The 61765-nt window shown below is 33.5% G+C and overlaps 4 protein-coding genes, 1 non-coding gene and 1 pseudogene across 6 annotated transcripts; 4 read left to right on the forward strand and 2 right to left on the reverse strand.

Annotated features, from left to right (window-relative positions):
• The first annotated feature begins 495 nt into the window (after positions 1-495).
• On the forward strand, positions 496-656 carry LOC112022782 (U1 spliceosomal RNA). Its single transcript, XR_002883972.1, has one exon. It is a non-coding gene; the product is annotated as a U1 spliceosomal RNA (small nuclear RNA).
• Positions 657-1344: 688 nt separating this feature from the next.
• On the forward strand, positions 1345-10773 carry LOC112022717 (uncharacterized). The gene is made up of 11 exons (XM_024055345.2): positions 1345-1969; positions 2474-2788; positions 2871-2979; positions 3065-3158; positions 6583-6670; positions 6760-6843; positions 8325-8421; positions 8523-8610; positions 8796-8901; positions 8990-9082; positions 10120-10773. The coding sequence occupies exons 1-11, from the start codon at positions 1787-1789 to the stop codon at positions 10513-10515; spliced, it is 1653 nt and encodes a 550-aa protein (XP_023911113.1). The 5' UTR covers positions 1345-1786; the 3' UTR covers positions 10516-10773.
• A 1146-nt stretch (positions 10774-11919) lies between these two features.
• Positions 11920-17592, reverse strand: LOC112022711 (uncharacterized). 2 transcript variants are annotated; one of them, XM_024055328.2, is made up of 8 exons: positions 17210-17592; positions 15707-16204; positions 14310-14475; positions 13393-13687; positions 12916-12988; positions 12757-12847; positions 12593-12665; positions 11920-12423 (listed from the first exon to the last, which is right to left on the reverse strand). In XM_024055328.2, the coding sequence occupies exons 1-8, from the start codon at positions 17291-17293 to the stop codon at positions 12174-12176; spliced, it is 1530 nt and encodes a 509-aa protein (XP_023911096.2). In that variant the 5' UTR covers positions 17294-17592; the 3' UTR covers positions 11920-12173. The 2 variants fall into 2 exon arrangements, with proteins under 2 accessions (XP_023911096.2, XP_023911097.2); XM_024055329.2 differs by having other exon boundaries at positions 12593-12672; positions 17210-17590.
• A 15783-nt stretch (positions 17593-33375) lies between these two features.
• LOC112022746 (uncharacterized) lies at positions 33376-35585 on the forward strand. Its single transcript, XM_024055373.2, has one exon. The coding sequence runs from the start codon at positions 33903-33905 to the stop codon at positions 35310-35312; it is 1410 nt and encodes a 469-aa protein (XP_023911141.1). The 5' UTR covers positions 33376-33902; the 3' UTR covers positions 35313-35585.
• An 8509-nt stretch (positions 35586-44094) lies between these two features.
• On the reverse strand, positions 44095-49083 carry LOC112022777 (probable E3 ubiquitin-protein ligase LOG2). Its single transcript, XM_024055406.2, has 3 exons — positions 48016-49083; positions 44950-45442; positions 44095-44458 (listed from the first exon to the last, which is right to left on the reverse strand). Exons 1-3 carry the CDS (start codon positions 48552-48554, stop codon positions 44342-44344), a joined length of 1149 nt encoding a protein of 382 aa, XP_023911174.2. The 5' UTR covers positions 48555-49083; the 3' UTR covers positions 44095-44341.
• Positions 49084-60182: 11099 nt separating this feature from the next.
• Positions 60183-60343, forward strand: LOC136070482 (U4 spliceosomal RNA; annotated as a pseudogene).
• The last annotated feature ends 1422 nt before the right edge of the window (positions 60344-61765 follow it).

Consider the following 61765-nt stretch of genomic DNA (forward strand, 5'->3'; position numbering starts at 1 on the left):
TGCTCAAGGGAAAATTATTTGGTACTCCTGAAATTACCTCCCAACCAGAAGACTTGTAATTTGGAAATGGATTGAAAACTCAAAAGAGCTGCATCACACCCTCAATTTAATTTCTTCATACTGAATATTTCAGCCCCATCTTATGTCCATGGCTTCTGCAATGGTTGCAAGGGAAAAAAGTTAAAAACACAGTAAATTCATTTGGTGGGTGCATAGGTATTCATGATTTGCTCCATGACAAGGCTATCAATTACGCTTTTGCTTTTTCAATGAATATTATCATTCTTCCTAGTGGCACAGCACGATGTTAACAGTGTTAATTGGAGTGGAAGTAAAGTGAGTGAGTGAGTGCGTGAGTGTCGTGTGGTCTTGTTAAGCTGTGAGACAAAGCGTGTGGGTTTTGTACTCGTAAAGCGGTAATCCCACATCGGAAATGCGTAAGAAGAAAAGGGGAGAGGAGGTACTATAAAAAGAGGACTCATGGGTACGAGCAACATACTTACCTGGACGGGGTCAATGGGTGATCAAAAAGGCCCATGGCCTAGGCTAGTGACCTCCATTGCACTTAGGAGGGGTGCTCGCCTAAGGTCTGCCCAAGTGGCAGAGCCTACGTCATAATTTGTGGTAGTGGGGGCCTGCGTTCGCGCGGCCCCTATCTAAATAATAATACAAACTTTATAGGCTCATATGGCCTCAGTAATGTTTAGGGTACTAGTGAGTAAATTTCTAATCGAAATTATAGTTGCTTGTTGTTAACAATCAGCAGCCATAATATAAGAACTCAGCTTTAGTGAAAATTCAGGGCTGGGCGAATTGTGAAAATTATTGTATTACTCTTTGGAGTCCAGATACTAAGTATTACTCTCTCAGAAAAACTATGTACTTTTTCCTTCTTAACGAAGTTTTCTTGTGCCAATCTGTAATACTTTGTGAGAGGCTTAACCTAAACCACAATCACGCCAACCAGGCATCTAAACACCAATGGGCTTCAGCATTTTAAGCCGTATGGATAGATACAAGCCACTGGGGAGCTTCAGCAGGTTCTATGGCAATCCAAAAACAATGAAAAGAACAGCAAAGACTCATTTTTTTTCTCCAAAGTTTATCCACACTAAACCCATCAAACAAACCATTTTTCCTTTTTTTTTTTGGGTCAGAGACTCAGAGCCTGTTATACAAACCAAAATTTCTTCTATATCTACTTCTCCAATATGGGCCCAAACAAGTGGGCCTGTAGGCCCAACACAGAACAGAATATACCCTCCTGGATTAACCTATGTTTAGAGCATAATTATCTCAAACTAGATAAGTCCCGGAAAGCAAAAACATTAATATGTAACAAACACAAACCTCAACTTCTCAACGGAGCCAATAAGCCAATTGTCATTGGCTGTTTCATATGAATGAATCATGCTTTAACTCACTCTCTATCAAAGTCCACTGACAGACAGACAAAGACAGTAACTAACATCCTCGTCATCACCACCGTCCATTCCATTGACCCAAAACCCCCCAAAAAGAAGTCAAATCCCAACCCATTACATGAACTAAACTAATTATCGTACCCAAAGTACCATTCTATTAACCAAACCACAGGATCCCAACCCTCTGATCCTGTAAGCCATTGAAAAAAAAAACCCAAAACCCAGAAAAGAAAAACCAAAACCAAAAGCAGAGCACAGCACGAGCTCTTCTTTTTTGAAAATTAAATTGAAAAAAAAGAAAAAAGAGGTTGTGTACTAAAACTACTAGTAGTATTGTGTGTTATATGATCACATGGTAGACGATGATCAACAGCAACACAAACGGCATGCTATCAACGGCGGCGGCTTCATCGGCCAACACGGCGGTTCAGTCACCGGGGCTCAAGACCTATTTCAAAACCCCAGAAGGACGTTATAAGCTACACTACGAGAAGACTCACCCTTCGGGTCTCCTTCATTACGCTCATGGCAAAACCGTCACTCAGGTTCGTTCTTCCAAACATTTCTGAAATTTCTATTTCTTACTTTTTTTGAACCAATTTTTCATTTTTGGGAGTTTTCTTGAATACCCATTTCGTGAAAATGGATGTTCTGCGAGTTTAAGGTTTTTTTTTTTCTTTCTTGTTGATAATGATTTCTAGGGTTCTAATTAATGATCAATACCTGTTTGTTAGAATTACTGTTTGAATATGGGTTTTGATTTATTTTGATTAATAGTTTTCCATGACAATCTTTGGTTAATGTTGATATATTTGGATATAATTTGATACCCAATTTTCAAAATTAAGGTTTTGTAGGACTATTCTGTTTCAAATTTATTAACGTGTATTTCTGGAAGGTGTTTGGTTGATTCTCACGTTTTGGGATTTTCTAAAAAGTCCATGTTTTAGAATCCATTGATGGTCACTCGTATTAGTTCATTTAGTTAGCTTTATTTTTGTCAGAATTGAACTTTTGAAAGCATTTTTGGTTGAATTTTTAATGATCAGGTAACCCTAGCACATCTAAAAGACAAGCCAGCCCCATCAACCCCGACAGCCTCATCTTCAAGCTTCAGCACTAGCAGTGGGGTCCGATCAGCTGCAGCGAGGTTATTGGGTGGAAGTAATGGAAGTCGGGCTCTTAGCTTTGTTGGAGGGAATGGTGGGAGTAAGATTAATGGTGGGAATAGTAGGATTGGGTCATTGGGGTCTTCGAGTTCTAGTAATTCAATGGGTAATTCAAACTTCGATGGTAAAGGTTCTTATTTGGTCTTCAATGTTGGAGATGCTATCTTTATAAGCGATTTGAATTCTCAAGACAAGGTAGTTTGGTATTTTGTTATTTGACTTTTAAAAGTTTTGGAAAATTTGGGTTCTCTTATGAAAATTAAATCATCAAATGTAGGATCCGATAAAGTCTATCCATTTCAGTAATTCGAACCCTGTGTGCCACGCATTTGATCAGGATGCTAAGGATGGGCACGATTTGATTATCGGGTTGATTTCTGGGGATGGTAAAATAAAATTGTTAACTCAAATTTGAATTGTAAGTTTGTTTTGAAAGTTATAAATTTATTGTTCCTGTGTGCATTATTGTAGTGTACTCTGTGTCACTGAGACAGCAATTACAGGATGTAGGAAAGAAGGTTGTTGGGGCTCAACATTATAACAAAGATGGTTCTGTTAATAACAGGCAAGGATTAACTCTGTTTTAGTACCCTTCTAATATATGTGATGTTAATTCTTTCTTTCTGCTTTTATATCATCAGGTCCATCAGATATTACACCTGGCATCCTGTTTGAGTAGATGTTTTGAAGTTCATTTTCTGTGTGTATTTAGTCAAGCCATGGAATATGGATAAAATGCCAAGGGCTTGTAGAGTCTAAGATAACTATTCTTTCTTGCCCAATAAGCATTGGAATAGGTCTTTTTCTATAAGTAATTTTGTACATTTTATTACTTATAAAAAATAAGTAATTTTGTACATTTAATATCATTATTTTATTACAGTGTAGAGATAAAAATTTTAAAAAAAAAATCAATGGGAAACAAGCAGTGCCTTTATTATCCAATGGCTTATATGTTCTCATGAACTACTAGGCTTATTCTAAAAGGTTTTTGACCTTGCCAATATGACTATATGAGGATAAAAAGAAAAGAAAAGAAAAAGAGTACCCTTGATGCTCTAACTTTAACCACCAAGTTGTGCTTTGATTTGATAGTTTTTAAGCGATTGGCTTTATTGGAGTTTCCAAGTTGATAGTTATTAATACCTTGACTTTACTTATTTATTGACAAATAACACCTAGACTATATTGTATAACAGACAATTATTGGGAGACCATTAAATGCAATAGTTTTTAGCAACCATATCTAATAAGAGTTTTTAAAGTTTTCCTAACATGTTTGGGTTGCTTGGATCAACACCTTCTTTCTAGCTAGTTAGGGTTCATCACTTGCAATTGCTAGTATCCCCCCCGCTTGTGCCCAATTTCAAATGCTCAATGTTGTTTGGAAGATCTTAGAATTATTTCCTTCTACATGGCTTTGAAGGCCCTTTTGCCACCATCAATTGATTTTCCATAAAAGATTATCAGTTGGAATTGCTATTTTCTGTTGCACCTAATGGTGGGAGTAGTTCTTTGGAAATAATATGATTAATGGATGTGGGACATGTCTAATATACTATGTGTGACTTACCAATCAAAAATAATAATATAATATGTGACTTCTTACAAACAAGTGTGTCAGGCAAAGGAAGGGAGCACATTGTTTGTTCTTTTGAATTTGTGATGATAGTTGGCATTTATTATTTGTTCATTTTATATGATGAATTCACATCCCATGTTGGGACTGTTGGAGATACTTGCATAGACACTCCACTTTACGTTGGATTTAAAAAAATAATAATAATAAATAAATAAAAATGACACTGCTACTGTCTCCCTGTGTTATATGGTTGGAGATTAAATTCCGAACGCACAAGCACATTGAACAGCATAACTAAGTCCCTGTAATTTGGGCCATTTGGTGACTTTTATAAAAGTTGATTCTTAATATCTCTACTTTTTCATTCCTCTGTGGACAGTATGATACCTGGGGAAAACTAATTGATATATTCTTCATAAAATTTCTTTTGCTGGTTAACCTGTGCTTTGTGGTTTGCTTCTTGTACACATGCATGCATGCAAGGACAAATAATACATCCTTTCATCATGTTTCTTACTGGACATAGAGAAGGAATGTGTCTTTGATGGTAGTGCGTTTCTCAATAGACAAGTCATCTGCATCAAGTTTCAAGTTGGAAGTTTTGAAGGAAGTGTTAGGGTTCATCACTTGCAATTGCTAGTATCCCCCCCGCTTGTGCCCAATTTCAAATGCTCAATGTTGTTTGGAAGATCTTAGAATTATTTCCTTCTACATGGCTTTGAAGGCCCTTTTGCCACCATCAATTGATTTTCCATAAAAGATTATCAGTTGGAATTGCTATTTTCTGTTGCACCTAATGGTGGGAGTAGTTCTTTGGAAATAATATGATTAATGGATGTGGGACATGTCTAATATACTATGTGTGACTTACCAATCAAAAATAATAATATAATATGTGACTTCTTACAAACAAGTGTGTCAGGCTAAGGAAGGGAGCACATTGTTTGTTCTTTTGAATTTGTGATGATAGTTGGCATTTATTCTTTGTTCATTTTATATGATGAATTCACATCCCATGTTGGGACTGTTGGAGATACTTGCATAGACACTCCACTTTATGTTGGATTTTAAAATAATAATAATAATAAATAAATAAAAATGACACTGCTACTGTCTCCCTGTGTTATATGGTTGGAGATTAAATTCCGAACGCACAAGCACATTGAACAGCATAACTAAGTCCCTGTAATTTGGGCCATTTGGTGACTTTTATAAAAGTTGATTCTTAATATCTCTACTTTTTCATTCCTCTGTGGACAGTATGATACCTGGGGAAAACTAATTGATATATTCTTCATAAAATTTCTTTTGCTGGTTAACCTGTGCTTTGTGGTTTGCTTCTTGTACACATGCATGCATGCAAGGACAAATAATACATCCTTTCATCATGTTTCTTACTGGACATAGAGAAGGAATGTGTCTTTGATGGTAGTGCGTTTCTCAATAGACAAGTCATCTGCATCAAGTTTCAAGTTGGAAGTTTTGAAGGAAGTGTATTTGTTATGGATATGTTTTCTGTCTCTTGGCAAAAACATTGTCTGCATCATTCAAAAATAAATAAAAAGCTGCACCATCTATATCAGTGGATTTTATTTTATACACTGATTTCTATTCTGGTTGGGGTTGAGTTCTAGTTCAAATGACACCTCCTCTCCTTGAAAGAGCAAGGTGGCGGTTGAGGTTGTGGGTTCAAAGGCCCAATGGGTGCGATACATGTAAACTTATGAATAAAAAAAATCTATTTGGGTTGTTATAGTAGGTAGTTCTTACTGGACTGTGGAATTTGCCCTAGTTTCTTCTTCTTCTTCATCATCATTGATCCCAACATAATGATGGTATACTTCCAGAGGCAGTAGTGGTCTAGTTCTTGATTAAACGTTTTTCTTGTCTCTGTATATGCACTATTTCCTGGTCTGGTTGACAAAGTTGGTAGTTGTAAATTTTCACCCTACTTTGGTATTCTCCTAAGGATACACTTCAACATACAGATGTTATACTTACAGAAACACTATTCTTACTAGAAATATATTGAACTACTCAATTTTGCATGGGTTGGAGGAATAGCCTTTGTTTTCTGCAAAATTTATTTTTGTGAAAAAAACACAAAATCTGGGACAACTCTCACCCAATGCATATTGTACGCAATATATAATAGGCAAAGCATATTTTTGATATCTTGCAACATACGCATACTACTGTCTCAGCTCTTAATTCGAGGGTTTGAAAATATAAAATGAAATTAATAACCGATCACACGCACTTCATAGTTATTGTTTATATTTATTCTGTATGAAAATTTTCAGATATGTACTTGAAGTACATGACTAACTTTACAATTGAATTATCAAAAAATTTTACTGATATAAAAAAAAGTACATGACTAGTTTGATTAACCTTTTTCCAACAGTCGTTGTACTAGTATTGCATGGGTGCCTGGAGGTGATGGTAGTTTTGTTGTTGCTCATGCCGATGGGAACTTGTATGTGTATGAAAAGGCAAGCCTTGAACTCTTATATTTCTCCATGTTGTATGTTTTGATTTGAGCATGTTTTTACCCTTTTTTTTCTATTTTCTTTTTTCCTAGGGCAAAGATGGCGCAAATGATTCTTCATTCCCTTTTGTCAAAGATCCAATGCAGTTTTCTATTGCGCATGCACGTTACAGTAAGGTGCTGGAAGATTGCTATTTTGTTATCAAGTTGTTTTGGTTGTTCCTCATATATGGATCTTTCCTTTCTATTATTTGTTTCTTTGTTTAAATTTGTTTTTTTTTTTAGACAATGAGCTCTAGCTCAAATAACACCTCCTCCCCTTGTAATAGTAGGGTGTACTATTCCACCAGATGCATATGATGCATGTGTAATTTACCAATAAAAAAAAATGGTGTTTGTAAAGCTGAATTGTGAGATTCCATAACTAATTAATTGTTAGGCAATATGTGGCATGTAGTTTTTTTCTTTTTAGAATTTAGCTTTGCAAATTTGTGTTAAATTTTGAATAAGGCATGACAACGCAACATTTTTCTTGCCCTGGTTATTAGATTTCAATTTGCTAATAGTGGACAGACACCTGCATTATAATTGAATAGTTGTAGGAGTCCTGATGTTACTTTAGTTCCATCATTCAGATTTCAATACGTCAAAGACATTGTGCTTGGATCATTTACAATGGTAGACTCCTAGTCTCACACTGGCATTGATTGGGGGACTTCACATGTTAATTCGATCTTCACTCTCTCAGGCTGTTTTAGTCATGTCTTTTGTTTATTCAAATTTTCCATCTGTATATTGATATTTAAGTTGATAGCTTCAACTAATGTTTCATCATAGGACACCATTTTGTGCCTTGACAAATGGTTTCCATTCAATGTAATATTCCCCGTTGTCTAATTGGTATAATTGGCCCATGCATGTACCCGTTTACTATGATATAAGTTCCCTCTGGTACTTGTACTTTGGGCACAAAATTGGTGATTTAATTGCTCTTGATTAGGATCTGTGAAGTTGCATTTGTTCCAAAATTAGCACAAGGAGTGGGAGCCTGTCACCTCCTCCTAATTCTGTCTAGATTGTAAAAGCTTATATCTTGGTAGTGTTTGACTTTGCAATAGGTGATTGTTTATGGTCAGTATCATAAGAATAACAACATTGTATGACTAAAACACATTTAAATGAGTGGTGTGTTTGTGTGTCTACCTTCCATTGAATGTTATGAGAATAATATTATTTGCTTGAGATATTTTCTGTATTTTGTGTTGGTGCCTTTGCATTCATGTTTTAGGTGGGCAGCAGTAGGTACTAGGTTCAACCTAGACCACAGTATTATTGCTCAATAACCAGGAAATGCCAAAGTGCTTAATATTACATCATGCATGTTGAAATATGCCTGGTTCTTGAACATACTTCCAAGGTTTGAGTCTTTCTTAAGTTGTTATAGTGTTAGTTGAGCAAGGTCAGTTTTGTGAAGGTTTTTGTGCAGGTATATTGGTAACATCCTGTAAGTGACTTAGCTGAGTACTCACTTCACTTTTTACTGGTCACTAGGCTGAATATTACTTGACATGTATAAGGGATACATCTGATGTGTTGAATCATTTTTCTTCTTTCTTCACTTAACATTTCTTTGTTGACCTCTTTCAATATTTATGCAGAGTAACCCACTTGCCAGATGGCATATATGCCAAGGTTCAATTAATAGCATTGCTTTCTCAACTGACGGGGCCTACCTTGCAACTGTGGGAAGAGATGGTATAATTTGTTCCCATCCCAACTGCACTGTATTGTGGTTCAGTTTGTTTATTTTGTACTAGCAGTGACATAAACGAGCTTTATTTAAATGCTGAATGTAGGTTATCTACGAGTTTTTGACTACTATAAGGAGCAACTTGTATGTGGTGGCAAAAGTTATTATGGGGCTCTATTATGTTGTGCTTGGAGGTCGGTAACTTTACTGGTTTCCCAGTCATCACCTATTGTTGTTAGTTTAAATGTTTCTTTTATTGTCCTTGACTTTTCCTTCTTTATCTAAATTGGTACATTATGTAGTTCTTTCTGGTTTAAATTTTATTGTTCTCTTTGAGAAAATAGATAGTATCATTGACAACAAAATGCCACTCAAACAGCATGGATGGAAAATACATTCTGACGGGAGGTGAAGATGATTTAGTACAAGTTTGGAGCATGGAAGATCGGAAGGTTGTAGCATGGGGTGAGGGGCATAATTCATGGGTAAGTTAATTAAAATAATGTTGGGCTACATATAATTCTCATATAATGATTGCCACCTTGCTCGGTGTTTTTTGAATCATGCTGGCAGGTCAGTGGAGTGTGTTTTGATTCATATTGGTCATCACCAAATTCAGAAGGCACAGGGGAAACTGTCATGTATCGGTTTGGTTCTGTTGGTCAGGTATTGAGAAATATGGCTGGTCTCATTGCAAATGATGATTTCCCTCTTACAAGTGTTGACTGTTTGTTGATTGTTTTAATGTAACTTCTATTTTTTAACTACTGAAAACCTGCCTTTTTCTTGGATATATAATACTTTCACATTATAAAGGTCTTGCCTAGAGCAAAAGGCTCTCACTTCTGTGAGGTCTTGCCATCTTGGAGAGTTGGGAACTATTTTGGAACAATTAGAAACTAGTTTGAGTCCCACTAGAGTCCTGGACTAAGGCAGGCACACCAAGTCAGAGCTGTGATATGGTTTCTGAAATTTGGGCCATGCAGAGATTTCGGTGAAGGTAAACTCTGTCAGCACTTTGGAGGAAGCTTTGGAATCAATAGGGCTTTAGGACAACTTTAATAGGAGTCAAAATTGGGTTTACTTACCTGACAATGCTCTTTTTTTTTTCTTTTTTTTCTTTTTCTTTTTTGTGGGGGGTGGGGGGAAGGGTGCAGGAGGGAGGAGTAAAGTTTTTAGATAAATAAAGTGGAACCGTGCTCTTTGTTATGTTAATATGATGAAATTGTCAAAATGAATGTTAAATTATGTGAATTGCCATATCTTATGATGCAACATGTTGTGTTCAAGCAACAAAATATATTGAAACTAATGATACTACAAGCAGGGGGTTAAGATTAATAATTGGCTACAGGAGAGAACAGAATTTTGAAATGTTTGTATTTTAGACAAGTTATGGCCGGCTTGTTCAGATTATTCTAAAAGAATTTCTTTAGGTGAGATAAGGCAATAAAAGAAAATAAATAGTTGGCTAATATTGTCATGCTAATTAAACCAATTGCTGCAGTTGCAGCCTCGTAGGGAGAGAATATGGTTTGAGTTGGAAGTAACACTGTAAGAATTGATGTGATAGCCTTTGATCTGTTTAATATTTTATTTGTTTCATTTAGATGCTCTTATGCTTTTTTGTCACTCACTGATTCTTTGCATCACTTGCATACTTTATAGTTTTCATATTTCACCGCTTGATATTTTGTGGGCAGGACACACAATTGCTTCTGTGGGATCTAGAAATGGATGAGATTGTAGTGCCCTTGCGGCGCCCTCCTGGTGGGTCCCCCACATACAGTACTGGAAGCCAGTCAGCTCACTGGGATAGTGCTTGCCCAGTTGGTAACCTGCAACCTGCTCCAAGCACACGGGATGTCCCAAAGATCTCCCCGGTTGTTGCTCATCGTGTTCACACTGAACCCCTCTCTGGCTTGATATTTACCCTGGAATCTGTTCTTACCGTGTGCCGGGAGGGGCACATAAAGATCTGGATGAGACCTGGGGTAGTAGAAAGCCAGTCAAACAACTCTGAAACTTTGTCCAGTACCAGCTTTAAGGAGAAACCTTTATTCTCAAGCAAGGTTGGCAGTTCCAGTTACAAGCTATGAGCCTATGGCCAAACCATCATGAGGAAAAACCAAGCTATTTTTCATATGCCATTGTCTTTTCATCTGGTTGGTTTCGTGTTATGTATACGAAACTTGATTGGAGTGAGAATAACCAACTGGATCTATTGTATATTCAACGTATAAAAATGCCGGTGACGGCACTCAAGAGGTCGGGAGGGAGACAACCTCCCATGTAAGTACAAACGGCTGTTAGTATAATGATTGACAGGAATAACATGAAGTTGCCCCTTTGAGATATGTTCTTCTCAGCAGTGCTTTCAAGATTTATTCTGTTGGTAGTTCATTGTCAACAATTACGTCAAAACTTTGTTGGATTACCCTATGATTGAAGTGGTAAAATCCTTCAGAGGCATTCATTTTGGACTTCGCTTGGAATAAAAATTTTGAGTTGACTCTCACTCTTGGGTTTTGAAACAAAATACTCTCGAGGGGGAGGATGAACTTATGCAGAGATGTAAATTGTAACATGCAGAAAGCCATAAATATATCTGTAGGCCTTGATTTTTAAGTTCTATAGATTGGATAGACATCAGGAATCTGGGTTATCCCAGATTCAGTTCGTTTGTTTTGGCAGCTGCTATGGGTGGAACTCAGAAGCACAAAAGACAACCCTCACTTATCATTTGTCTTTCATATCTATGGCGTTGCTGGCCTTATGTTGTTTCTTAATATTTATATACATTACTGCTAAATCCTGCAATTGCCTTTTGTTTTTACCAGCCTTAAAATTGTCATTTAATCCTTGGCGTAAAATTTTGGTTGTTAAGAAATATATGGAATAGGAGAATGCATGTAACTGATCCACATTTAACTGGACTTCATTTTTTTTTTCTTCTGCAAATATGAATTTTCTTATTCCGTCTCAGTGAGATTGTTTAGGAACTAGTATTGATCTAAATCAAATGATATGACCAACTTACTATTCTTAAGCTTCAAAAAATGAAAAATTCAATTACTATTATTTTACTGCAATTTACATACTACAATGTTCAGAACTTAACAAAATTTGACATTGACGAAGGCATTCTAATGTGGGAGCAAGTAATATTGGTCGTGTGTTTGCTGGTAATCCTTAATAGAGAATTGAAACTCCCAACTTACGACTAGTAAAGGTTTATTTCAAAAAACAAAAACACCAAGGTGGAGAAATACAACAGCCCTCCAAACTGTCTTAAAGGAGGGGGAAAATATTGGCAGTTTTAGGTACATGTATCGAACAACGCAAAATCAAAGCTAGTTTATACATCTGCTTATTCTCCTTTCTTGTGTGTGCTTGATTGCCTGAGATTGACCAACTTGTTCTATTGTATACGCAGGTCCTGAATATGCAATACAACAAAAATCCTACTTGTCCTGAAGAAAAACCTGCATTCTGAACCAGTATAGTAGAATTCTCACGCATCTTTATTAATTTACAACTATGTTACAATAACTTACCCCTCCCCTACCCCCTTTCTTCAATGCAGAGATATAGTGAGGATGTCTCCCCGTGTACTTACATTAAGGAGGAGCATGGACCCAAAAGGGGGCTACAGACTACAGAACCAAACATTCGTAATAGATTTACAATTAGTAGAGCCAAAACCCTGCCTTATTATGCCACTGTTTGTGGCATTAATTAATCTAAAAATAACTCGTCATGACATGGATAACTTCTCTATCTCCCCTTTCACTTTCACGGTGGTGAGGATCTGTCTCAAATTGAAGTGCAGTTTCAGATGATCGGCCTGGCTGTGTCTCCTCCTGAGAACCACGTTGTTGATTTGACCGAGAAAGACGCCTCTGCCTCCAGTTCTGGGCCTCAACAATAGCAGAATGTGTACACATGGTAAATCCAAACCCAGCAAGCGCAGCAATAAGAACAGATAAAACAGCCTGGATGCGAACCTGCAGATCCCAAACAGATAAAAGAAGCTCTTAATATTAAAAGGATCACATACCTTTAGCGTATATTAGGATGGGATCCACAATGTTCAAACCTACAACTTATTGTTGGGTATGAGAGAGAGGAAATAACGAGCCATGAAATAGTGTTGGAGATCAAAGAATTTCTTACCAATGAGTAAAAAATGTGTCCAAAGAGAACCACCAGACCAAATTGAATGGCTGCATAAATCCAGACATATTTTCTGCTTACTACACACAAATTTCAGAGGAGTTAGTATAACTCTGAGATGACAGGATCCAAGCACACAAGGCATTGTCTAAATACAGCATTACCCATTGTTGTGGCTGTCATGGATGCTAGTAGACCCAATATGCAGGAAAATGGAAGAGATATGGCAATTGCACCTGATCCCATTTTTGAAATCTGTCCAGATGATAATATTAGGAACTCTAATAGGCTTGGAAGATAGTTTTGAAGGTCACTAAACTTACCAGAAGCTGCTCCAGAAAAGAAAAGTAAGCAAGCATGCTAACAATGACAAGAACAGGAACATCCTGCCATATCCTGACGAAAATTTGCATTTAGTTTCAGTTATATTATCTTGGAAGATGATATTAAACAGAGTTCAGACATAGATTACATACTAAATTGGCAACAAGTTACAGATGACTACCAAAAATGCACTTTCAAGTCTTGTCTAATTGTTTACTAGTCAACTAGACTTAAACCTGATTTGGGTCAAGTGGCTTTAGAAGTAATTTTTCAATTAAGGCTTTCAATTTATAGTCTTTAGACTTCTAATCTATGCAACAGAAAAGGTAAAATTAAAATCAGGATTATATTTGGTTTAATGATAGGCAACAGGAATATTGAAATAGATATAAAATAAATTTTTCTTTTTTTTAAAAAGGAGAAAAATCAAGGATATCCTTTCCCTATCCCATGTAGAGTGGAAAACTTTTACTTACCTATATCTGGCAACCTCAGGTTGCTGACCACTTCCTTGCAAGTTATGGACTGGAGCATTTTGAATTCGTAGAAGGGTGACAGGTAGGTTCTGAACCTCTTGCTTGCACACATCGCATATTTTATTACCTTTAATGCTAAACCATTTTATTGCGCATTCTTTGTGGGCCAAAGCAAGTTCACCTTTGCAGCTACATTCCATCTTGAGGGTGTCAGCACCTTCCCCCAGTTCAACAAGGCAGATTCTACAAACAGCTTCTTCTTCAGGTATATCTTCAACATCATCATCATTTCCATCTGAACCGCAAGACTAAGATAAGGCCTAGGTTGGTTATCACACATTACAAAACAGGGTCAAAACTAAAAAATGAAATCTGAAACTGCATGCAATTAGTACTATCCTAACTCGGTCTACGGGTGATTTCCATAAGGATTATCCCCGTCATATGGACAGGGTATACCCTACCAAAAAAATAAATAAACAAAATATCTTTCAGGTCCTTAAGGCTACAAATATACTTATAGTCAGAGTTCTTATCAGGACAGCTCTATCACAATCTGCCATGAATCTAAGATGAGGCAGCAAAGAATTGATATTTGTCATGTTTTACACGTATACTCTGCCTTTGGTGAATCATATTGGCACTAAAGTTCTGCTTCCACTTCTGGGATTTGAAGCTCTTGGTGACTGAGCCAAGAAAACTTAATCACAAACCTACTGAGTTGACATGGCCAATTCAACCCACAAAGGCCAATTGATTTTGAAAGAATATATTTTTAATATAATAGCTATGAAGATGGGGAGAGGAGGAGGGTTGTTGCTTGATAATGTTTGTGGACATACAATCATGAATTATTATGAGAATAAATTTATAATGCTTTTCCTATCCAGAGCAAGAGAGAGAAAGAGGAAATTTACCAATATCATCTTCCAGGGATGTGTTTGTTGTTGTCGTGACAGTCCCCTCAGCCCTTTGTGGAGTAGTAGAAATTACACGAAAGCCACTACGTACAGATAGGCTTCCTTCTTTCCTAAGTTCAGGGACTGAGCGTGAACGATGAATAGATTGACGGAACCCTCCTTTCTGCATAATGAGGAATTATGCATGAATCAAATAGAGAACTGGATAACATATTCAAGGGATATATTGAAATACCAAATTATGATGTATATTTATTTAGTTAATTAAAAGAAAATAAGAAAAGAAACTTTTCACAAATGTAATAAGAATTGAAATTTTGACGACAAAGTGTTATGAGCTCATATGCTACTCAGGATGGAGGACTATTTGACCCAGGCACCTGATCAAGAGAGAGATTTAATAAAGTGCTGAACTATATCACAAATGTAGGAGTAAGATTCATGAAAAGAACCAAAACTGATTCAGAAAATTCCAGGTATGGAGATGCTAAGCTCTGGAAAAATATGTGACACACCATTGGACTGATGAACAACTAGAATTTGCTGCTGTTCAGACTCCACCCAAAAACACCGTAATCATAATTGTGATAGCCACCTTTCCTATGTTTTTTTTCTGTGGGAAGAAAATATTCTTTTGGTCTGAGGGGTGAAATATATAGTACACAAAAAGTCAGGGAACGGCTTCACACACTACCTTCATTACCAACCATACATGTGCTTTACAAATTTAAATATTAGAAGTTATTTGGCTTTCTGAATAACAAAGAATTTGGTATCAACCATAAATACCATGAAATTTCAGCAAGTAGAGGTGATAGGTAAAGAAAAATTAATCAGGTTTACAATAACATAAACCAAGAATGTCCTAAAATCAGAACATTTGCAAATAGTTCAAGGGAAGATGAAGAAGGAGGAAGTGAGGGATGGCTCTGCATACTATGTGCACTGCCACTCATACATGTGCTCCACAAATTTTAGTACTTAAAATTAATTGGCTTTCTGAGTAACAAAGAAGTTAGTATCAGCCTGGAATACCATGAAATGTTAACAATCAAGTAAATTTGACAAAGTACAGAAATTTAAAGCATGTTTACAGTAAGATTAAAGTTGCATCAATGTCCCTAAATCAGAAAATTTAAATAGTTTAAATTAAATGTGACTTTGCAATATTTTTCTGAACACCTAGAATTTTACATCTACAGAATAAATTTGAGTCATACACATCTAGTTAAAATGTACATGATGCATAGATTGAAAACTTCAACAGAAATTAGCTTTTCTGTCACTGATGCTCACCATCTGTGATGTTAAAAACATTGCAGAATACAACAGGGCCACTTAAAATACTTAACACACAGTAATAGTTCTCAAGCTAACAAGTGGTGGATACTCACAACAGAACTTAACGGACTGTGCATGTTTCCTCCATGCAAAGACTCTGGATTTGAGTGAGCGTGTGGTGTTACAGGTCCGGATGAAGCTTCATTCATTTTCAGGGTGAATAGCTTTGTAAGAGACAATGTCCTTGGAAGCCGACGTTTCTCCCATATCCCTGTAGGTGAACCTCCTAGTGCTATAATAGCTGCCTTCTCGATGTCTGAAGTTGTACCTTGACGTTTAAAACTTAGTTTTGGAAGAAGACTTTTTATTGTAAATTTATTTTTCGAAGACGAGGGACCAGGAGACAAATTAACTTTCCCGAAACTAGGGCTCGGTAATGGGGAAAAATTTACTCTTTTAGGAGTGCGACTTGGTGTTTGGGGCAAGTTTATTCTCACATAATCCTCCGTGGCATCCTCGATAATTATTGATGGTTTTTCAAAAACATGGGATTTTGGACTCTGCTGTGGACCAGGTGGCCTTTCTTCAATTATTTCAGTTGAATCTCCAACCTATGAAGGCAGCAAAAAAGAAGAAAAAAATGCCATGTGTCATTAGAAAAAAAAACACTCATTCAGCTTTTGTCATCAACCTAATATGATAAAAGAATGTCACACAAGCATAAAATTTCTCATACATGGAGAAATTAGAAATGACCGTTGAGAATAAGCATCAGTTAATTTAATTTGTCCCACATAAATATGTAAAATATGAGGTAATTTGAAATATGAGATTACATATTTACATAATTTCTCTTTTAAAATATGGCCCTGTAGTAAGCAACATAGTGATTCAGGGTTTGCATAGGTGGCCCCAAATAGTCAATTACAAAAGCTTTCTCAAATTGAATTTAGTTGAAACCAATGATGTAATCTTGCAAATGTGCAATTCTGTGCCTTAATTTGGACTCTACTAATGTTACTAAGTACCTCTCTGGATTGGCTGAATGTGTCACAATCACAGATAAAACCAAGGATTAACTGTACAAGTCAGTGGAATGCTGAGTTAAGACCATAAACTTTTATCAGTGTTTTTTCTAGGTGGAGTGCAGAAAGCTAACTCCTCTGATGCATGTATTAAATATGACATATCCAACACTTGATCAAGTTGAAGTACAAAAATCTGAAACAACTAGAAATTTTCTTTTCCCTTAGATAATCTTAGAAATCTGATTCTCTAAAAATTCAAAGAGTCAAAGAGCACACACACTAATATGTTGTGAAACTACTTTCAACTGGATAATTGGTAGAAACTACTCATACAAAAAAAATAAAAAAAAATAAAAAGAAGGGACAAAAAATAAAAAATACAAAACCCATTTGTAAGAAACAGAGACAGGAAATTATAATTCATGACCAACAAAAAGAGAAGGAGGGTTTCTAGGAAAACCTCTCACAAGTCACATATTTCAGAGTAAAAACAAAACCCCATTTCCAATTTGGTGAAAAAAAGCTAAGAATTTTAGCAGAAGCTAAAGGCAGACAAAACAGTAGAGGTTAAAACTAAGAGTAAAGTACCTGTTGAGAAACACTCGTGCTGGTCGAGGAAGCGCTTTGTTCATTTTTCTTAGCAAGGTGGTCATGGTCTTCTTCATTTTCCATATCAGGTGAAAGAATTTCTGAAACAGAGAGAAATTGCAGGAGGCCAAGACTTCAGGAGTTTAGAACTATAGCTAGAGCTAAAAGAAAGAAGAAGAAAAAACACTAAAACCCTGTTGGGCCCACTTGAGTACAACATAAGATTATGAGAAAAACCATAGATTCTGAGAAAATAAAAACAGCATAGGAAGAAAAAGTTGAGAGTTGAGAGATTCATGTGTCTTATATATATGAACAAGTGGCACTTGCAGAAGGGGCAAGTGAAACTGAAATTGTTTTCTTTGGTCTTTTCCCTTCGTAGGTCCCTCCAGTTTCACAGAAAAGACAATTAATAGTGACACTCGAAATGAAATTAGTTTGGTGTAGTAGGTTATTACTCGTACAAGTTAGGTTGTGTCAAACAACTCCGACTCTTATTGGACTCTAGAGATCCATTCTTATTAGGGAAAAAACTCTGTAAAATTCTATAAATCTTGTCCAACTAAAATTTTATTATCTTATTAATTGTTAAAATAGTATGATTTAGGTAAAAATCTATTACCTAAGCTTCAAGAAATTTTTCCATAAACAAAATAATAATAATAATTAATAATAATAATAATAAATTTTAAGAAATTTGAAATTCTACTGTAATTAGAATTTTATTACCAAAAATTTTAAGAAATTTAAAATGAAGTTCAATAATTATTTTAATCATCTATCATAATTTTTTAAAACATTACAATAAATAATTTAGAGTTTCAAGCTACTCACTATGAACTCAATAAAATTCTAGTTAAATTTAAAATTTTTTTTTTTATATATATTCAATTATACATACACACTTTCCAACAAAACTCTCTCTAAATTATTTTTTTTTTAATTCTTTCTTTCTTTTTTCTTTTTTTCCCCCTTTTTTCCCAATGGTGGTATGCTGATAAAAGATCCCATACAACAACAAATTGGTAAAGCATAAAAAACAAACAAAGCCCCAGTACAACCAAGAAATATGCACAATTAATACTTCTACACATAAATTGAGAGTAAATACAAAATTGAAATAAATAAATAAAATATACGGCTAGTGTCCGGTACCTTTTTGTACTAGACACGATTTAAAAAGGCACAAGTTGGATTGTGTCTAGTGTTTTTTTTGCTCTGGACATGATTCAATGCAAACATGTGTTTGAATTGTGTAGTGTCTAGCGCAAAAAGGCATTGGACACAAGCTTGAGAGAGAGATAGAGGAAATTATTTAGCAAAAGTTACAATACTCACCAACTATGTTGAGTTATGGTACTAGCTTTGCTATCAAGGGCCTAGCAAGTTTGTTGGAGACCAAATGGACAGTAGAAAAAAAAAAATCTATTTTTACTGTGATTAATTGGGAGGCAGTTATGCAAATGGGGTTGTAGAATACTGTTGGGAATGAGACATGGATTTGCCACTAGAATTGGCAAGATAGCTATTGTTGATACTATCTACCATAACTAGAGGCTTTGAAATCAATTAAGACATGATGGCTCTGTGGTCTCAGAGGAAGGGTTGGTGAAAAAAGAAAAAAGAAAAAAGAAAAAAAAAAGAAGAAGAAAAAAAGAATCCTAATGAGGTGAGATGGAGAGCGAGTAAACTTTATTCCTGGGAAAAGCTTGGCAAAAATTAAGGAGTTAGGAGAATTAACTGGTAATTCTGTTAGCCCCGTTAGGAATCGGTTGGGTTTGTTTTGAAGCTGATTGGGTAAGTTCTAATCTCGCAATCCTTTGTCTTGATAAGTAAGAGATTTTGGTTGGTGGAAACTATTTTTCATGTTTTGCTTCCCTGGCGCAGATTTGCTTTTTGTTTTGAGTTTTGAGCTGTATTGACTATTTTTTGGTAATAATATCATCTTATTCATAAAATTTAAGCTAAACAAAATATTGTTAGAGACCAAAATTTTTTGGTTTGGCTGACTTTTTTTGGGGGTTTATTAAAGGATTAGCAAGTCTGTTGGAAGCCAAAAAAATATGTTGACTAACCAAAATTTAGGGGGGGAAAATTTTGTTGTGATCATTGGTAATGAACTTAATTTCCTTTATTAGTATAATTTTCTTACTAAAATAGGTCATCTATCATTTTACTTAAAAAGCTTTTTCTTTTTCTTTTTCTTTTTTTGATAGGATTTTACTTACTTAAAAAAAGCTTATTTTTAAGATTTTAACTCAAAAATGATATTTAACACCACTTTGTATTCCTTTTTGTATTAGGTTACATTATTAGATTTAAGAGCAATCAAAGCTTGTGCTTAACAACCTTTAAGTAGGCTTCTCCATTAGACTGCTCACTCTTATATAATATAAGTTTTTATATTTATATATATAGATACATTATACACACAAATTTTTTTTAAGAGAATTTCAACCTATGATGATGTTCATAATGAATGCATTATAATTTGATATATATATATATATATATATTTTTAGACTCATGACGTAAATTTCAATTAACTCAATTAATATCTTAGTTTGATGATAAAAAATTATAAAAACAAAAAAAAAGGGACAATTGAACTAATTGGGTTCAATAATTTGGGAGTGAGGTTGCACAATTTTTTAAATATTTTATCACGAGAAGCTTGTGCAGATCACTTTTCCCTTTTTAAATTTTAATATTTGGTTCATCTTATTGTGTGGGTGCATATCCAAATTTTATCTCCTTTTTTATTCTTATTTTTTATATCACTACCAAAATTCCGGTAGCCGAACATCCCCTACAGTCAAGTTTCGACGAGCGAAGCAAACTTGTGGTCGGCACAAAACAGAAACTGTGTGCTAAAGTAATTACGTAGACGGAGTGTAGTGCATGAGACCATGAGCTGAATTCTGAAACTCTCTTCTGGCTCTATATGAACCCCTTTTTCGGCTGTATCTGTTTACAATGTCACTTTCAAGTTGAAGAATAGTATTTGAAATGAAAAATGATAAAATTATTACAAATTTTTCTATGTTAATCTTACACAGTGAAGTGTCAATGAATCTGACTTGCAGGCTTCAACCACGCAGGCTTCAACCACCTCTTAAATAAATAATTAAATTATTTTTTATGATTAATGACACATTAATTGTAAGTTCAATGTAACCACGCATACTCTTGGTGCGATGATTACTTTACAAGTATAAGTGCTTATGGAGTGCGAGGGGTAAGGGTCGGGGTTTAAGTCTCCATGAGGGAACTTCACACACATATACACTTAGATTAGGATACAGTAGAAATTCTATCTTGTATCCAAAAAAAAAAAATTATACGTTCAATGTAATAAAATTTATAGTATTTCTAGCACTACTAGTTTGAAATTATTATGCGGCCAAACTTAACATGGATAAGATGTTAGATAGGATCAAATCTCGTTTGAATGAGTAATGGCAAGTTAAATAGAAATACTTAATTAAGATCTCATTTTATCTAACCAAATTTTAGAATTACCCTCGAGAACTTATCTAGATTATTGTTAATTTAGCATGTGTGGAACAGAGAATTAACTGTGTTTATTTTATTTTATGGGTGATTAATACACTAAAAAGTTAATCAAGTCTGGGGTTGCAGATTTCTCATTAGCAAAGAGGAAGTCTTATGGGTAAAATTCTATTTTGGATCCTAAATTTTACCAAAAGTTTGTTCGTCATCTCTAAACTTTAGGAATTTTACTTTTTGCCCCTAAACCATTGAAAATATTCTATTTATGTCCTTAGTCTTTACTTAAAGTTTTTTTTTGTTCCATCTCTAAAGTACTGGGAAAAAAATAATTCTTTTTTCATTCATGTTTTTGTCTTTAAATCATTAAAAAAAAATGCTTTACAAAGTTTAGAGATTAAAAAAAAAAAAAAAATTAAAGTGATGAGATTTTAAATTAAATGATACGATTAAGGAATAGAAGTAAGGTAAAGAATGAAGATAAGAAGGATGTCACGTTAGTCTATATGAAATTAGGAACGGTTCTCATTAGAAAAAGAAAAAGGAAAAAACAAGAATGATTTGGATGGAGAAAATTAGTTTAAGTTTAAGATCATATGGGGGAGGTCTGGTAATTACATTAAATTCCGCTAATACGGATCAATCTCGTTTTATTCTTCTGTCAATGAAATATTAGGACACACTAAACCAAAACGTATGGAATTGGATGAAAGGGACACTTTGAATTTCTTATAATAAATTAATTAATGAAAAAGTTTAGGAATCTTTGATAAGCGTTTATAAATTAGAATAAAAACTTTGGATATGATCAATTAGTTTCTATTATTATATTGAATCTATTAATTTAATCTTGTTGACTTTTGAACAAAAAAGTTCTTTCCAAAAGGTTTAAAAAAAAAAAAAAGCACACCTGCTTTGAATAATATATATATATATATATAAAAGTGAGAGAATTTTAACTATAGTTAATCAGACCAAGATACCAATTAAAATTATTATTTTTAGGTGAGATTGAACTTCACATTTTTTATTCAAATACAATAGACTCATGACGTAGATTTCAATTAACTCAAATAATATCTTAGTTTAACGATAAAAAATCATAAAAAAAAAAAAGGGACAATTGAACTAATTGGGTTCAATAATTTGGGAGTGAGGTTGCACAATTTTTTAAACATTTTATCACGAGAAGCTTGTGCAGGTCACTTTTCCCTTTTTAAATTTTAATATTTGGTTCATCTTATTGTGTGGGTGCATATCCAAATTTTATCTCCTTTTTTATTCTTATTTTTGATATCACTACCAAAATTCCGGTAGCAGAACATCCCCTACAGTCAAGTTTCGCCGAGCGAAGCAAACTTGTGGTCGGCACAAAACAGAAAACTGTGTGCTAAAGTAATTACGTACACGTAGTGTAGTGCATGAGACCATGAGCTGAATTCTGAAACTCTCTTCTGGCTCTATATGAACCCCTTTTTCGGCTCTATCTGTTTACAATGTCACTTTCAAGTTGAAGAATAGTATTTGAAATGAAAAATGATAAAATTATTACAAATTTTTCTATGTTAATCTTACACAGTGATGTGTCAATGAATCTGACTTGCAGGCTCCAACCACGCGGGCTTCAACCACCTCTTAAATAAATAATTAAATTATTTTTTTTATGATTAGTGACACATTAATTGGAAGTTCAGTGTAACCACCGCACACTCTTGGTGCGATGATTATTTTACAAATATAAGTGCTTATGGAGTGTGAGGGGTAAGGGTCGGGGTTCAAGTCTCCAGGAGGAAACTTCACACACATATATACTTAGATTATAATAGAGTAGAAATTCTATTTTATATAAAAAAAAAAAAAAAAATTCTAAGTTCAATGTAATAAAATTTATGGTATTTCTAGCACTACTCGTTTGAAATTATTATGCAGCCAAACTTAACATGGATAAGATGTTAGATAGGATCAAATCTCGTTTGAATGAGTAATGACAAGTTAAATAGAAATACTTAATTAAGATCTCATTTTATCTAACCAAATTTTAGAATTACCCTCGAGAACTTATCTAGATTATTGTTAATTTAGCATGTGTGGAACAGAGAATTAACTGTGTTTATTTTATTTTATGGGTGATTAATACACTAAAAAGTTAATCAAGTCTGGGGTTGCAGATTTCTCATTAGCAAAGAGGAAGTCTTATGGGTAAAATTCTATTTTGGATCCTAAATTTTACCAAAAGTTTATTCATCATCTCTAAACTTTAGGAATTTTACTTTTTGCCCCTAAACCATTGAAAATATTCTATTTATGTCCTTAGTCTTTACTTAAAGTTTTTTTTGTTTCATCTCTAAAGTATTGGGAAAAAAATAATTATTTTTTCATTCATGTTTTTGTCTTTAAATCATTAAAAAAACGCTTTACAAAGTTTAGAGATAAAATAAAAAATAAAAAAAAATTTTAAAGTTTAGGAATAAAAACAAACTTTTAGTAAAATTTAGGGACCAAAATAATATTTTACTAAGCCTTATTTATCATTCTCACTTCACATCTACATTTCTGGGTTTTAAAATGATTTTATGATTGTTTAATGCTTTTAGAGTTTCACTTTCAGTACTCAAATGAAAAGAAACCAAACAAAACCAAAAACTAATGCTAATGGTGTCACTATTCTTCCTTTTGCTTCATGAAAAATAGATTATTATAAATTTTTGTGAACCCAAAGACAAACACATCATTTTCGTCCCTTCAAACCAAAGCAACAATCGTGGTTTGTAACCTAAAATAAAATGTTTTTTCAAAGCCTTTATGATTCAATGATATTGATTAATCTATTTTGTAAGGAAAATTAGGCTACAAATCCCTTCTCACTACAAATTTTGATGTGAAATTTGAACCACAGATATAATATCACAACAGATGTAATACTATTTAACTCGCTTAAATGCCCCTTGTAATAATTGAGAGAGAGAGAGAGAGAGAGAGAGAGATGTTTCTATTTAGTTGACCTAAATACAATGAGCATCATCTTTGCTCATTACATGACGTGGAAGGAGGGGAAAAACATATCTTTGAGAAAAGCATCTATTTATGTTATTCTAAAATTATTCAGTTGCTGACAATAGGACAAAATCATTTTACATTATTTTAGTCTGCAGCGTGAAGCACAGCAACCATGTTGTTATTATTCTATTATAAGTTTGTTTCTTTTTTAAGTTTTTTTTTTTTAATTAATTCATTTTTGTATAGGTTTTTAATTTTTTTATAACTAATATTTTTATGAATTTCACAGCAAATGAGCAAATAAAATTTGAATAAAAAATTAATTCAAACCAGGACGACTAGATATAAAAGAGCAAAGTGGATAATAAATAATTGGGGAGTCATCCCACTTTTCTTTACTACCCGAGGTCCAAGGCCTCAATACATTTCTTTTTTTGAGAAATATCTAAAGAAACCTATTGATGGTTGAGCTGAAATTTCAGCTACTATGTATAGCAATGGTATGGCCAATCATTATGATGATTGATGACACAAGAAGTGTGTAAAGTCAAGAGAGAGCTTAATAATTTCACAGAAATGGCTTGATTTGTGCTGTTCTAGTGTCCCACTTTTGGGCATATATTCTCTTTCAAAAAAACAAAAAGGGTATTCAACAGTTATACCCAAAATACTTATTAAAAAAAAAAAAACAGTGATAGCCAAAATAGATGACAGATAAGGAAAAATAATTGTGCACAAAATTTCTTGGATATGAATTTCAGTATAAGGTATTATGGTAGAGTAGACCCTTAGTTTATGCTCTCAAACTGGAATTGAAATTATTGTACTGCAAGTACTGCATCGTACACTATTTAGCCCCCATATCAAAGTATGTTGAGCCACCGCATTGGAGGTTACCAATGTGAGTTTTCAACTCATGATCATCAACAGGAAGCACCACCAAGATTCTTGTCACAATTCACAATCAACTGATATGAGTTTTTCCAAGTTTACTTTTATATATAGTGATCTGATTCTGAGGCTTGAGGGTTGAGAGTTGAGATCCATACAAAAATTTTCCAACAATGAGACAATGATTAATTGATTCCACGACTAAAGCTTTCTATCGGAAGTTGGGAGGGGCCTCCTCCATCATAATTCATAAACATACTACAGTACTATCTGTCTATCTTAGAAAAGAGATGTGTAGTAGTGGTTTCAGGTTTGCCATACCTATTCTCTAATCTTTTTGTTTTTGTTTTTTGCATTTATATCTGCATTAACTTCATGGGCTCGCATGCAAAATTCACATACATGTATATATGCATTAGCTTCAATCCGTCACGTGTGAGGAACCGGTTTAAGTAATCAATGTGCTAATTAATAATCTTTCTTTCTTTCTTTTCTTTTTTTTTTTTATTTTTTTTTTATTTTATTTTTTTGGTAAAGAAAAGAATGGCTAGACTTAGAAGGGAGCCACTAACGTGGCTTTTCTATCTGGGCAAGCCTAAGCTCTCTTGGATTAAGACCTCACACCACAGTCGCTAATGAGATAGGTGAGTAATTTACAAGTAGAGTATAAAAAAGTTGCAATACACTGCCACTGGAGAGCTTAAATTAATGCCCTGAGACATGTTGGTCCAAGCCCTTACTACTAGGCCAATCAACCTATCAATAATTAATAATCTTTCTCGAATTAGACAATAGGGAATACTTTTTGTGCCGTATGAATAAAGTAGATTAAGACCTCACACCACAGTCGCTGATGAGATAGGTGGGTAATTTGCAAGTAGGGTATAAAAAGTTGCAATACACTGTCACTAGAGAGCTTAAATTAATGCCCCGAGACATGTTGGTTCAAGCCCTTACTACTAGGCCAATCAACCTATCAATAATTAATAATCTTTCTCGAATTAGACATTAGGGAATACTTTTTGTGCTGTATGAATAAAGTGATGCAACTAAAAGTTGAAAATAGTGGGGCTTATTGCACGGGTGGTGGTATTCATTATTCAATCCTTTGTGCATCAAAGCAACGATCGATGATAAGCATCAAAGAGACCAGAAGTGATTGAATTGTCCAATATTAAGTCCTTATATTGAACAGGTTTTAAGTGGGAAATTTGGTGTTAGAAAAGTTGAATAGCTAGTGGATTCCTTTTATCAAAGTATAGGTTGTCAATGACATGATTTGCAAGGCAATGATTCATAGCCTCATAATATATTGAAAATGCTTTATACCCAAAATTTGTAGTCGCAAACTCTCTTCGTCATGGTTAAATAAGAATACCACACGCACTTGGCATAAGCTATAGCTCCGTTGGAGTATCCACTGCTTGGTCCTCTTCCAGTGTCTTAGCAATGCATTATGCATCTTGAAGATTAAAGAGCCATGGAAATTGACATGTAATAACAGAAGCAACCTTCTCAAAATAGCAACTCAAAAGTAGTGTTGAGTGTTCCCAAGTGGAAATACTTAGTTCGAGAGAAAACAATATTAATGGGAAATTTCATTACTACATATTTTCATGAGTCCCAGATGAGTAATTGAAGGGTTGGTTATGTGATTGTCGTTAAACTAGTTATCACACAGCAAGAATATTGTTAGAAGGATTTGAATTTTAAAATAATAAGTTGATAACAATAATAACTTCGTTTGGATTGTGTTTGAATTGAATTAAATTGAGGGAGAGTGGTTGGATTGGGTGTATTTATAGTATGTCTGAGAGGCATCAATTGTAAACAATCCTAAGGACAGTATTGTTCAATGAGCGGTTAAGTATTTTAAAAGAGAGACCTTTTTGTAGGGATCCAACTTTCTGCTGAAAGAAGACAACATAACCAACTTACTACAGAAGGAAAATTCCAGTCATGAAGTGTTCTCTCTTACTTATTCAGTGTATAAGTTACGCAATGAAATGTTCTAATGCAAAAATCTTCAGTGAACTACTTCTCCAAACCTAGTTTGGACAAGTAGCTCACTGAAGATTTGGAAAGTCTATCGGAGGGCACCAATGTAGAAGCGTTTTTTATGCTTAAATTCAGTAAACTCTTTAAACTTAGAAATTGTGTAACTTCTTAGAACTTAGATACTCGGGTATGAATGCAGAGTAAATGTTATTTTTCTAACACCTTTGCAAATGGGATGATACTACCTTTATATAGGCACCCTAAGTGACTTTTGTCTTCATAAATATTATCTCATTTCATAATTGGAATGTTGTTATTATACTAATGGTAACAATCCTGGCGTCGTAGAGATTCATAACCATTCGCCTTCGGAACAATCATGAATTAATAACATATTAAATGTATACAATCAGTTATGCTTTTCTTCCATAATTAGAATGTTTTTATTACATTATTTGTAATAGTCATAGGGTTGTCAGGATTCATGACCGTTCATAATGATCATGAATTAGTGACATATTAAATATATTCCATCAATTACGCTTTCCTTTTATAATTGGAACGTCAATATTATATTGGTCTCACATGTCGTCGAGATTCATTAATGGCATATTATATGTATATCATTGATTATAGTTAGAACGAGAATGGTAGCTAGGTTCTTGTACTTTTAATATATTCCCTCTTTTTTCTTTGGCAAAATTTAGGTATAATACTTAGTGTTGTTCCTTAAGTTTCTCTCTTAAAATTTAGTCATACGGCTACTTAACTAAAAATACACTTTCATTTCATAAGAAAAAAAAAACCATAGTAAAATTTTAAGAGGAGAACTTAACGACCAGTATCTAAGATATTATACCTAAGTTTTGTCTTTCTCTTAAATCTCCGTACTGATATAGGCAAGATTAATCTCAATATCTTTTTTGATAATATAAAACTTGGTCACTTTAAACCAACCAGAATCCACTTTATTCACTTTCAACTCTTCCAATTTGATGATGACCCAATCTCACTTTCAACGACAACTTTAGACAAGTTCTATGGGCAGAAATTCTTCCCTTCTTTGGCCTTAGGTTTTTCCTTCTTTTTTTGAAGGACGGGGTTAAAAATTAAAAAACTCATTAGCTAAATTCCAAGAATCCCTAAGCTTAGTAATGATTAGCTTGAATGAGATTAGCATTAGACATAATAAAATAGCTTATCTAGAAGAGAAGCATTAACTCCAGGATTATTTAGTGCAGAGATACTTTAAGACATTTCTTCCCCAATAATTTTTTTTTTTCAACTCCTCTCCAATAAGCAATAACTCAATAAGTCCAGTACAAAAAAATTTTCATAACTTTTTTTTAAAATATATATTGAGGTGATTTGTTGTATTTGGTGCATAATAAAAGTAGTGTTGAGTTTTTTTTTTTTTTTAATAGAAAAGAAAAAAAAAAGTGGTCTTAATGATGGAATACAAATAAATATTAGTGAGATCTTAATAGAGACACCTCTTCTTAGGTCTGGGTTAGTCTTTTGAGAATTTATACAGGCCTACATCTCCTAATTGAATTTGAGTTCAAGGCCATTTCCAAACCCTTTTTTTAATACACTGTTATTGCTCAATTCACATAGAGATTCCATTTGAGGGAGCCCAGAAATGTTTTGGGCCTTAAAACCTGTTAGCAGAAATAGAACTTTTTTTTTTTTTAATGAGAGTAGAAACAGACTTTGGATCTTATAATTTATAAAATAATAAATAAATAAAAAAAAGACTTTAATGATTTGATCTTAATCGAGCCGATCAATTTTGTTGGGCCTCTTGAGCTTATAAAGCAACCCTAGGCCAATGTTATATTTTTCATGTTAATTTACTAATTTGGTCACTGAAGGGCGAAATTCAATTTGGTGTCTCAATTTTTAATTATGTCATCCTGCAACTTTCAGATTCAAAGTCAATGTCAAATTCAGTCCAAGAGGTTGAGAAATTGGTGATGGTTGGAATGAAATTGACTTAATTTGAAATACTTAAATACTAAATTTACACAATTAATAATTGAAAGACTTTATAAAAAAAAAATTGAAAGACAAAAATAAAATTTATCAAATAATAATTTCTTAAGAAAATTTATCTTTAACACCTGTGTTATGTTTGTTTGGGTAATAATATTTTCTAGAAAATGAGTCATTTTTCAATAAGTATTTTCTATAAAAACTAATTCATTTTCCTATGTTTGGTAACAACATTAAATGAATTAAAAAACAATTTTCTAACTTTTCTTGTTTAGTGTGCTATGAAATAAAGTTATTTTCCAAAAACATTTAGTGGAAAAAAATCTCTAAAAATAAGTCATAGCATAGTTTTAAAAATAGTTTTCTTTTGAATCATTTTTTCTAATATTACTAAACACTAAAAAAAAATGAAAAATAATTTTTACACAAGATTTCCTATCAAAACAAATATAGTGTAGTTATGGAGACTAGAGAGCCCTAAGAGAATAGAGATCATGCCCCCAAAATATAAAAATGAGTCTTGTATAATAAGATTGTCTCAAGAGAATAAGGGCTTGTTTGTAATAAATTTCTTGTAATATTGTTTAAATATTATGAAAATACGTGTGAGTGAAAAAATGTTGTGAAAATACATATTATAATGTTTAAATAATAAAAATAATTATTCAAACAACATTATCAAACATGTCTTAAAATTTTTCATTTTATAGATCAAATAAATATATTTTTCATCTCCAGCTATTCATGCACTTCTTCTGGTCCCGTCAACCGTGGTCGCATCCTTATTTTAATGAAAACAGTGGTCGCCATCTGATCTAACCCAAAAAGAAAGAAAGTTAATAAAATAAAATAAAATAAAAATGGGTTTGGTTTTCAAGGTCAAAATTAGAAGAACCGTTCATTAATATATATATATATATATAGAAGAACCATAACCTATAAATAAAAAAATAAAAAAATCAGAAGAACAATACGACAATTCAGATATCACTATCGTGGACCCCGAACTTTTTTGTCACAAAAAATAATTCAGCCGCTTCCTTCCTAGCTCTGACGCGAGGATGGCTAAATTCTCAAGCTTGGACACTCATAATTATTGGATGCTATTATATTGTGGAATTTTTGGAGAGTAATGATTCCAACTTTTTAATACTATTATTTTATTAGATACAAATTTTAAAAATTTAATTATTTAATTATATGTTTTTATTATATTTTTTATTAAATTAATAGTTATGTCATTAATCAAATATTTAAATTTTAAATTTTATAATTTAAAATTATGCGTGAAAAATAAATTTAATAATCAAATAGAAAATAATATTCGATTTAAATGAAATTTATTATTATGTTAAGAAAATAAAATTATAAATCTAACTGTTTGATTTTAAAATTCTCATTTAACAATTAAATTTTAAAAAATTTATCCACAAGCTAATTTAAAAAAATCCTTATCATGTCTCGTTCTTTTTTTATAGTTAAATATTCGTTTAAAAAAAAAGAAAAAAAAAATGTGTGGTGTGAACAAGATCAAGATCGCCTTAATAATTGTGTAGATTTTAATATCCAAGGTCCCTAAAAAGTTCTTCGTCATTATTCAGTGGTGTGAACACAAAGATCGTGACAATTGTTTAGTTCTGTCAATCATTAAAAAAATACAGAAAAAGAGTAAAAAGACAATCCTGGCAATCTCATTGGATTCCAGCTTAAATCTTGGCATTTGAGTGGTACCAATAAAAATATATATATATATTCATGGCATATGAGAAGCAAAAGTTGATTCTTTTCTTCTTCTCAATTTTTTTTTTTTTTATTAAATAAAGCTGATTCTTTTCTTATCTTAAAGACTTAAATCAATATAATAGTGTTAGTGACTGAGTCCAAGTTATTCCTTGTACTCTCCTGCTGGTCACAACTTTTTTTTTTCTTTTTTGAATTCATCACAAAAAAAAAACAGAAAAAAAAAAATAAATTTATATTAGTTCGTGGTTTTTATATATATGTTACATCGATCAATATGTCTTCTATAAAAAATAATACATATCACAGGTACAAGTAAAAAAAAAAAAAATCAACCTCTTAAAAAAATTTAGAGATAAAACTAACTATCAATCGCTTATTTTGATACACAGTGGTAAATTTTAGAATTATCACATTGAAAGTTCCCCTTGTTTTTTGTTTTCATTTCCTTAAAACAATGGACCCCATAAGGTGGAAATGTGTTTAGCTGAGGTTTTAGTCAAGAGATTTCTCCCAAAAAAAAATCTATATTTTGGATTTAGGAATAAATTAAAGTGAAAAAATTTAGTTACAAAATTAGTTATAATATTCTTTACTAATTTTTTTTATTGAAAGTAAATTTTGACAAATTCACCGTTAGATTACATTTTATTCTTATATCTTTCATATTTGCAAAATTTTAAAAAAATTAAAAATTAATAACTATTTTATTAATAAATTGTTTAAATTAAGCGTTTTGTAATTTAAAATTATGCATAAAATATAAATTTATAGATCATATAGTTAATAATATCTTATTGACACAAAATTTGACATGTGTATTAAAAGCGCAAAAAACATACAATTAAATGGTTAGATCTTCAAAATATACAGTACTGTTTATTTTATTGAGTAAAATTTTAATTTTAAACTACAACCAATTTTATATCTAAATTTTGCCATAAATTAAAAACACATTTGAGGAATTTTTAAATAAAAAAAAAACTGAGTTAATAGCATTTTTGTAAGAAAAAAAAGACTCCAATGGCCCCATGCACGTGTTGTGAACTCAAAAGACTACCAATCCACGAGCGACTTTTTCTCTCACCAGTACAATGCAATTATTTGAGTTGAGAAAATGGGTTTTCAAGTTTGAGAATGCCTGAAAAACAAAGTTTTGAAAAAAAAAAAAAAAAAAAAAACAGGAATTAAACAGGCCAAATCTTTGAGTTCTGAATTTTTTTTTTTTTTTTTTTTTTTAAGAAGAGAGTTCTTAAATCTTATATAATTCACAATAAATATAAGTGATTTGAATTTTGCTATCTCTTAATTCTTAAATAAATTTATTATTAGTTAACGCCAGTAATTTTTTAAAATTTTGTTTAATGTTTTTAAACTATGATGAGGTAACAAAATTCACTTCGGGATTGCAATAGGAACGAATGATAGGAAATTTCAAAAATTTTGACTGTAGAAGTAGCAGTACAAAGAAAAAGAAAAATAATAATTCTAGAAAAAACCAAAGGTACGGTTTTCGAGACCAAAGCCAGAAGAATCATAAATGAGCCCTAACACTTATCATTATTAAAGTGGGTCCACGCGGTTTCATTGTCAGAAAGATAATTGGGTTTTATCTGTTAACAATCTAAAGATTCTAAACACGTTGACATCTTAGAGCATTACGTCTCTCTATCCAAATTTTTGTATACTTTCTAAAATAGGGAAATGTTAACTTTTATTGGATTAGGGATTATTTTAGATATGTTTAAAATGGTAAAATAATTAATATTATTGACAGTTTTTATATTTTTTTTATTGAAGTTGTGTAAAATTTTTATTAATATAGTTTATTAATAATTATTTTACATATGCCTGTTAACATGACTCTTTAATATAGGTTATGTACATAATTATTATCTGTTTTATATTATATTTTATTAAAATATTAAATTTTTAATGGTTTATTTTTCTTTACAAGTAATACTCATCATCTATTATTTTTTTTTATTCATGGAATACAAGAAAAATAAATGAAAAATGAAATATATTTGTGATACTTTAATGCCATTGGTTCATACCTTATAAAGTGTTAGGAGGAAGGAAACCCTTCCAATGTGGGACAAAGAGCAAAAATTGCCTAAAGCAGTACTCATGAGTTTTCTTAGAGCAAAAAATCCCCCACATTGATAATTTAATAGCATTAGTTTATTCTATTTTCATGTTAAAAACGATTTCATTTTGGTTAAATACAAAATCAAAAATTCATTCACTTCTTCATCTTACACTCTCACTCTTCTCTCTTGATACCCTAATTCACTCTCAATCTCTCTCTAGTCTCACCCACTATGAGTCTCTCTCAATTATAGCATTGAATGGATGAACCTTTTTTGTTGTTCATATTTAATTAAATAATTTATTGTTAGGTTTGTAATTTAATACTTGTATTGGGTGTGTAATTTATTCCATACTTGCTTTAGACTTGTTTCCATCATAGTTGTGATAATTGAAACTTGAAACTAGTAAGCATAACTAAAAGTGTATATGGTACATTGTTATGGACCTTATGATTATTGCCTGTTATGCATTTTTGTGTTACGAGATAAATTTATTTGACAAGTATAATTGTGTATGGTTTTCTCTCATGAATTTTTTTTTTCGTTTATGTTGTATATACTTGTGTTACTTTTTTTTTGTTAAATAAGTTATATTTATAAAAAAAAAAAAAAACCTTTTATCAAACTGTCATGGTTATTTATGGTAAACTAGTTATTAGTTATGACATCTTGAAGAAATATTCTAACCTAAAACCGACCAAACTGTCCCGCATTACACGTATGATCACAAAACTGAGATGCAGCCATACAATTAAAGTGCGATGTTAAAAATAGCTGCGAACCAAACTGCACTTTTCATGGTTAATGGTTAAGAGTGAATTTTGGGTTTTTCTATTATAAAATCAGTTCTCTTTAGATAGCTTTCTTCGATGCCACGTGAGCATGGACGTCATCTCATCTCTAATCACACCGACAAAGACAGTAACATTAAACTACTAAAAATAACTCTATAAACAAATCAGATCTGTCTCTCTTTCACTCACACACTCACTCTCATCACATTCCCCCACCACACCTTCTACTCCATTCCCACCCATTGTTTCATTCATTCATTCTAACCCTAACCCCCGATTTCGATATCTTAGTTTTAGTTTCAAATAAAAAAAACCCATATTTTTTTCACAATATGTAAATGTAATATATCATGTAGATTTGTGCAATTCATGGTCGGATTAAAGATGGGTCAGATTTGGTTCGAGCCAATGGCACCAAGGATTCCAAGAAGCGTCTGGTTAGGGTGTCAAAGATCAATCGTGCTCCTCGTGGGTGGAAACCACACCTCCTCCAGGTTTTGCACTCGCTAAATTTCACTTCAATCTACGCTTGGCTTAATTCCTCTCAAAATTTTACCTTTTTTGTTTTGGGTTTTAAACAAAAATCGCATTTGCTTAATCTTCGTTTCGAAAAAAAAAAACAAGCTTCTTTGATTTAATCAATCAAGTGTTCGAGAAAAAGCCACAGTGAAAATCATGGATTTGAAGGCTTTGAAATTCCAGATCCTTCATGGGTCTATAGCAAGGCGCATGCTTTACCGCTCATTTATGATCGCCTCGTGTATTTCAATCATTCCCTTGTTTCACATTTTATCTGGTTCGGATTTTGGAACTTTTGGGTCTTTGGCCACCACTGATTGTACCGCCAATTTGGGCCATGCCACGGCGAGTATGGCCCCGGGAACGTATTTGTTTCACACCCAGTTCATGAATCCGATTTGGGGCTCATTTGAATCGGTGAATTGCAAGGAGAATGTGAATTTGACCATTCACGTGGTGAGAGAGCTAGTGGGTATGAAGTTGTTGAAATATAATGCGAAAGCTCTCTGTATTGGAGAAGGGTCGGCCGCGGCCGTGTTGACATTGCAAGATTTGGGGTTCTCCAATGCTGGTGGTGTTTATAGGCACCGCTTTTTCTCGCTTAAGCGTAAGCAGTTTGTTCACGAGCTCGATTTCGTGGACAATTCATTCGATTTCGTGTTGTCCAGGGATGTCGATAAGGTTTCCGTCCCTGCATTGCTCGTGCTTGAGATAGAGCGCGTTCTTAGCCCGGGTGGCATTGGTGCCATGCTTGTGGAAGGCGTTAGCGGTTCACTCCCTAACAGCTTGATTAGGTCTGCCACCCCGGTTTCGTCGTTGCTGAAAAGCTCCAATGTTGTGCACGTTGGTTATGTGCGTAACTTTACTCTGGTTGTCTTCAAGAAGAGATTCCTAAACGCCAGTTACTTGGAGCAGTTTCGCCTTCCGGCTGATTGCCAGTCTATTATAAATAACAAACCTTTCATGGATCAACTTGAGCCTCTTGTGGAGGAAAAACCAATGGAGTTTGAGAAAAGGTTTTCTTATTTGCCCATGCTTGTGGATGTTGATACTAGGAAGCGGCTAGTCTATATTGATATTGGGCCAGGGTTGCATCTAAAGTCTAATTCTTTGAACTGGTTCCTGCCATCATACCCCGTGGATCGCAAAGATTTCAATGTTTATTTTGTTGATCATAACACTTCAGTTCTGTTATCCCTTGTCAAAAAGCCTGGTATGACCTTCGTTTATCATCCGGGCTTGGCTGGAGATAAGGATTTGGATGCCCCTAGTTTTGATGAAGACATTGATCCGCCAATGGAAATTGAAGGGTTTGATTTCCTTTCTTGGTTTAAAGAAACAGTGCAATATGCAGATTTTGTGGTCCTGAAGATGAATGCAGGTAAAGTGGAATTAAAGTTCCTCTTGGAGTTGTTTGAGAGCGGAGCGATATGCTATGTTGATGAGATGTTCCTGAACTGCTCAGACAATTCAGATGTTGCTGGTGCAATCAAGGGAGAATGTATGGATCTCTTCAAGGGCCTTAGAAGCAGTGGTGTCTATGTCCATCAGTGGTGGGGAGACTAAAATTGCACTGTGGTGTGTTGAAAATTTGGTTTCATGTATGTCGTTTTAAGTGTATTCAGACTAGCTCTGCTGTCTGCTATGTTGTTTGAGTCCTGTCGTTTAGGGTGTATGAACATCCAAGTTGCTTTGTGGTTGGGCATTTTAAGCTAAATAAGCAACCGCATGTTGTTGTTGTTTGAGTTTGTCGTTTAGGATGCATGAACATCCAAATCGCTTAGTGGTTGGGCGCTAATTAATATAAAAAAAAGCAACCATTAGCTTTCTAGTTAATAATTGTGTGCTTGTTGTCTCGCTTTCATTACTTTTAATGTTGTTACTTATTACTAAGTTGTGGGCTTGGCCTTAGTGGAAACTATATGAACTTTTATGCTTACCCTATACACATCATACATAGTGTTTAGGTTGAACCTTTTTGCCTTTTTCTTCAATTTTTCTGTTTTGCTTTTGGCAAGTAGGTAGAACCAGATACTCGAGTTGTACAAGGCTTCTTACGCAATCTTATCCTAATTTATAAAGGAAAATGTTTAACTATTATATTTTACTATTTTATATTAATGAATGTAATTGATGCTGTTATTGTTTTTTATATTTCAACGGGGAAACATTAGTTTATTGGTTTATAAGAATTTTGTAGTGAAATTTGTAATAATTGTAGCATATTTTATTTCCAAACCCAAGCTTAGTTTGGATGACTTTATTTAGTGACTTTAGCTTATGTTATGGGTTCTTTTAAGGTACGTCTAACACATGTTACCTACTACAAAATCCGTCATCAGGTCAAGATTTGTTGGGCCTATGTTGGGCCGTCTCTTGTAATTAAAATGAACCAAATTTTTATCACTCAAGTCTCAATTTTCATCTCCCAAAACCCAAATTTCTTGGGCCTCACATCAGATTCTCATGTTTGGCTTAGGGTTTATTTATTTATTTTTCAATATTTGACTATTCAAAAAAATGAGTTATAGTTATGAAAAATGAAAACACATTTAATATGTTTTCAAGATATGAAAACTGAGTTGAATGGAAAACTTGTAAAAAAAAATAAAGCCACTGGACCCACCGATCTTTGTCAAGTCAAAATCACTAAGAGTCTGATTGGATTAGCAAAAAACTGAGTGATATCATTCAGATTCCATAACCCATAATCCAAAACTCATAGGACCCACAAAAAAAAAAAAAAAAAAAAATCGTTTGGCTTTTTTTTTGAGTGATGTTTCCATCACTCAAAACTCAAAAATTTGAATTTGGGTGATGGAAACCAAAAATTGAAATAGAGAGTTTTCAAAAGTTCAAATCCAATTAGAGATGGGGAATGTGCAATTTTCCCATTTTTCTTTACTATTAGTAGTCTCGTGCGGTGTAAGTTTTTGGTCATGAATTTATAAATATAAATATTTAAACATAATTTTGGGATTTCATCCAATATACTCAAATAATTTTCAGCATTCCACTGCCCATGAATAAAAATATGTATTATAAAAACATGAATAGAAATATTTGCGCTAACAATATATCTTTCAAAACAACAACACATCTTTCAAACCAACATTTAATGCTTAAAAGCAACATACAACCAGTGTAGCAAACTCTATTTGAGCTTTCAAATATTGTTCTTCTATTTCTCTTTCATTCAAAAAACATATAATTTTTTTTCTTAATGAGAAAATTTAAGATGGCGTGAAGTGACAGAAATTGTAAAATTATTTTTGAAGTTGTGCTTACTTTACAATAAATTTTTTAAACGTACAAATCTTCTAAACATAAGTAGACCTCAATTTGCATAACAAATCATTAAAATAATAACAAAAAATGAAGATGATATTAAAACAAATACAGTAAACATATCTATAAGAGCTGGATTTTGAACCATGACCCACCAGGAATAATGGATGATGGCCCAAAGAACCCAAAACAATATATTTATTAGAGAGTGAGTTTAATAGGAAGGCAACTTAGCAAGTTAAATAAGGACTGTAGATGATTGAATTCATGTTAACAAGATTAGAGACACAGTTAGAGAGAAGTTACACTCCTCGGTCAAGTGCGAGGATTAGGTATTCTTATAACAATTCAAGTACATATGAATACAATTTTCTTTCCTTTCTCTCTCCTCACCTTTAGATTCTTTGCCCCTTTTTTTATTGGGGTCTTTTCCTTATATAGTCCTTCCATTCTTCATTCTAACCTTCCACTTGTTGATCTTATAAGTGATCTATTGGATGCTTGTCTCATCAAAAACCTCCTGGAAGCTTTGTGAATAGCTGTAAACTAAGATATCACTGTTCAAGTGTTATTTCTACATAAATGCGGTCAGTTGGTTAGGTTCAGAGCATTTAATGTGATGATAACAGCCTTCTTACCAGATATTTCTTCCTTTATTGTTGGCTTCCTTCCTTGAAACTTATCCTCAAAAGAATGGTTACCTTTTACAGCATTTTGAAGGTGGCCGGGTTCCAACCTTCCACAATACTTTCCCAATGAGCCGAATGCAATCAGTTGGTTAGGTGTAGATTATTTAATGTGGTGGTAGCAACCTTCTTACTAGATTTTTCTTCCTTTATTGTTGGCTTCCTTTTCTAAAGCTTATCCTCAAAAGAATGGTTACATCTTGTACAACATTCTCAAGGTGGCCAGGTTCCAGCCTTCCACCATGATTTCCCGAGGAAGGTTGGAACCCGACCACCATGACTATATAAAAATAAATAAATAAATTGTCACATTAGCTTGAATAAAATTGTCACAATAAACACATAATTTAAATAAATAAAAAATACAAAATTTTTATTATTTTATCCCAAAAAAAAAAAAAAAAGTTGATGTAAGAAGTTGAGGTCAATAACAAAACCTAAATCATATATATTTTTTTTGAGAAACAAACACACACACACACCAAGGGAGGGGGAAAGGAGTTTTAACACAAATCATATTAGTTTGAATAAATAACCACAAAACGTAGGCTAAAATGTTGATAAGAAAATTTATTATTACTTTATTCAAAAACAACTAAAAGAAATTAAGAAAGTAATAATAATAAGTTTTCTACGATTTTGTGCTCATTTATTCAAACTAATATGATTTAGGTTTTGTTATTGCCTTATTGGCCTCAACTTCTTCTTCACTTCAACTTTTTCTTCTTCTTTTTTATTTTTTTTATTTTTTTTTGGGGATAAAGTACAATAAAAAAAACTTTACATTTTTTTAATAAATTTTTTATATTGTTAATTGTGACAATTTTTAAAATATTTTTTTATAGTAAACATTGAACATTATCATCACTTCAAATATGGATAACCCTCTAATTTTTTTTATAGTTAAGAATCAAGATTATCATCACTTCAAATAGAGATAATCCTTTAAATGGAAGAAATAACTTATAAAGCTAAAACTTAGGAGATATTATCTTTGTTTGATTTTAATCAGGGTTCTTTAATTGTAAGAACTAAGAATCATGTTTAGGTAGCCTATAAATGAATGTGATACGGTTTACATGCAATCTTGCAACACCAAGTAAAGAGTGCCATATTGCCATCTTACCTTTCATTAATATTTTATCCAAAAATAAAATTACAGATAATCCTTTAGTTTTTTTTTTTTTTTTTTTTTTTTTTTTTTTTTTTTTTTTTTATTTTTAGTTAAAAACCAAGATTATCATCACCTCAAATAGAGATAATACTTTAAATAGAAGAGAACTTATAAAGCTAAAACTTAGGTGATACTCCTATTATTTTTGTTTAATTTTCATCAAGGTTCTTCAATTGTTAGAATTAGGTTTAGGTAGCCTATAAATGAATGTGATTTGGGTTCCATGCAATATTGCAACACCAAAAGCGGAGTGTCATATTGCCATCTCACCTCTCATTAGTGTTTTATCCAAAATAAAATTGTTGCAATTTGGTGTAGCTACTGTAAGGACCATATTTGAATTCCTAGTCTATTGTGTGGATGGACTTAGACCCAAAAACCCAAAACAATGAATTTATAAAGAATGGGTTGGAAAACTAAGTTTTAGTAAATCAAACAAACGCTAGAATGGGTTCAGATGATGGGAGAATGAAAGGAAGAAGAATTGTACTGAAGAAAAATAGTCCTCAGCAAATGTCCAAGGATGTCTATTCTTATATATATATTGTTCTTAAATTGGGTTACAAATTTGGTTCCTGGAAGTTACAATATTTTTCTCTTCAATTCCCGATCCCCTCTCTTGTTGCCCTATTTTCCTTTTTATGTCCACTTTACATGTGTATACTGGAGAATTAGTGTTGATACTTGTCTCATCAGCCCCTCCCCTATGTCATTGTATAGTAGCTGTAAGGCTGAAACAACACTGTTCAGGTATTACCTCCACATTAATGTGGCCAGAGAATTATTGCAGTGCATTTAATGCAGAGGCAACAACTTTCTCCTTAGATATTTTAGGGCACTTTCCTGTCTGACACTTCCGCAGTACTTATCAATAACAACGAGATTTCTTAGAACATCATCCTGTGTGATAGACAGAGCCTTCTGTCCTTAGCATTAATCAGCCGAGGATGTATTTACCCTCGGCCCATATTCTTAAGCCATTATGGTCAAAGTTAACCTCTATTTACTAATACAGTCTTTTCTAATAAAGACTCCCTTTCCTCGGACAACTCTTGTCCTCGGATTGGGCCATAGACTCGTAACACGAATAAATGATGACCTCTCGGGCCCAATATCCCTACAATAGCCCCTAAGATTCTTCTTTCCGGCTCCTTGGGAAGAAAGGAGGATCTCGACATCACCAGATTTGCTTGGTGTCCGTCTCATCCCATCTCTACTCACAAATACACCTTTTTAACTACCCAAGACACGCTTCTGTTGTTTTAGCTTACAAAATGCGCTCCTCATTAAATTTTTACGGCCTTATGTCCCCACGTTCTACAGTGCGATACAAATCCAAAGGCTGATGTTTTTGTGGGATATCGAGCGGGAATTTTCCCACTTCTAGCTTACTCCTTGATATAAATACCTTTCAAATCAACTTCTCCTCTAATTTTAGCATTCACTCTGTCCTAGCGCATATACTTTGAACCTGTACACCTTTTCAACTCATCTAAACTCTTACAAATACTAAAAGCCTGTTCAAGGACGCCTTTACTATTTCTGTAAGTCTCCTTGAACTTTGCTCTTTAATTTTCTATACATTCTCTCTTTCTTTTCTCCTCGACACCATGATCATCCCTTCTAGCAGGGCTTCATATTCGGGTTCATTGTTTGTAGTCGAGAAGCCTAACCTTAAGGATTTCTCAATTGTAATCCTCTCTGGAGATATCAAGACTAGCCTCACTCCAAATCCCCTATGGTTCGCTGCACCATCAACGTAAACTTTCCAGGATATAGGTTCATGCACTAAGATCATTCCAACCGATTTTCCGTCAATGTTTTGCTCTTCTATCTCCTTTTCTTCTGGGGATTCAACAAATTCAGCAACCAGGTCGGCAAGAACCTGACTCTTGACAGATGTGCGTGGCATGTACTTGATGTTAAAAGCCACTAAAATCGTGCCCCACTCTACAATTCTTCTTGTGTAATCCGCATTCTGTAGTAGAGATTTAAGTGAGAGCTGGGTTAGGACGACAACTGTATGTGATTGGAAATAATGGGAAAGCTTACGTGTAGCATGCACCACTACTAAAATGACTATTTCCAGTGATAAGTAATGAACCTTAGCCTCATGTAATGATTTACTCACGTAATAAACTGGCCTCTGCACCACATTATCAACACGTATTAGCACCAGGCTTACCGTGTGGGAGGCTACCACGATGTATGTGAACAAAACTTTATCTACCTTGGGTCTGGACATAATAGGTGGCCGAGACAGATATTCTTTCAACTGCTGGAAAGCCAAGACACACTCCATGGTCCATTCAAACCCTTTCCACTTGTTTAGCAATTGAAAGAAAGGTTTGCATTTGTCTGCCGACTGAGAAATGAATCGGTTTAGAGTAGCTGTCATCCCTATAAGTTTTTGGACCTCTTTGGGATTCCGAGGTGGTTGAAGATTGTTGATTGCCCTAATCTGGTCAAGATTAACTTCGATTCCACGATAAGTGACCATGTAGCCTAAGAACTTCCCCAGTTCGACACCAAAAGAACATTTGGAGGCATTAAGCCATAGCTTGGACCTCCTCAAGGTATCAAAATATTTCCGAGGTCATTCACATGATCGGACTCCACCTTGCTCTTCACTACCAAATCATCAATGTAAATTTTGATGTTTTTTCCTAATTGAGGCTCAAACATCCTGGTCATTATCTTCTGATAAGTAGCCCTTGCATTTTTCAAACTAAAGGGCATCTCCTTATAATGGTAATTTCCAGTAGGAGTGATAAAAGCTGACTTCTCTTGGTCCTCAACAGCCAAAGGTATCTGATGATACCCTTAAAAAGCGTCAAGAAAGCTTATCCAAGGATGGCCCACAGTCGCGTCCATCAGTTGGTCAATCTGAGGCATAGGAAAAGGGTCCTTTAGGCAGACATTGTTCAAGTCCGTAAAATCCACACATACATACCATTTCCCCGTCTTCTTTTTTATCACTATTGTGTTAACCAGACATTCGGGGTAAAAAACCTCTTTAATAGCCCCGACCTGCTTAAGTTTCACCACTTCGTCCTTAACAACATCTGAGTGTTCTTTGGATGAACGCTGAGGTGGTTGCTTTTTGGGGGTATCCAATGAACTTACATTCAGATGATGGCAGATAAAGCTTGGATCCACCCCCGGAGCCTTGTAGGCATTCCAAGCAAAAATATCAACATTCCTCCTAAGAAATTCCACCAACTTCCTCTTTTCCTGAGGTGGCAATTGAGTTCCAACCTGAAATAACCTATCTGGATCATCACCTACAGCAAATTTCTCTAAATTTTTACATTTGGCCTCCTCGGCTGGCCCCTTTGTGAGTGATTCCGGAGACTTTGACAGCTATAAGCCCTCGTTTACTGAGTCCGAGGACTCAACTGCTGGCTGATGCAAGATTACGGACACAAGGCACTACCTAGCCATGGATTGGTCCTCTTCCAATTCCTCAATCCGATTTCTCGATAGATACTTTACCTTTTGATGCAGAGTTGAAGAAACAACTCCTAGGGTGTGAAGCCAAGGCCTGGCTACAATGACCGTGTGGGGGAGTACGCATCCACCATTATAAAGTCCACTTCCACTACCATTGAGCCTACTTGCACAAATAACCTGATCTGGCCTTTTGGGACAATGACCTTCCCATCAAAACTCACCAGGGGTGAATCATAAGCGGTCAGATCCTCAGGTTTTAAGTTCAGCCCCTTGTATAAATCAGGATACATGATCTCTGCACAACTGCTCTAGTTTATTATCACCCTTTTCATATCATACCCTCATATTCTGAGGGTTACCACCAAGGCATCTTCATACGGTTGGATGGTCCCTACCTTGTCTTCATCCGAGAAACTTAACGCCGATCAAATTTCTAATCTGGCCCTCTTCGGCCCAAAGCTTGTGTCTTTGGCTGGGAGTCGAGCTACAGATATTACTACCTTGGAGGGCTGTGAACCAGTCCTTCCAAGTGCAGAAAAAATGACATTAATTGTGCCTATTGGGGTCTTGAAGAAGCATTCCTTTGAGTCCTAAGCCTCGACTGGTCGCCCTGCTCATTGGGGCGGTACAAGAGATGCTGTAATCTCCCCTCCTTAACTAGTTGCTCTAGATGACTCCACAATGTTCGGCAGTCCTCGATGGTATGTCCTCGCTTCTGGTGGTACTGGTAATGAAGGCTCTTGGTTGGTCTCTCAAGGGANTCTCTTGTTGCCTTCTTCTCCTTTTTATATCCTCTTCACACGTGTATACTGGAGAATTAGTGTTGATACTTGTCTCATTAGCCCTTCCCTTATGTCATTGTATAGTAGCTGTAAGGCTGAAACAACACTGTTTAGGTATCACCTCCACATTAATGCGGCCTGAGATTTAGTTGCAATGCATTTAATGCGGAGGCAGTAGCTTTCTCCTTAAATATTTTAGGGCACTTTCCTGTTTGACACTTCCATGGTACTTATCAACAACAATAAAATTTCTTAAAACGTCATCCTGAGTGATAAACAGAGCCTTCTGTCCTCGGCATTAATCAGCAGATGATGTATTTACCCTCAGCCCACCTTCTTAAGCCATTATGGTCAAAGTTAACCTCTATTTACTAATACAATCTTTTCTAATAAAGACTCTATTTCCTCAGACAACCCTTGTCCTCGGATTGGGTCATAGACTTGTAACACGAATAAATGATGATATCCCAGGCCCAATATCCCTACAGCTACTTAGCACAAATACAATTATAATTTTTAAGCCTAACTTTATTATAAAGTATATGATATGATATAACATATTTATTCTAAATATTTAAATCTTAAGATTTTATTTATATTCATGAGCGAATGATCTATATTAAAAGTGAGTATTGTACATTTTAAAAGGTGAACGAATGCTGTATATTAAAACTCAATAAAATATATGGTTATGATCATAGTGGGTATTATCCCTTTTAAAAACATTTTATATTCCAACCATCTTTCCTTCTTCTTTAGGGCTTTCCTTCTTCTTTAGGGGTGGTAAGGGCAAAGTAAGGGTTGGATTATGGTGGTTCTACTCCCTTTTTAAGCTGGAAAAACTTAGCATAGAAAGTGGGAGTAAGGCAAGTTAGAAGCGAGATGGGTTAGAGAGAGTACCATCCTTTTTATTTTCATTCCAAACACATGATTAGTATCGGATTTGTAGTAAAATTAAGCAGGTATAGCCAGAATTTTATCCTTACCAAACTACTTATCAAGGATATGTTCTATTCTGATAATTAGAAAACCAGAAAATATGTATATATATTAAAAAAAAAAAAAAACTCTACTATATTTAAAAAAAAAAAAAAAAAAAAAAGCCAAGAACAAATCAAGAAAAAAGAAAAAAGAAAAAAAAGAAGAAGAAGAAGAAGAAGGAAAGCAAGAAAGATAAGAACAGGGCTATTTCTAGCGGCAGAAGAAATCTTCCTATTCCACAGAACCATTGTTGACCTTAATCTCCAAAAGCCTATCAACTGGTTGTCTGCATATCGGACATCGGTTTGTCTGGAACCTTAAAACCTTTGCACATCCACTGCACATACACTGCAACATGGAAAGAAACACAGCCAATGATACTACATTAATACCCGGCTATTAAGTAATTATCCACATTAAGAATATTAGTAAATGAGCAACAGTTTTCCAGGACAAAAACAGGATGGATGCATCTGGTGTTATAACCCTTTAGCACATATTTTACATTTGTGACATATTGGGTCATATTGGCGCAGTGGAATGAGTAATCCAAGTAACCAGTCTATAATAAATCTTTTAAGACATTCCGGAATGGAATTAAGACATGCAATTGCCAGCCTTGGCAAATAAACTCACAGTAAACAAGGATTGCCATTGATTCATGTCAAACAATGACTTAACTAAAATGGCTCCCAAACAACAATAAATTGGCTATAAATTGGCAACCTTTGTACAAGAAACTAATTTGGAAACTTGTTTCAAAATCATAACTATGGCTTAACCACTTGTAAACGTCTAATCACAGAACTGCAAATGGAAAAACAAAAGAGTTTAATTACCATATGTCGGCAGGGAAGGACGGTTGTGTCCCGTGGTTCTGATAGGCAGATGACACATTCTTTTCCTGGGTCATTCCCATCCACGTCACCCTCAACTGAATTTCCAATCCCATATATCTCCTGCAACTCATACCTCATTCCATTGACCCACAAGATCTGCTTCACTACCCTCACCTGGTATTCACCTTTCTCCTTCTCGAACACTGCCTGAGTTATCTGAGAGTTCATGCTTGCAGGTATTGGGTTCCCATCTGTACCATTCTCGTTAACTGGCTTTGCCTCTGCCTTAATTGCTAAAGGATAGACGTATACATCACCCACTTTTAATAACTCTGTCTCCTCAAACGCTGAGAAGTCCATCCCAGTTCCAGAGGGCTGCCTGAACTTCTGGCCCAGACCTTGTTGGAACTGTACTGCCACAGGTGCAAGGTCTTGTTTCATCGGTGTCAGGTTACAATCTTCACCTTCTTTTGCAAGGAAAATTATGGTGATGCTGTTGAACAAAGTAAATGAAACTTTTGATCAAGAAAAGTATTAAGAATAACTGTCAGACAGGAATAAAGAACAGGCAAAAGATATGAAAGATGGAAACTGTATAACAAAGAATATTTGAGGATCTGAATATATGTTAAAGATCCAAAATTAACAATCTGATAAAACAACAAAACAAAACACACTATAATACCTCATTGAAAAAGTGATGCCCTCTAGCATGCAAGAGGGCAGAAACAAAAACAAAACGACTACCACAATATGCTACTTCATAATACCTCGTTGAAAAATTATGATATCAATGACACAATAATACCATATGAAAGCTAGGCACTGTATTACTTAGGGACTACTTAGGGAAACATTGTAATGATTGTGATCTCATAATAATTGTGATCCTCCAATGAAATGTATAAAGCAAAATATCAGTCTTCGCAGTTCTTGATCAGAAGCAACATAAACCCCCAAAACAAAGAAAAATGAAATGAAACCGTGCATACACCAAGTCAATATCTTGAATCTTGTTTACAGTACCAAATAAAGCCTAGGTTCTTCAAATGATCATTTTGTATTGCCTAAATAGAAATGTATAAGGTTCAACTCAACCACCCACTTTTCACTAATTAAAAAGAGTACCACAAATCTTCATATTTAAAAATAACAACTATAAAAGCAAACAACTCATTGTCATCATCCAAGCCTTAATGACATCTCTGTTGTGGACATATCTTCTGCAATTCACTTTATCGAAAAAACATTTTGTATGATTCCAAAAGACTCTCCATTACAATCATCATATTCAAACTCGCTACTGCCTTACCAGAAGTTTTCACCAATACCATGGCCATAATACCCCTCATTAGTAACACCTAAAATTTTCTATTAAGATTACTAAACCACCCCAATCATGTCTCTACCTGCTTAAGCTTTCTCATTGTTTCTCTGAAACTTCTTCACCACCTGCAATCTTATTCCTGGTGCCACTAAACAAAGTTGTAACAGCACTGACCTAATCTTCAACTTCAACTTCCTCATAAATGCAAATTTATCTTCAAGGCACAAATATTGAAGTTCAAAGATAGACTGAGACACAAAAGAAATTTAAGTCCTTGGAATGTATTGAAGCAACATCCTTATTTTCTACCAGAAAATACACTCTTGCCCAGCAATATATATATTGACAACATAGGGACCTTTCTAAAGAATAGCCCTTTGGACTCACCTCTAGCCAGTAAAACCTATGGGAAATCCATGATGCATATATATACAGAGATAAGTAAGATTGAAGCTTTAACATCATACAAAATTAGTTTTTATATCGCTGCATGTGTCTTGCAGAGGCCCCTACTGTTCTGGCCTACCTTATCTAAAAAAAATATGGCTGCTTGGTAGGCCAGAACAGTAGAGGCCTCCATGAGACACACACATGATTCCAGTGGTTCAGTTGTCCAAATTGGTCCAGGTTTGGCATCTGTAAGTAATTTTTTTTAGGGAAAAGGAATAATTTCATTCTAGATCCACGGATGTTCATAAAAAGTAACTGAAGATCGTATTGCCATTATTCTACAATAAAAAAATACAATGTTCATCTAAATGAGGTAAAACAGGGACCTTCTCCTTTGCAATTAATATGGTCCCCATTCAAGAAAGGCACACACTATGACCATTTCCTCTTCTATTTAAGAAACATGCAGCCCATCTAATCTTTCACCGATACTAGTGGCAGAATTCCTTTCCTTTCTATCCTAACATACTCCTCAACAACCAACTCCTCCTTTAGCAATCTTCCAAGAAACATAATACAAGTTTAAAGCTAAAGCAAAAATGATAAAAGCTTTCTCATGAATAGCAGACCTCTGTTAATGTATATAACTTTGGTTGGAATAGTATTATATTGACCATACAAATAATAATAATCAGTAAGTATTAGATTGAAAACGGTCAATTGAACCTTACATTCGATCTTAAAACATTACTTCAGGATTGGCCTGTGCTAATAAGTCAGTAGTATTATATATATAGCACATAGTCCTTCCTTTTTATATATTTCAGTTTGCCTAATTCATTATAATTATCTTCAAGAAGGAATTACAAAACAAAACCCCATGAATTTCTTAATGGAACAAATACAGTAAACCAATTAGAATCCTCACCCAGTTCTTCTTTTGGTAATTGATACTTACAATGATAAAGGCGAACAGGCTCTGCCATTAAACTACACTGCTCTTGGCTTCAATAAAAAGTTCCTTAACTCAACTAGTGAGGTAAATTGACTAAATTCCCAAGCTCTCAAAAACATTCACAAGTCCATAAATTGTCACCAAAAGAAATAAAAAATTTACCAAAGAGTACACTTTAAATTACTACTTCAACAGCTAGTCAGCCTAAATTTCTCTCAAGTCAAATACTCCAAATCCAAACAAAAATATATGTTCCAACAAAAATTGAAATTGACCCAGTCAAGAATTATGTCTACAAAATAAGCAGGAAACCCCAAAACAATTTAACTAAACAAAATAAAAACTAGAAGTCCAAAAAACACGTTTCAAAACATTCTTATATACGTATAAATACCTCCCAGGAACCGTGGCATCGAGAGTGAATGATACGAGGAATCTTCCTGGGTTTTCCTCGTCAGGTTCGATCCTCAAACTCTCTTTCTTGAGATTAACATCGTTTCGAATAGTGACAGCTTTCTGGTGCTCGATATATGGGGTCAGAGGAGTCACCACCGGCTCACATGGGTACCTACCCCCGACCCAATTCGCCTGGGCCTGTGCCGGGTCCACGTGAGGCCCAGGTCCACCACGGTGGTGGTGGTGGTCGTACGGAGCCGGTAAAGGCACAGGCATAGACGGTGGCTGATTGGGATAGTACCCTGGAGGGTACTGGTAGTATGGAACGTGTGGCGGAGGAAGAGGCGGCGGCGGTGGTGGCGCTGCTGCTGCGGCGGCTGCGGTGTTTGGGAATTGGGAAGGGTAAGGTGTCGCCGCCGCGAACACGCATCGGTTAGCCGATATTTCAGGCTGAGGCGTCGCGGGAAGCGGCGTAGATGGGTGGTTCCGCCTTCTACCACCGTGCCTGCGCCGCCCGCTACTCCATATGTTCCCCATCCTCAAATTCCCAAACTGAACTCTCTGTTTTTTTTTTTTTTGTTGTTATTCTTGTCTTTGGTTTTGGTTTTTACTAGAAAGTAAATCCACGTGCATGCAACGGTTAATAAATTTACCTCTTTTGGTAATAAGTGGATAATTTGCTCCTTTTTTTCTTTTTCTTTTTCTTTTTGCCTTTTTTGTTGGAAGGACAGGTTGTGAGATTTATAAGGCAAGTGGGTGTGGAGGAGGAAATGAAGGTTTTAGAGTTTAGATGAAGATGAAGATGAATTTCAAAGGTAGAGTAGAGAAAGTAGGGATTGGATTTGGATATTAGAATGTAGGTTGTGGTGGAAGAGAAAATGGTTGAGAATGGCGGTGGTGGTGGTGGGTGGAAAAAGGGAAGCAAATGATGGGTTTGGCATAATGGGATTGCGTAAAGCTCCACCCAATACACCACCATCGATGAGATTTGAGGGGTTCAGAATTTTGGATTTTGCTCCTAACTTTGCTTTTACATGTGAGTGCATTTACTGTTTCATCATCCTTTACTATTTTATTGTTTTTTTTCTTTTTGGGGTAAAAATAGAACAACTTAAAACGTTGCTTTCCATGTATGAATTTTTTTTTTTCCCGGTTTAATCCTTGTAGGCATTTTTCGTTTTAATTTTTGGGTTGTGTTAACGGGCACTTAACAATTTTTTGACTTTTTTTTTTGGCATATTCAATTATTTAGTTAAAATCTTATCTACTTGTTTGTCAAGACAACTTTAGTATGATGACACTTTTTTATATATGAATAAGATATTTGGTATCAAATGATATTGTGTTATATCTTTTTCAATTATTTCTTTTTTATTTATATCCTTTTAATTTATTTTAATATTTTTTAAATAAGTATTAACATTTGCCTTAAATTTTTTTATTAAATGAGATCCACATTTGTATAACCTTAACAAGCATGTGTTTGTTAACATTTGCCTTAACTTTTTATTTTTTTAGGAGTTATTTTAGGCGTTAACTTGGAAAGCTACCATGCGAGATGTCATGGTAATAACATTGGCATATTCAATTATTTAGTTAAATCTTATCTGCAAGACATCTTTGGTATGACGACACCTTTTTACATATAGATGAAGCATTTGGTATCAAACCTTTTTACATATAGATGAGGTATTTGGTATCAAATGATATCGTGTTAGCAATATCAAAATTCAATAAGTGTGAAACATGACTGCAAAAAATAACTACCTAACTAACAAATAAAAGACACCTATCTCCCTAACAAATGGAAGATATATGTTAGCGGGTAGTTATTTTTGCACACATATCTCTTTTATTAAATTTTAATACAAATAACGTAATATTATTTAATATAAATTACTTTTTCTTAAGTAAGGATTTGTGGCTCAAGATCTTAGGGGACAAGGATGCGATAGATTTGGGGTATATTTTTATTCTTAACCATGATATAAAAAGGGGGGAAAAGGTATCTATTTGTTATTTAATTATTAAAGTTCAAATATATCTTACATCTAATTCTTTATTATTATTTTTCTTTATTCTATTAAGTGTTTTTTTTTAAAAAAATTATTCTCTCATTTCTCTCTCTCTCTCTCTCTCTCTCTCTCTCTCCATTCCTCGACACATAGCTGAACGGCCTGAACCCCCACCCCACCTACACCTTTGATTTGATGGAGATTGGTCACGGTTTAAGGCTTTGTTTGGTTTGATGGAAGAATACGAAAATGAAAAGAAAGAAAAAAAAAAGTTTAAAGTACATCACATCTTTTTCCTTTTTCTTCCTCTTTATATCCAAACACACTTGAGAGGAAGTACTTTCTTTCTCCACTCTTTTTTATTTCCCTTCCCTTTTCCTTTCTCTTCTCTCTTCCTTCCCCTTCCACTCAACCAAACATAGCCTTAAGGTCGTGGTGGAGTGTCTTGGTACAACCTTATGATGACTTATGAAAGGAACCAAGCATTGGGAACCAATCAAAAAAAAAAAAGAAAAAAAAAAAGAAAAAGAAAAACCCGTTGGGAACCAATAAGAGATGAGCTCGTCAAACTAAATCTTTTAATAAAGAATTTACAAGGTGTGTTAGTGGATTTGAGATCAGGTGTAATGCAATAGCTCTGAAGGGTTGAGATTTAAAATTGAAAAAGTGAAAAAATAAAATAAAAATAACGTAACTTTAAATCTTAACTATTAAAAAAAAAAGTGAAAAAGGTAAAAGTCAAATTATAAGAATGGTGAAAACATTTGTGAGGGATAAGTATTGCACCCGGTTCAAATCCGTGCTAGTAGGATGTGGAAGCACTCGTAACATTTTAGGGTTTTAGGAGTTCTTAATGGTGTGTGTGCAAGCCATAGTGGCATGGGGAACTAAAACAACAATGTAAAAGTTGTTAGTGATGATCTTGCAATGGTGAAGGTGGACCTTATCATTGTAATTGATTGATGATCTCACAATCACAAGTATCAATCAAAATACAATGACAATTACCTATAATATCAAGGAACTAGAAAAATCTCTCATGCGTTAGGCACATGAGACCCGCCTCTCACAGGCAGGTGGGCTCCACACGTGTGGGGCCCACTTGCCTGTGAGAGGTTGTTGTGGGGCCCACCTGCTTGTGAGAGGCTGGTCTTATGCGTTTGGCGCATAAGAAACCAGCTCCAAGGAACATCGATCTAAGGGAGCTAGTAGTCGTAGACTTTTAACCGTTCATGCCTTCCTTCTTCTCTTATTCTCTTTTTTCATATAAATATAATAATAATTTGAGAATGAAATGAAGTAAGTAAAAAATCCAATAGGGTAAGTTCTAACTTTCTAAGTCAGACCATTTTATATATGAGAATGAAATGAAGTAAGAAAAAAATCCAATAGGGTAAGTTCTAACTTTCTAAGTCAGACCATTAATTATATATATGAGAATCAAATGAATTAAGAAAAAAAATTCAATATGGTAAGTTCTAACTTCCTAGTCAGACCATTATATATATATATATATATATTAAAAAGGATAATTTAAATAATTTCTTAATGGAACTTAAAATAATACTTCTTTTGTAATTACAGATATTTTCAGGTCGGACACTTTAGTTTATTGACTCTATTCTAATATAGTAATATTAACGAGTTAAAGGTGGGTAGAAAACAAAGGAAAACAAAGCATGTTGTTCAGCTTATAAACAATTGTGCTCTACAAATTTTATAATGCCCTATGACAACAAAAGGGTGGTGAATAATGCCCTATTACTATTATCTTCATATTGATATAGTCTATATCCATGGTAAACTCAACTTATTTTATTTTTTACCGTTTTAACCTATGACGTTTGTTTTTTTATAATTGTGCTATTTATCATTAATTTAATACACCAATTGGTTTTTTGTATAAGTAAAAATTGAATCCCAAATTTCTTATTCAACCATTAGAAACTTTACCAGTTGAGTTAATTGAAACCTGACCCATACCATAAACTCAACTTGGTTATATATAATTAATTGAAGATATTCGGATCCTTTTGTCTCTCTCTTTTCCTTTCTGTTTTCCAGATCACCAATATATTAACCTGCTTTGGATATATATAATTGAAGATACTCGGATCCTTTTGTCAATCTCTTTTTCTTTCTTTTTTCCCACACCACCAATGTATTAACCTGCTTTAGATTGGTCATGAGTTGGTGAGACTTCTTATTTTTTATTTTTTATAATTAGACTGGTTGGTGAGACTTGAGAGGCTGAAATGACCTCAAGCTTTGTAGTTTGTATATACATTGATTTTTAGTCACTACATACAATGTAAACCAAATAGACCACTCTGCGCAAACATGAAGCGGCCCCATGGGCCATTGCCTTGGTAGCTATGGGCTACAAAGAAAAAGTCCAATGCGTTTTCTTCAAGATTACTCAAATCAGATTAACCAAAAAGGGGGAAAACAACCAGAAAAGAAGAAGAAAAAACATTCTCACCAATAATATATATATACAATCTAGAAAGCAAGATTTCTTTCATTTGAATAAGCCCGATTCCTTTGGCTATGATGGATTTGGTAACTTGTGCAATCTAAACTCAACAAAACGAGTCTCCTATATTAAATTTGATTACCTATTTTATGTTTGAACATCTTCAACCTTCTATGATTTGGCAGCATATAAGTCAATTAGGCAACGTAATGTGTGATTAATTCTTTGGGGATTTCTTTCAATGGTCGATATATAGAGCAGATTCTCCAGCTTTTGTTGCCATGTCACTTAACAACAACTATATAATTTTGCAAAATTTTGAAAAATAAGAATATTAAACCAACTTCTTGATTATTTTGAGTTGAGTTCTAAATTTAGGTAACATTAATTTACTTATAACTACAACAGATAAGATTTATGGTGATGAAATGTTTTGTTACTAGACTCTTAGTTTCGTTGCCAATTAAGATAGGCCATAAAGTGGAATATAAAATGGTGCACAAAAAATGGTATAGAGGATTTGTATTTCTTTTTTATTATCTAATGTTTGTTGTCTATTGTCTTTTGTCCTCTATCAAAAAAATTTCGTCACTAATAAGTTTGATTATTAAAAAATAATCAAAGTGACAAACTAATTATGTCATCTTATACGTTTTTTCTTTATCATATATAGAAACTTGTTAATTAATAAATAATTATTACTAATTTTTCAATAAGTCAAGGTTTTGCAAAAAGTTACAGGGTGAGCAGTTGAGGACTTGAGAGGTCCTAAACCGCGCGCTCTACGTGTTTCCTCTATCATATATAGGAACACGTTATTAATAAATATAATTAAATAATTCTTCTCTTCTCAAAAACGTTAACAATAAATAAATAATTATTACTAATATTTTAATAAGTCAAGGTTTTAAAATGAGTAACTTTCAAGAGAGTTGATATGTTTTTCTACATCGAATTTGAAATAATCAAATTGTCCATTGTTCACGTGTGAGATTGAGTGAAAAAACAAATAAAAAATGGTTGGTTTTCTAACTTCTGTCAAACAAAGAGATTTCAACTTGCCATGATATGTGGTTTCCAGTGTGGGCTAATTCAAATCTCAGCATTGTAATCATAGAAAGATATATTATATAAGGTTTTAGCCTTTGGCATAGGTTGCAAACTGCAAAGACGTCATGTTGGCTAGCATGCATGGGATTAGCTTGGGAGAAAAAATTTACACAATTTTTTTTTTAATTATTATCTTCACAGTTACTAAATGTAGCTTGTAGTTTTGGAGCATATAATAATGATTCTAACATTGCTAAAAAAAAATAATAGTTTTAATTGAGTTTCAATGGTTTAATAGTTGATTGAGGCATCTGCACAAAAAAAGAAAAAGAAAAAGAAAAAAAAAAGAAATCAAAGATCATTAAAGTTACTACATGATAATGTCCTATTAGTTTATATACAAATAGTCTCGTATAATTAAACAATTTAATTATTTATTACATGCCAATAAATTAGATTTTAGGACACAAACTCTTAACACTTACTACCTCGAATTGAAAGAATCATTTTCCATGGTGCATGTGTAAGATTGAGTAAAAATAAAATGGTTGGTTTTCTAACTTCTGTCAAACGAGGAGATGCAAGATCAACTCACCACGATATCTGGTAACCAGTGTGGGCTAATTCAAATCTCAGCATTGCAGAAATAGGAAGATGCCCTGTCGACTAGCATAGGATTAGCGTGGGCAAATAATTGACCCAAAAATTTTTACTATGCTTTTTCAGCAGTTACTAATTTGAGAAAAAAAGTTAGAATAGCCAAGAGCCTTGTATGTAGCTCAGTTGGTACCCTTTAGTGTTTGCAATGAAGACGTTCACTAAAATAGGATTGAGTATTATCCAAAATTCGAAATAACTAGGTTAAGTTTGGGTATTACCCGAATCCAATCCCAAAAAGAAGAAGAATTTAGAATGTGTTTAACTGAGTTTCCATCCGTCTAATTGTTCATTGACGCATCCTTAAAATAAATAAATAAATAAATAAAAGGCATCAAGGTTTATTATAATAAATTAATAATGTCTTGGTGATTTTTCAGAGGAGGAAATGTTTTTCTTTATTTCTTCTTTTGGAAGGGTTATAGAATTAAAGTTATTAATTTGATCCTTGAATTATTAAATAATTAAAATTCAATTTAATCCCTCAATTATTACTTGTGTTGATTTTCTTCATTTTTTTTTTTTTTTGAGCTAAGAAGATAGATTTACTTCATTAACTTTTAAAATCAAGTTAGTGTTATCCTTTCTTAATTTTGTACCATTTTCTTAGCCCCTAAATATGACGTTGAGTTGAATAACTAAATTTACACAATTCATGATAATTGATAGATTAAATTACAATGTGCCTAATAGTACAAACTAGTAATTTAACAAAAAGTTTAATAGAAACTCTCAAAAGTTACTTTTAAAAAAAATAAAAAGTGCTACGTCTATAATATTTTTACAACACTTTTATAATAAATTATAGGCAGTAAGTTATTATTGGTTTTAATTTAAATTTACCACTGAAATTACTTTTTTGCCTACTAATAAAAATTGTAACATTCTGCCACTTATAATATATTGTAAAAATATTGTAAACATAACATTTTTCTAAATATATATATATATATATATTAAGGGGAAAAAATCAAATTCTTGACATCTATTTCATAAAAGATAAGATTTGATATTTAGAATTTTAGAATGTTCTATATCTTCAAATTATTAAAAATAATTTTTTAAATGTGGGATTTTCAAATGCATGTTTGTCTTTTTGATTTTGCAAACTTTTCTCTAATTTTATGAAAATGAAATTATAATTTTATGATTTTTGATTTGATCTTATGTTTCAATACATGAGATCCACTCACCAATTCTACTTGTGATCGTGATTTTAACAACCTTGTCTGTAGAGTGACACCTCCTTTTTGTTGGGCTGTAAACAAGCCAAGCTTTGCCGAGTAGTGTGTATTTGAGCTTGGCTTGTCAATAAAATCAAATGCTCAAGCTTGGCTTGAGCTTGAAACAAGCTTAAAAACAATGTTTGAACTTGAGCTTGTAAGAATGCCAAAAAGCTTGAACTTGGCTTGGTTTGACTTGATTAATTAGTTAAGCTAAGCTCGAGCTTAATATCAAGCTCAAACTTGAGCTCAGGTCAAGTTTTTTAGCTTGGGATCCAAAAAAATTGCATCATCAAATGCTTATATCACCAAAAATCAAGTAAACAAATATACATATAATATGCTCATTTTATCATGCTTCTAAAACCCGTGATTAGAATTTGTTCACATTATAATTTTACATAATTAAATCCACCCATCATCATTTATTGTCTATAGCTTGAGCAATTGTTCAAAATGCAATTTTTATATCCACATTTGTCATTTGTACAATTATAATCTTCACAAATCCAAATAAATTAACATTTCAAAACATATATAAATAAATAAGTTATAAATTAACATTCAAAAGCATATGTGTAATGTCATAATAATAAGTTTATTTAGTAAACATATATCAAGTAATAAACAAGGTTAAGCTTAGTATGTTTTGTATTAAGGCCTATTGTTCATGAATAATTTTTTTTGCTTAAGCTCGGCTTGTTTATCAAACAAGCCTAAAACTAAGGCTCAAACTGGGCTTATTTGTAAACAAACGAACATGAATGAGATTTTTATCAAGTCGAGTCTGAGTTGTTCATGAACGGCTTGGTTGGTTTACAACCCCAATTTTGTAATATAATGATAGTCTAAATACATGAATGGTTGCTTTCTACAAATAACTTAGAATTATAATATAACAAAAGTGATAAATCCTCATATTTTGTCCTTATAATACAAAAAATTTATATTTTTTAAATTATAATTTTTATAATTTGATAGTTGAGGAGTTAATTAGGATAGAGATCCTACACGGTATCGGTGAGAGGGATTGGGGATCGGATCTTAGGATCGGCACGAGGATCATAAGATCTTACTTTTTGATTTAAAAAATATACAAAAAATACCTATAATTATAATTCATAATATACATTAAAGAAATATTGAATAAAAGTAATTTTTGACATAAATTACTAATAAAAGGCAAAGTACCAAATTACAAATACATAAACAAAATTCAAAATTCAAAAAAGTTATGACTCACAAATACTAAGTTCTAAGTTCTAACACCACAAATCTATATATATAATAATGGGTAAAGCAGAGAGAAAATTCAATTAAATTTCAAATCAAAATTCAATTAAAGTTTAATTTTGTACCATGTGTATTATCTAATATAAAATTTTAAATTTTTGTGCCAAATTAGTTAATTTAGTGTAGAAAACGAGGAGTTCAATATAATAAGCCATAAAAAACATAATCATATAACTAAAAAAAAATTCAAATTTATGAGAGCATTAACATTGGAGAATGCTAATGCCAAATGTAAGGGAAATTTGACGTTTAAGCTCCAAAATCCTCTCCATCAGGAAATGCTACTGCCAACTATTGCAAAATTTTTTGCAATAGTGCTACAATGCAATTCTATCTTTAGAATTGCACTGTAGTACAATTCTAAAACAAAATAATATTTTTTTATTCACATATTTGACTCTCTCTTGTCACTTCTCTGTTTCTCATCTCCTTTCTCTCTCCACAACAGCCTCTCTCTCTCTCATCACATCTCTCTCTCACGGTGGGCTATTCTGGTGTGGTTTAAGCTTTTTCCGGCGTGGTTTTCGACGTGGTTTCCTCTCAACAAGTGCAGGCAAGCCGAGTTGTACCTCTCGTGGAAGTGCGAGACCGAGCGCCGGAAATGAAACTTGCCGGGAAGTGTGAGACTAGGCTATTCAATGGTCTTTTTCTTGAATCTCGCCAGAAATGAAGGCTTCGGTGGAAGTTGTAGATAGAAATTTAGGATTTTTTGTTTGTGGGTTTTGTTGATTGATGCGTTTTTGGTTGATCTATGAAGTTTTGGGTGTTTGAGTTGATTGGTTATTGTTGGATTTTGTTTGAATGATTTTTGGGTTTCTTGAACCTATTCAATGGTCTTTTTCTTGAACCTCGCCAGAAATGAAGGCTCCGGTAGAAGTTGCAGATAGAAATTTAGGATTTTTTTGTTTGTGGGTTTTGTTGATTGATGCGTTTTTGGTTGATCTATGAAGTTTTGGGTTTTTGAGTTGATGGGCTATTGTTGGATTTTATTTGAATGATTTCTGGGTTTCTTGAACCTATTCAATGGTCTTTTTCTTGAACCTTGCCGGAAATGAAGGCTCCGGCGGGAGTTGTAGATAGAAGACTAGAAGAGAGCTAAAAATGAGAGAGAGGAGAGAGATGGGAGAGAAAATATATAATTTTGGGATATATTATTTTAATAAGTAGATATATTATTTTAATGAGTAGAATAGGAAAATAAAAGTTTGGGATGCTGGAAGTATTGTAAAATGATATGATATAAGTGATAAAGTGACTTTTTGAGATGGTAAAATAGAGTAGAGTAGCATTTCATAATGCTAATGCTCTAAGTCATCTGTGTATATATATATATATATATACACACATATATATTAATAGGTAAAACTTAGAGAAAGTTGAATTAGAATATGAAATTATAATCCAATTTCGCACGTATCTCAATTTATGTAGGGACTATACCATAATTATCCACTTAAACATGTGCCATGTGTCTACTTAATTTTTTTTTAATTTTTGTGTCAAGTGAGTTAATAAGTGCAAAATACTAAGAATCTAATATTAATGAACTATAAAATAAAAAAATAAAAAAAAACTATTACATATACTCAATAAAAATCACCAAATGTTTCTCAAAAAATAAATAAAATAAAAATCAACAGACTTTCTATCTTATAAAAAATTAGAAAAAAATGATCGTAAGTAGTACTAAAATTTAGGTAAGAATTTTAATATGCGACTAATTATATTTACTTTAAAAAAATAATTTGACTAATTATCTATATTTTATGATAAAAATTGTGTTTAATTTTAAATGTATCTATACGTATGCATTAATGCATGCGTTACATGTTTTTTTTAAAAAAAAAAAATTTGACTAATTATTTATATTTTTATAATAAAAATTTTGTTTAATTTTAAATACATCCATGTGTTTGCATGGATCGGAGTTACATGCTATGATTTAATGATAATTCATTAGATCCTCAAATAATGATAATATCGTACATGCCAAGTAACAAAATCTCAAATGCTACATCAGGTTCATCTCCATTGGTTAATAACCATACACTAGTTAAGAACGCATTTTATCAATTATAATTTCATTGATCAAAACAAAAAGTAAGCAACTGACAGCAAATACGAGCTAGTCACACAACTCTTATTTAGCCAATCTTCCCATGAGTAATAATTAATAGGCAGAATTCCATTAAGCAATTACCAACATAGTAAGATTTATGAAATAATTTTTCAAACGTTGAGAAATTATAGTCAGAGAATGTTTTTGTTAGACAACTAAGTAAACAATTAGTACCAGAACTAATAAAAAAAAAAAAAAAAAACCCTCATCATTGGCATAAGTGGTCTTTCTCACAGCAGCTTCACAATTGAATTTCTCACATTCTCACACTCGCTCTCTACTCCCTAGTCTCTTCTCTTCAGGGTTTATTTTATTTTATTTTATTTTATTTTTTTATTATATATATATATATATCAATTTGGGCTAAGCCCGCTAGACTAATCTATTTATTACTTTTTATTTTTTTATTTTATCAGTATAAGGCCTTGGGCTCCATTTGGAGGCCAAAATAAGTTTTTTTTTTTTTTTTTTTTTTTTTTTTTTTGAGATTTCCTTCATAGCAAATGATTTTTAGTATCACTTTAGAATTGGGATCCTACAGATCCTAAGATTCAAATCGAGATTTCACACAGATTCCACTTTAGTAAAGATCTGGAGTTCGTTTGGATAGAACTTATTTTGTTGAAACTAAAAACTGAAAACATTGTAGTAAAATAATTTTTAAATGTGTGAATAGTATCATGAGACCCCAATATAACCTCGTCTCAAGGGCCGCCTGCATAGCAACCCAGTTTTAATGAAAAAGTTACTGAAAAGTGAAATATGTGAATCTCGTGCACTTTTCACGAACCCACGAGACTGATAAAAGGAGCTGAAAAGTCAATATTATACGGCTACTGTTCATGTTTGTCCCCTAACTCTTGCGCAGCAGCAAAAAAAAAAATTGAAAGAAACGCAGACGTGAGTTGGGAAACGCAAATCCAAACCCACACCCAGGGTGTTTTAGAAATGTAAGATCTTAAAATCTTAATATTTGGATTAAAACATTGATAACTACTTAGGATGAAAAAAATTTAAAACCTAAATACCTATGTTGGTAAAGTCCCAACACAAATCGCCTCACTTTGATGGAAGCATTACTAGAATGAATCCTAAGAGGCCGGCCAGATATCCAAAACAAAAGTTATCCTCCCTATAGGCTATAACTTAATGATAAACTACCGACACGAATGAAAATTACTTCCCAACCTTATCCTCATGTTTGTGATTCTAAAGTTTCTAACTACTACAAACAATTTTACTAGTTACCACCTTTTGGTTGCTCCGAGTTGAGGCTGTGTCAGCAATCAGCATTCATGTCGCCAACAATGACATATTGAAGGCGTTGATTTAGATCGTGCGCTTGGGGCAATGACGCAGTCCGTGAGGTTCTAACTGACACGCGTCTATTGCAGGTTGAAAAAAAAAAAAGATCGTCCGTCAAAGGCTAAGAGTGAAAATTAAAAAAAGTGTAAGTTATGTTTGATAACAGTTTTTGTTTTTTATTTTCAAAAATTTTTTTTTGTAATATAAAGAAAAATGAAATTTTCTTGTATTTTTGAAATAAAAAACATGTTTGGTTAGTTGAAATTAAAAAAAAAAAAAAATTTTTTGAAGAAAAAAAATAGAAGTACTAAAATATTTTGTTACTAGGATTTGAATTCTAATGTTAACACATTAAATGGGACAGATTTATTAAACTAAATGCACATTTTCATTGATTTTGAAAATTAGAAACTGAAAACAGCATTTTGCATGTTTTAAGTTTCCTTCACAAATTGAGTTTTGAAAACAATTTTGGTTTTTTGTCCATTTTGAACTACCAAATAAGTTTTTTAGTCTCAAAAATAGAAAATTATTTTTGAAAACAGAAAATAAGGAAAAAAGATAGTTACCAAACATACCCTTAACTTTCAATCTCGGGCAAAGATAACACAGTACCATTGTTTTTTTTTTGAAATTATTAGTATTTTGGCACTGTTTCTAAAATATGTAGAGATTTACCACTTTTTGAGTACTCGAATTTGGAGAAATCGAGTTTTCAACAGTATTTGAGTTTCATGAACTTGAGTTTTTTGAAAAAATAGCCTTCAAATTTTTTGGAAATCTTTTGATGGAACTTGAGTATCATTAGAAAATTTTCAAAATTTTTTCATAGAATTTAAGTTCATGGAACTTGAATACCAAAAAAATTGCATGTCCCTATATATTTTCGAAATAGTAACTATTTCTGCCTTCAATCCCGCCACTTTATAGTTTATTACACTTGTAGGGTCAGTTTTTGCGGCCCAAGCCCAAGGAGGTATGGATTCGGAACCCACTGAGCCCAAAACAATAAATTTTGTAGAGAGTGGGCGAAAGGGCTAGGCAAATAATGAAAATAACAGTATTAAACAACAACACCAATGCGAGAAGTTGAATTAATGTGCTCTCGGACTAATATGAGTATTCTGTCCGAAGAGATGTTTTTCATTGATAATCAAAGGTTACTATTTCTGGAGCTACAATCATCTAATATCTCCTTTCTCTCTCTTCTTTCCCTTCCCCCTTCTATCAGGGGTACCCTTCCCTTATATAGCATTACCTTCTTACATCTCCTACGTCCACTTGTTCATCATCCCGGCTCCCACTTGAGTACATGTCCCATCATCCCACCTTTAGCCTTATGTGAGTGGCGGTAGCTGAGAAAGCGCTGTTCAGGTGTCCTGTCCACATAAATGCGGCCAGAAAGGTAGGTACAGTGCATTAAATGTGGTGGTTGAAGTATGCCTCCTTGATATTTCTCCGTTGCCGTTATCTTTATGTGTGTCCGAGGTTCCTCTCCCTCTTGACACTTGTCAAATAGATCACTTGAACCTCCCATACTCGTGCTTGATCAAACCTCTTCGGATCCGAGGGCTCATGACTACTCGGACATATGAGCATCTCCTCGGATG

Source organism: Quercus suber, unplaced genomic scaffold, assembly GCF_002906115.3.
Source record: "Quercus suber isolate HL8 unplaced genomic scaffold, Cork oak 2.0 scaffold_236, whole genome shotgun sequence".
In the NCBI taxonomy this organism is placed as follows: Eukaryota; Viridiplantae; Streptophyta; class Magnoliopsida; order Fagales; family Fagaceae; genus Quercus; species Quercus suber.

What these genes read in the sequence shown, in the direction of transcription:
- LOC112022711 (XM_024055329.2), bottom strand. Translation starts at nt 17,293, where the DNA reads ATGGAAAATGAAGAAGACCATGACCACCTTGCTAAGAAAAATGAACAA. An exon ending in GCACGAGTGTTTCTCAACAG is followed by an intron (nt 16,205 to 17,209) that starts GTACTTTACTCT and finishes CTGCCTTCATAG; the next exon opens with GTTGGAGATTCAACTGAAAT. An exon ending in CCTGAGGTTGCCAGATATAG is followed by an intron (nt 12,989 to 13,392) that starts GTAAGTAAAAGT and finishes AATTTTCGTCAG; the next exon opens with GATATGGCAGGATGTTCCTG.
- LOC112022746 (XM_024055373.2), top strand. Translation starts at nt 33,903, where the DNA reads ATGGATTTGAAGGCTTTGAAATTCCAGATCCTTCATGGGTCTATAGCA.
- LOC112022777 (XM_024055406.2), bottom strand. Translation starts at nt 48,554, where the DNA reads ATGGGGAACATATGGAGTAGCGGGCGGCGCAGGCACGGTGGTAGAAGG. An exon ending in GATGCCACGGTTCCTGGGAG is followed by an intron (nt 45,443 to 48,015) that starts GTATTTATACGT and finishes TTTGTTCAACAG; the next exon opens with CATCACCATAATTTTCCTTG. An exon ending in TCCTTCCCTGCCGACATATG is followed by an intron (nt 44,459 to 44,949) that starts GTAATTAAACTC and finishes TCCATGTTGCAG; the next exon opens with TGTATGTGCAGTGGATGTGC.
- LOC112022717 (XM_024055345.2), top strand. Translation starts at nt 1,787, where the DNA reads ATGATCAACAGCAACACAAACGGCATGCTATCAACGGCGGCGGCTTCA. An exon ending in CTATTATGTTGTGCTTGGAG is followed by an intron (nt 8,611 to 8,795) that starts GTCGGTAACTTT and finishes CCACTCAAACAG; the next exon opens with CATGGATGGAAAATACATTC. An exon ending in GTGAGGGGCATAATTCATGG is followed by an intron (nt 8,902 to 8,989) that starts GTAAGTTAATTA and finishes TCATGCTGGCAG; the next exon opens with GTCAGTGGAGTGTGTTTTGA.